General features: G+C 40.9%; 3 protein-coding genes across 5 annotated transcripts; 1 reads left to right on the top strand and 2 right to left on the bottom strand.

Moving 5' to 3' along the window:
• The first annotated feature begins 3,158 nt into the window (after nt 1-3,158).
• On the top strand, nt 3,159-34,062 carry LOC143282910 (malonyl-CoA decarboxylase, mitochondrial-like). 3 transcript variants are annotated; one of them, XM_076588791.1, is made up of 10 exons: nt 3,159-3,464; nt 17,028-17,144; nt 17,976-18,116; nt 19,558-19,698; nt 20,290-20,442; nt 21,611-21,775; nt 22,535-22,688; nt 24,248-24,406; nt 25,374-25,613; nt 27,288-34,062. In XM_076588791.1, exons 2-10 carry the CDS (start codon nt 17,049-17,051, stop codon nt 27,521-27,523), a joined length of 1,485 nt encoding a protein of 494 aa, XP_076444906.1. In that variant the 5' UTR covers nt 3,159-3,464; nt 17,028-17,048; the 3' UTR covers nt 27,524-34,062. The 3 variants fall into 3 exon arrangements, with proteins under 3 accessions (XP_076444906.1, XP_076444907.1, XP_076444905.1); XM_076588792.1 differs by having other exon boundaries at nt 3,159-3,468; XM_076588790.1 differs by lacking the exon at nt 3,159-3,464 and adding an exon at nt 16,141-16,197.
• Nucleotides 7,627-16,116, bottom strand: LOC143282912 (all trans-polyprenyl-diphosphate synthase PDSS2-like). Its single transcript, XM_076588794.1, has 7 exons — nt 16,073-16,116; nt 14,943-15,324; nt 13,767-13,902; nt 13,072-13,266; nt 12,176-12,424; nt 11,637-11,777; nt 7,627-8,239 (listed from the first exon to the last, which is right to left on the bottom strand). The coding sequence occupies exons 2-7, from the start codon at nt 15,269-15,271 to the stop codon at nt 8,084-8,086; spliced, it is 1,206 nt and encodes a 401-aa protein (XP_076444909.1). The 5' UTR covers nt 15,272-15,324; nt 16,073-16,116; the 3' UTR covers nt 7,627-8,083.
• Nucleotides 33,423-48,454, bottom strand: LOC143282911 (small ribosomal subunit protein uS9m-like). Its single transcript, XM_076588793.1, has 14 exons — nt 48,346-48,454; nt 47,288-47,495; nt 46,671-46,774; nt 45,421-45,483; nt 45,067-45,097; nt 44,339-44,418; nt 43,797-43,885; nt 43,074-43,149; nt 41,365-41,490; nt 39,294-39,336; nt 37,576-37,681; nt 36,558-36,727; nt 34,973-35,051; nt 33,423-34,363 (listed from the first exon to the last, which is right to left on the bottom strand). The coding sequence occupies exons 1-14, from the start codon at nt 48,424-48,426 to the stop codon at nt 34,351-34,353; spliced, it is 1,269 nt and encodes a 422-aa protein (XP_076444908.1). The 5' UTR covers nt 48,427-48,454; the 3' UTR covers nt 33,423-34,350.
• Nucleotides 48,455-57,500: the final 9,046 nt, after the last annotated feature.

Raw genomic sequence — 57,500 nt, 5'->3', positions numbered from 1 at the left:
AGGACGAGCCAGACACTTCAGTTATAGTCTACAGTCTGAAACAAAACACCCACCACTAATTGCAACATTCTGAGAACAAACTCAGTCTAGGCCGGAGAGCTGAACAGTACAAGGTCTTCGGAAAAGAAGACTCCCCTCAGTCAAGTGTTTCGGCGCTTAGCTCCTTACACTATTAAGGGGGCCAGGCAGCACCCAGGCCATGACTCCTGGATGCCCTTATTTACGTAAAATATAGAACATTGTTTCCTAAACAGTGCAGTGAGTTGTAAGTGGTATCCTCAAATAGATTTTTATAAAATTTATTTTCACGCGAACGGCCTTTTGCAGGCAAACATTCATTTTATTTGACCGCACACTGAAGATTATCATCATATGAAAGATAGATAGATAGATAGGTACTGAGATAGATAGGTAGATAGATAGGTAGGCAGACAGACAAACAGATAGACAGATAGATACATAGACACAGGTACTAGACAGACAGACAAACAGATAGATAGATAGATAGATACACAAATAAGCAAACAAACAAACAAATAAATAAATGAATTGCTAAATAAATAAATGAATAAATAGCTAAACAAATAAATGAACAAATAAATAGATAAATGACTAACTAACTAACTAACTAAAACGTACACAGGAAATTACACTGCCGGATCCCAAAACTGAACGCCGGCCTACTGTCCGGCCGCACGGTGATTCCACTACAATTCCTAGAATTCGGTTCAGTTCGAATTCACTGTACTGACACAGTTACTCACCCACTGCCGGACACTAATTACACAGCTACAAAAGCCGGGGCTCAACTGAGTCAGTAAAATGATAGGGAGGTGAGGAGACGGGTGGCAACTGGGGTGGGGAGAGGAGAAGGAGGGTGGGGTGGGGGGGGGGACCGTACAATGAATATTTGCACTCTGCGAACAGTATGTAAACATTCAAGAAGACTTCTTTGTTATCAGTATATGATATTGTATAATATGATATGATATGATATAATGATATCACTGTATCATTCTGTTCTATTCTATTTACATGATAACAATCACAATGATGACAACAATAATGTAAACCAAAAACAAACAAAACATTGCAGCACAAGTAAACGTAATTATATGGTATCTCAAAGAGAGAGAGAGACACACACACACACACACACACACACACACACACACACACACCATAACCTGTCCCTGTCTTCCTTCAACTATTCCTCCGTCCAACCACTGATGGCTTCGCGTCGGGGGAGCGGGGGGAGGGGGGAAGAAAAAGAAGAAGAAGAAGAAAGTGACCATGTCCCAGCTCCCCCCGCCCTTCCCACAACCCCACCCTTAAATAGAATTCAGTTTCGGTTTCAAAAAGGGGAGGTGTCAAAGTGCGTGGGAATTAAAAAAAAAAAAAAAAAAAAAAAAAAAAACAACAAAAAACAAAACAAAAAAAACAACAACAACAAACAAAAAAAAACCGGCCAAAACAGGGCCATGTCCCAGCTACCTTCCCCTCCCACATTCACTGACGCCCCACCCCACCCCACACCTATTTCAGTTTCTGATTAAAAAAAAACCAAACAAACAAAAATGAGAAGTGAAATGGGAGCAGAAGCCTGAATTTCGCGTAAACCCTAACCAGCAGGCGGCACTGGTCAGGCTAGCCTTCAGTTTCAGTTTCAGTTGCTCAAGGAGGCGTCACTGCGTTCGGACAAACCATATACGCTACACCACATCTGCCAAGCAGATGTCTGACCAGCAGCGTAACCCAACGCGCTTAGTCAGGCCTTGAGAAAAAAAACAAAAAAAAACAACAACAAAAAAACAACGGGGGAATAAATAATAGATAAGCTTACATAAATAAATAAATAAATGAATAATAATTATAATATAGAAAAAGGTAGTAGTAATAATAACAGTAATACTAATAAAATGAAAAAAAAAATAAAAAATAAAAAATAAAAAAATAAATAAGACAACAATGGTGATAAATAAGCGAATAAATGTAAAACATGAAGACACACATTCACACACACACCCACACATGCACAACAGAAATGCACCAAACATGCAGTTTCACAGATATGAAAGCACAGTCAAATACATATAAACGTACATGAGCTCCAACACACACACACACACACACACACATTACCTTGCACCTCCTCTACCCCCCTCCTCCACACACTCATTTCTAGTCTACGTATCGCAGCTTCCACGGCACACACACACACACACACACACAAACACACACTCACAGAGATGAACACTTACTTGTACAAGCACACACACATACGCCCATATCTCCCACCCCCAACCCCACACACATATATACAAAGATATATATATATATACGTTCCAATATCCTGTTGCTCCCACAGTGTAGGCATGCATATACTCACATACCTCATCCTCTACCAGGCTAGCCTTCCTTAAGTTTGTGTTATTACGTTAGACAGAATGAAACGAATTCATTAAATACACAAACATTTCTACTAAATTACAATAAAGTGAAGATATGTCGGAGGCAATTCAGTAAAAATGACTGATTCCAACACGACTAAGAGTGATGGCCTAGAGGTAACGTGTCCGCCAAGGAAGCGATCGAGAGAATCTGAGCGCGCTGGTTCGACTGCCGGAATCACGGCTCAGCCGCCGATATTTTCTCCCCCTTCACTGGACCTTGAGTGGTGGTCTGTCATTCGGATGAGACGATAAACCGAGGTCCCGTGTGTAGCATGCACTTAGCGCACGTAAAAGAACCCTCGGCAACAAAAGGGTTGTTCCTGGCAAACTTATGTTGAAAAATCCACTGGCACGGCTTTGATAGGAAAAACAAATAAAACTGCACGCAGAGAAAAAAAAAAGAAAAAAGAAAAGGTGGCGCTGTTGTGTAGCGACGCGCTCTCCCTGGGGAGAGCAGCCCGAATTTCACACAGAGAAATCTGTTGTGATAAAATGAAATACAAACACAAATACAAAACTGATGTGCAGCAGGTGCCTATTCTCAACTGACAAGCAGTGATTGCTCCGCCCACACCCAAACCTGGCTGCAGTCAATGAAGGCTTTCAACAGAATTGGACGCCTTTCCCAACAAGCTTCCCCGAAAGCGACAAGCGCGCGACACTCCGGTTTTTCCCAGGAACTGACTCGACGAGTTTTCAGTGCTGTGCTTTTCGTCAGTGCACATGTAAGTTTGCAGTTTCTCTTCGTTTTCATAAAATACTTACGTCTTCGAATACTTGGAACATGTGCGCTTGGTGAAAATGTTACCACATCATATGTGATTAATTTTGCTGTTGTTGTTATTTAATTAAGCAGTCAACCTCCCCCCTCCGCCCACACACACATACACAGAAGAAGAACTAAGGAGAAGAAATGGTTGGTTTCGCTGCATTGTGATTAAACATTTTCCACCGCAGTCATCTGTGAGCGGGAGGAAGAGAAAACTTCTGCTGTTGTGGAGTTGCAGTTTTGTAAGTATGTCTTTTTTACTTTTCTTCTTATAATTATTTTTTACTGACTGCAGTGAGTACGCGCGCGCGCGTGTGTGTGAGTGCGTGCTTGCGCGCACGCGTGTGTGTGGTTGTGGTTGTGTGTGTGTGAGTGCGTGCGCGCGCGCGCGGTTATGTGTGTGTGTCGTGTGTTATGGTGTGTGATGTGATGTGGTTTGTGTGTGTGTGTGTGTGTGTGTGTGTGTGTGTGTGTGAGAGAGAGAGAGAGAGAGAGAGAGAGAGAGAGAGGAAGTGACCATGAAAATCAAACCATGTGCCAATGCCCTGCTACCCACTGACTCTGTCACACATAAAAATAGACATTGTCTTTCATGTTCATATTATATATATATATATATATATATATGTGTGTGTGTGTGTGTGTGTGTGTGTGTGTGTGTGTGTGTGTGCATGCATCTTATACAGTAAATTCAAAAGTGTGATCAAAATTTGTGTTTAAAAAAAAAGGAAAAAAAAAAGGTTTTCTGTGAATGACAGAAACATAGGCATACAAATGTGCTGTCTCGGTTAGACTTCAGATCAGATGACAGGCAATGATAATGTGCATTCACACAGCATATATCATAATTATGTCCTCCCAGGCCTCTATTTTCTCCTTTTTGTTTTTAAATCATATAACATGTGTAGAGTCATTTTGTAAGTTTCATGGAAGTTGTTTATCTGCATTATCATGTTATATATATTAACAATAATTGATACATATTCATGGAAACATTTTCACACTGTTTATATATGATGACGTGCACACACACACACACACACACACACACACCAAGCACAAGTCTAGAAAAGTGTGTGCAAGTATGTTTGTCCTCCTTTTCAGTCAGTTCAAAATTGCTGAGGACAGAGGAACTATCAAAACACTGTGTGTGTGTGTGTGTGTGTGTGTGTTGCTTTTTTTTTGCACTAATGATTCTACCTATTTAACAACATTCTTTCTCTGAAAATCATATTTGAACACATATGAATAAAGACTCACTCCCCTCCTTTTTCACGCCTTCCTCTGCCTCATGCATTAATTTTGATATATATTTTTTTCCTTCGTAACTTTTCCAGTGTCATCTTTCTGTCTTGTCAAAGATAGTAATGAGATGTGGCAGCAGTGTGTATGTGTGTGTGTGTGTGTGTGTGTGTGACTGAGATGGAGACTGAATGCAGGTATGCCATGGTTGTAACCCAGTCATTATACAGACAAAATAGTCAATATTATGGCTGTTATCAGAAAGGGGCGTGGGGGTGAGAGGGGCACCTGTTCACTGGTACTTTCCCTAGTCTGAAGAAATTTGCAAGAGCTGGCTGTTTCAACTCTGACATAGTTGTTAGTCGTTTTTATTTAATTTATTTATTTATTTTTAATAGTGATCACATTCTACGCTTCAGAATGAAGGTGTGCCATGGTTGTTTCTTGTTGTTTATTTTAATGATATAATCTTTTTTTTTTAGTGTGTGAGACAATGCTGAGGATTCTGCTCTTTGTGTATCTGTCAGTTAACCAGATTTCTGTGAGACATCAATTCTTACTTACTTTTCTTTCCATTTTAACCACAAAGAATTCTTCAAAATGAGTCAGACATCTGTGTTTGTTCTTTTGTTTAACATCTATCCACAATCCATCCCGTTCCCCACATGGCTTTATGTCATCACTACTTTTTCTAATCCGATTCCTCTATTTGCAACACAAAAAAGTATTAATAAAATAAAACAGCAAACTAACCACTCAACCAGTAAAATCACAACAGCACACAGGTGCAATAGCCGAGTGGTTACGGCACTGGACTTTCAATCTGAGGGTCCTGGGTTTGAATCTCGGTAACGGTGCCTGGTGGGAAAAGAGTGGAGATTTTTCTGATCTCCCAGGTCAACATATGTGCAAACCTGCTTGTGCCTCAACCCCCTTCATGTGTATATGCACACAGAAGATCAAATACGCATGTTAAAGATCCTGTAATCCATGTCAGTGTTCCGTGGGTTATGGAAACAAGAACATACCCAGCAAGCACACCCCCAAAAATGGAGTATGGCTGCCAGCATGGCAGGGTGAAAACGGTCATATATGTAAAATCCCACTTGTGTACATACAAATGAACGTGGGAGTTGCAGCCCATGAACAAAGAGGAAGAAGAACAACAGCAAACTAACTACTCAACCAGTAAAATTACAACACAGAGCCAATGGGGCTCCTAATTAAACTCTGAACTATTTCAAACATAAGTTTATTGTCATATAAAACATTTCCAATGGAAGCAGATGAAACTGCAGAATTTGTAAATGGATGAGGTAAAAATGTTTTCAGCTGTTCACATTCGCAGATGATATTTATGGGGGTAATTGCACCACCCACAATTGTAAGTCAATTTGGAAGTAAATTTTATTTTTTTAGCATCCAGTCATAGTCTAGTTAACCATCTGCTACTGTAATGGCCTTTTGTTTTGGAAGAAATATGTGATCAGTTTTGCGTGAGCTGTTGTTAACATTTTCTTTAGCAGGGTCAGGCCCCAGTATTTAGTTTTAACCTGTAAACTAGTGAGATGATCTGTCTTGATTTTGATACACTGTAGTGAGGGTGTAACTTAAAAACATTATGAACTTCACATACACTTTTTGGGCACTTTCTTGAAATATAAACAATCTGCTTTTCTAAATCTCTGTTCTTATCCCATGGTTCCTTTATGATACAAAGCTGATTTAGATATCGGAGAATCCAAATGTATACTTCCTTTCTCCTAATTAGCACCTTTTTCGGCAGCTTTGTCAGCCCATTCATTTGTGGTAAAGATTTCTAGGTGTGAAGGTACCCAACAGAATGCTACATACGTACCTCCTAATATTAGGTGAAGTATGATCATACTACTTTCTGTTATAATGTTAGATTTTGGAGTGATGGCCTATAGGTAACGCGTCTGCCAAGGAAGCAAGAGAATCTGAGCGCGCTAGTGCCAATCATGGCTCAGCCGCCAATATTTTCTCCCCCTCCGCTAGACCTTGAGTGGTGGTCTGGACGGTAGTCATTCGGACGAGACGATAAACTGAGGTCCCATGTGCAGCATGCACTTAGCGCACGTAAAAGAACCCACAGCAACAAATGAGTTGTTCCTGGCAAAATTCTGTAGAAAAATCCACTTCGATAGGATAAACAAATAAAACTGCGCGCAGGAAAAAATACAAAAAAAAAAAGAAGAAAAAAAAGGGTGGTGCTGTAGTATAGCGACGCGCTCTCCCTGTGGAGAGCAACCCGAATTTCACACAGAGAAATCTGTTGTGATAAAAAGAAAAAAAAATTTTTTTTCTTCAGGTCAGTGGAGATCAATGCATACAGTACTGACTTTGAATCCACACACATCAGCACTTGGAGAATGAAAAAGGAAAGATCAAGTAGATAGTTTAAAGCCATGAGAATTGCACCAAGTTCAGCAGTAAAAATTGATTTTTACCAAAAAAAATGTATCACTTTTCCTTTTTAAGTGCTGGTATGACAAAACCAGCACCTGCTTGTCGATTACTGAGAAGTGATCCATCAGTATCTTCAGATAATTAGTGTAAGTAGTCTGTAAGTAGTGTGTGTGCATGTGCATATGTGTGTGTGTGTGCATGCCTGTGCATGCATATGTGTGCATATGTATGTATGTTTATGTGCATATAAATGTGTGTGGATGTGCTTGTGTGTCAATATATATGTGTGTGTGTGTGTGTGTGTGTGTGTGTGTGTGTGTGTGTGGTGTTGTGTTTGTGTGAAAGAACAGCAAAGAAACCAAAAAACCCAAAACAAAAAAAAAAAAAAAAATAAAATAATAAAATAAAAATAAAAAAATAAAAAAGAAGAAGAATTCTCCTAGTCTGGTTCTCTCACCAGCACTGTCTATACACAACAGTGGCACATGTTGCTGTGACTGTGACTGATATTATGACTTGGATGGATAAGCAAATAGGATTTCTGTACTGCTAAAAGGTTAATGTTTCTTTTTTTGTGTGTGCTTTGATAAAAATCTAGACAGCTCTTGTACTTCTGAAAGGCAATGCAGAATGATCCATTTTCATAGTAAGATCTCTCAACAATACTTTCAATCCCATGATGATGACTTATCTACTGTGTTAAAATTTCAGCCACAGCAAAAACAGAAACAATTTTTCATGATTTGAATAAATTTATTGATCTGAGAAACAGGCTTGTAACTCACATTCACACAATTGTACAATTCCAAACACATGCACTAACATATTTGTACACAAACGTCAGTGATGCATCCTAAATGTGTACATCACATACATATTATACATGGTCACTTTCACTTTATAATCTAAAACACCCACAAACATGTATATATAACACATACACACAGTGTTTGGTGTTAAAACTTGTATACTTATTCATACATGCATGCTCATGAACACACACACACAAACATGCGCGCTCGCGCACACACACACCCCTTGTTCAGAGACAAATGAAAGTGCTTACAGTTACCCACCAGTCATACAGATGCATGCATTGCACTGATTCATCACACACACACACACACACACACACACACACACACACACACACACACACTCATTCATCATCCAACACACGATTCCAACATCACATCCGTCGAATGGCGTGTACAATGTTGGTGAGAGCAGTCTTGGAGTCGGAAGGTGGTAGGGCGGTCAGAGCACTGACAGCCTTGGTGCTGTACTCGTCACACAGCTTGCGACACTCCTGTACCACTCCACTGCTGTGCAGCTCTCTCATCAGCTGTCAACATGCCAACCACAATGGGGTTTTTGTTCACTCACTTGTGTAAACAAAGTGAGTCTGTGTTATAACCCTGTGTTCAGTTGTCTGAATACAATAGAATAGAATACTTTTTATTGTCATAAAACCTTAAAGTTTATAAGACAAAATGAAACATAAACATGAGCATATTAAGAAGAAAAACATTCATGAACAAATTTCGCCAGCCTTGGCTGTATTTCTGTTAGAAGGATCAATTCACTAGGCTTTGCATTTAGATGACATATATCGATTAGGAATCTGTGTCTGTAAGTATTGTACTTTACACAATTGTCTAAAAGGTGAATCTCATCTTCTAAACTGTTACAAGTATCACACAGTCTTTGTTCTTTCGGTGTATTTTTATATCTTCCCTGTTCGATTTGTAAGTCATGGGCGCTGATTCGTAACATGGTCAGTGCTTTCCTGTGTTGTGTATTTGCTGTATTCTTTAAATACGGTTCAATTTTATAATTTGTCACAGCGTTCTTGTAAAATGCTAATTTAGATGAACTGTCATGTTTCTCTTTCTGTGTGTGCATGTGTCTGTATGTAATTCTGTGTGTCCATGGTAAACACTAACATTGCCATTTTCTCTGGAAATAATTTGTCTGCCAATACCAAAATTTGGATTAAACATAGTAGGATAAAAAATCTTCAGTCATGCTAATAACTGGATGTAAGTCTTCCAAACTGCGCCGTTTTTCCAAATCATTAATGGTTTATTTCATTGAGGCTCGATCCAAAAACACTATAAAACCATTTCACATTTTCCGGAACACAGGCTATGTTTGGTAACATGATGGCATGACATTGTTTTTCTTGTTCTCATTTAAAAGAAAAGAAATACAAATTCTGGACAGAACACAAACAGTGACACTAACTACACCATCGATGTGTTTACTGCATATGAATATGTGGACACTGAATTAACTAGAATGAACATAAAAAAAAAATTGAATCAACCGTTTCATGTTTCACCGAGTTTCGGTCAGCCTTGTTTCGACTGGTCTGTGCAAATATTCAGAAAACAGCCTACACATTGCGGTGTGCCTGAGGTGATGGCAATGTCTCCTTTACCATCAAATCAAAAGATTTTCATAAATAATCAGGACTTTAAACAAACACACACAAAAAACATGATTTAAACTGAATGGACCCTATTGTGGGCCAAGTTTCTGCTGGCTGAGCCTTCAAACACAATCTCGGCACATGTGGAGAAAGCGGATAAATTGCTGTGTGCTAGAGGTGATGGCAACCTCTCCTTTACCATGGATTTTAACCCTCAAAGTGCTGGATATAATAAAACATATATACAGAAATCATGCTTAAAACAAAAGGATTGTTTGCCTCCACTACCTGTGTTCTGATTTGGGGTATTTGTAAGCTTATCAGTAAGAATAGGTAAACCTATACATTTTTGGAAAGTAGAGTGAATGAAGAATCAGATAAAAGTAAGAAAAAGGCTGTACCTTGTATGTAGTTGGAGATATTCCACAGGATATAATCAACAAATTGTGCACACTTATTTTCCAAAACGTCAACCACAATATTTATAGGTATTTTCACATCTTTTACAGAGTCAAAATCTCAAAACTGGCATTAAACTGTACAAAAAAAAAAAAAAAAAAAAATGTTCTGGCTGCAAAATCATGATATGAATATAACTGAAATAATAAAATTATAAGCATTGTGTTCTTTGTTTAAGACACACCCACTGACGCCACGCGCACGCACACCTACAATACTTAATGCAATCACAGGCAAAAACAGAAATAAATGTTTTCTTTTAGCTCATGTTGCTTTCAAAAGTAGCAAGAATGCTTTAAATCAAAATAATTCCCAGTTTTCAAGCTTCATTTGATCAAGAGTTCGCAATAGATCCATGCCTAACCCACTTTACAACCCCCCCCCCCAGTTTTTGTAGCTGAAGACACAAAACTGAATGAACAACAAGCAAGCCAGCATGCCCAAGTGTCAAAATAACAAAGCTGTTTTTACCAGAATCCCTGTCAGTCAGCAAATGAATCATCACTAGTGACAAGGTTACTCATTTCCTGAGCTTTGCCAACTTCAGTGTCACTCATTGTTTAAAAAAAATATATGGAGATCTGAACTTGTAAACTTGGTCAAAGTTTGTGCAAACACAAGCAGGGAGGCAGTAACACCAGAACGAGGCAGTTTTACGAAGGCTGCCGAGTATAGCCGAACGATTTCGAACCTTATGTAAACAGAGCCACAACTGTGGCCCATCGCACTTCACAGGGACTCCTTTTTTCAAATAAAACCTAGAATGCAAGTTAACACAAGATACTGTAAAGTCTTCCAGCCAATGCTGATTTACTAGCAACAGAAGAGACATTTGTTTTTTCAACTCTTGCAGGCCTTGAATGCCTGTTTCCTACTGAAATCTACATGGATGCAGACCAAAGTTTATCATAAAAATTGTGGCACAGTGTTGGTGTGTGTCATTTGAAACTGAACCACCCAGGTCCTTCTCACAGTCAATCAACAATGCATGGGAAACAATAGGGTTTTGTTCTGTACTTTTCTTTGTCTTTGTGTGATGCTTCTGAATCACAAAGTGTGCACAATGAAAGCAGCCCAATTCTCCTCCGTCAAATTGAAAGAACCTTCTGAGTATGGTTTGCATATTATAGATCAATGTCTTTTGAACACACTGTAACTATTTAAAAAGTTGCTATTCTTTCAACACTTTATTGTGTTTTTTTTTTCTTAAAACAAAGCCATACAAACATCTAATCTCAAGGGAAAGGAGAGTATAACATTAGTATAACATTAAACAGTACATTAACATGTACTGGGTAATCAACAACTAGTTCAGCAGGCAAGCAGTCATTCATTCAGTCGGTCTGTAACCAAGGAAGGCACTGTGGCCAAATCAGTTAGTTTTTTGACCAGTGATTGGGGTTTGAGGCCCCATTTCGGCACAGTGTTGTATTCTTGGGAAAAGCACTTTACTACAATTTTCCTCACTCCATCGGGATGTAAATGGGTTACCTGACTTTGGTTGGGGAATGTTAGAGTGGTAAAGAAGAGGAATAAGCCCTGACTTCCCATGCCAAGCCCGAGACACAGTGCGCATAAATTCACCCCCCTGACGGTTGTAAAAGGCTTTGGGAGGACCTTTAATAACCAAGGGATCGATAAGTCAAGCAATCAAACGGGACCTTTAATAGCCAAGGAATCAATAAGTCAAACAAGGGATCAATTAGGAACCTTTGATTACCAAGAGATCAATTAGTCAACCAGTTACTGGATACAAACAAGGGAACAGTTAGTCATCAATCATTAAACTCAACTGATCTAACCAGCATTCAATCAACCCCACAAAGTGGAGGCCAGAGAGAGGTGTTACCTGTTTCCCATGCTTCTTGTCGGACTGAAGCAGCGCCTGAGCAGTGTCTGGCTGTCTGTCCTGCAGCAACACGACTGGTGCCGATGTGGCCCGCAGGTCAGACGTCTCCATCTTTGCCACCGCTCCCAGGTCGTTGCTCAGCTGCAAGAAATATGAAACAGTTTACAGAATTAATTGAATACACGATGAACAATGGCACAAAACTTTGCAGTCCACTGCAGGGAAAGGAATTCAACACACACACAAATTAACTAACAACATGACTTTCCAGTCTATAAGGTCATCTGAAGCATAAAATTCACTCTAATATACATGTGAGTGTGAGCGCATGACAGAAACCTGACTGACTGACACAGAAAATGAATGATAAGATCTAGTAAAGGCAATTCAGTTAGCCCCACCAAGGCAAGCAGCCTGTTTTGTGTGAATGACTCTGCGTTTGTAAAGCCCTTCGAGTTTGGTCTCTGACCAAAGATAGGCACTATATGAATATTGATAATAATAGAATTAACCCCACAAACATGATCAAACTGCATTACCTCCTGCACGTAAGCGGTGTTGAGTCCATACTGAAATGCATCCTCCTGCATGTTCTCACTGTGGCCAGCCAGCTTCATGGCCGCCTTACAGCTCCTGGCCAGCAGGCTTCCAGACTGCAGGTAGATCTGTCTCAGCCAGTCAGAAAAACTGGCGGCTGCAGGGAGGGTGGGGTTTCCTTGTTTGTCAGTGAAGCCTGTGAACTCTGCCTCCATCAGATCCCCAATGGAGCCTGCTAAGAGTTCCACCACCTGTGTGGAAGGGGAAATAAGTGGTTGTTTTGTTAACTCCTTGACAGCTGCTGACAGGTACACTGTCACCAGAGACAGGCTGAGCCAGATTTACAATGTCAAGAGTGTCAGTCACCATTCGTTTTTTAAGCTTCAACCTCTTGGGACTGCATTACTCTTGCCTTGCAAAATCAATAACACCACTTAAGAATGCATAAAAAGTAGTAGTTGAAGTTAAAGTTCATGCTTTGCTAATCTCTTTTAACCAAGGCTTAGCAGTCAAGGGATTAATGTAGGTGCCTGTGTCTGGTTTCTTGTTATATATTTATTCAAAGATGAAGGCTGACAGACCATGAACTCTGTCACCAACAAATCACCTGTGGAACCTGCAGAAAGTTCTATCAAGTGTGTAGAAAAACAAATAATCAAAAGTTGAAGAGCTTGTGTCTAAATTTTTCAGTGTTTTTGTAATACCTTTATTTAATGAGGAAGATCAACTGAGAAAGTCACTGAATGATTCATGAAAATTTATGCATGATGTCAGGTTCAACTCATTATCTGATTATTTACATATTATATCAAATTTAGGTCACTGTACTGAGTACAAATCTCATCTGGGAGATTTGTGAATCCTGTATGTAGCGATGTCCAGCAGACTGAAACCTCACCTCCGTGTTGCCCAGTTCTGCAAGTCCTGTACATGCACTGGCCAACAAGAAGTCACCACTGAGGACGGCCATTTTGTTTCCAAATTCCATGTCAGCAGGTGCGCCATCTGCTGGGGTGAGGTCAGCGATGTTGACGACTCCCTTGTGGATTAAGTTGGCTGTGTGGATTATCTCTGTGATCTCTGCCAGGGAGCGCTGACTGGATTAAAAAAAAAAAAATCTTTATTTGGGGTGGCACCAGTTCAAGATATAAATATTCAGTGAAACTACATCAGATATCCAAAACCTGCTGGCGTATTTCAAAGGTCATGGTCTCAGAAGTGATGTGATGAAGGACTGAAATTAATCACAACAGCTTTGAAAAAATATTGATAGACTTATATTAATCAAACATTTATTTAATTTGACCCTCTTCTGCCAAATGGACAAGAACGAGCTCAATCCTTTGATTGCTGCACTTAAAATTGATTGCATCAAGTGTTCACATTGTAAAATGATTGCTTTGGCAGATATTTATGTACAGAAAACACAACTGCCTCTATGCCCATGATTATATAAGATATAAAAACTGTTTTTATAATTTTGATAACACAATGAATTTCCCAAATATTTCTAATACTTTTTAGTGTTGAAAATATTAGCTTAAAATTAAGACTTTGAATAAAAAGAAAATTTTAAAAAGAAATCCTCAGCACTTGCCTGTGAATGATACCACTGACCATGTCATGTTCAGCTACGTCCATCCCTGGTGCAGGGCCAGCGGCTTTGGACATGAGCAACACAATCAGACCCCGCGTCTGCAGCCCATGTTTTCCGTCATGGATCATGTCTCTGAAAATGAAATGTATCTCAACAAACAGGACTTTCAGATACTTTAAAAGATATACTGTTTAGATCATTTGTTCACATCTAATCAAGATAAATAGTAAAATCCTTGTAACATGTCTGCTTTTGAGGCTTTCATCACTAAGAATAAGAATAGTCTTGCCCAACCAGTGCATTTTTGGGAAATCAATATCTGTCTCTCTATGTACAAGTATGTCATATACTTGGTTTACACTACAGTAACTTGGGTAAGTTGAAAAATTATAGTTGGATCAAAATTATGTCTTGTTAATTGAGCTATTCCAATAAAAGTTCTTCTGGAGTAATGGCCTAGAGGTAACGTGTCCGCCTAGGAAACAAGAGAATCTGAGTGCGCCGATATTTTCTCCCCCTCCACTAGACCTTGAGTGGTGGTCTGGATGCTAGTCATTCAGATGAGACGATAAACCGAGGTCCCATGTGCAGCATGCATTTAGCACACATAAAAGAACTCATGGCAACTAAAGGGTTGTTCCTAGCAAAATTCTGTAGGAAAATCCACTTCGATAGGAAAAACAAATAAAACTGCATGCAGGAAAAATACAAAAAAAATTAGTGGCGCTGTAGTGCAGCGACACACTCTCCCTGGGGAGAGCAGCCCAAATTTCACACAGAGAAATCTGTTGTGACATAGAGAGAAATACAAATACCAATATAATTCTTCTTGAAATAGTTGTTTTCTTAGACACTTTTTTTTTTTTTTTAATAGAAAATAAATGGTCAACAATTTGGATTAAGAATAACTGCTATCAACTTTGGATACATTGTACACATGCTATATAGGGTTCAGGTTGAATAGCACAAAGATAATGTCACAGAAATGATTCAGGAAAGAGTAATAAAAATAACCATTTCACATGATGAAATAAAATGAACTGAAAACAGACTGAAGATGTAGGTACATAAATTCTGAAGTTCAACATGTGCAAAAAACAAACAAACAAAGAGACTGTATAGTTGCAATGAGAGTATGCAGGTGCTACTGAAGGGATTAGACAGGCACTAACTTGGCAGTCTGCATCAGAGGATGTCGAGTGCCCACCAGCTTCCTCATCTGTAGCGCCACATTCGACAGTTCATCGCTCAGCAGACATCGCAGACTCAGAAATGATGTGGGGTAGCCCACAATTCGTTCAGCATCGGACACCACCTTGTTCCATTCACTGGGCTTGCTGAAGCTGAGTATCCCCATGCATCGTGTGGAATCAAGCCTGGCACTGTTGGTCGGATGAAGGCTTGTCAGTGTTTTCTGTCTACAATGTGATAGTGCTGTATGCCTTGAGTTCTTCACTGCTCCACCACACAGGGAAATCAGTAATTTTGTTGGGCAGCTCATGATGAGTTTTTGTGATATTTCTGTTTATGTAGTTGACCTCAACTCAGAGGATCCTGCAAGAACAACAGGAAAATCAACCCTGAATCTGTATAAATGACAGTCCATCAGATTTGATAGTCATACAGTGTAGCTGAATACAGCAATGATCTACTAAACGTGTGTATAAACAATACCAAAATAAACTGCTGACTGAAAACAGTTCCTTTTAAAAAAAGAAATTAGAAACACACACACACACACACATTTTGGAGTCATTTTACATATGTCACTAGTGTCTGAGATGACCATTATGGAGCATTCACATAGTAATGAGCACCTTCAACAAAACAGGAGATAAACACTGTGAAACAAGTCGCCGGATTACAAACGAACAGAAAGGATTCTGCATACGATTTTTTTTTTTTTTTTTTTTTAAGTTTCGGTTGACAACACAGCATAGCACAGCATAGTAAGGCATGTACAGAGATCCACTGTGATAAAATATGGAAGAGGTGAGTTTAATGGTCAACTGCCTGACACTTTTATGGTCAAGTTGTTCGAGGAGTGAGTCCCAAAATAAAATGTGCCATGATTTTGCACTTTTCAATCACCACCTCACGGATAGCAGACGACAATTCATGATGAAACTGAAAGCATTCGAACGTCAAGGTCATTTCCTGGATGATTCGAATCCAAACTCAGTCTTCTCTTTCAAGGCAGAGCAACATCTATAAAGCGGCATCTTAAAATAAACAATATACTCCGTAAATGAGACATGAAGTGGTTCAAGAGCAATGTTGCAATCAAAATACAACAAGCTACCTTTCTGGAGCAGACCCATGTGCCATGTTTAGCGATTATTTCCGGTTGTTTGCAAGGGAGGTCACTCGCTCGTCTTCAAGCAAATAAACAACATGGCCCTCAGACGTTTGTTCCAAGTGAAGAGGGTAACTTGTTTGATGTTGATTTGAGTCCATATGACAAATAACTATATGTCAGTTTACTTCTTACTAAAAAGGATATAGACGTGCGTCCTTATCTGGATGTACCGTAAACTATTGCCGAATCCATTCGATGATGACCAACTTCTGAAACTGGAGAAGGTTGAATCAAGCGCTGACCTCGACTCGTCGAGTCGTCAGGATAGTGGATGTTCTGACACTGGATCAAAGGTCGACAGGGAACTCTCGTGTCACCTGCCGAACACCTCCAGTGATATTGATCGTCCGCTCTATCTGTCTTTCTCAGTCTCTGTCTCAGTCTGTCTGTCTGTCTGTCTGTCTCTCTCTCTCTCCTCTCTCTCTCTCTCTCTCTCTCTCTCCTTCTGTCCCCACTGTCAGTCTGTCTGATTTCCTGTTACTTGCACTTGCTTTCATTTGCATCTCACTCACTGCCATTGGCTCAGCTTGTTGACATGCTTGCATGCACATACACATGCACACAAATGCAGGATTACATGCATATATCAATATCAACTCACAGCATATATGTTTATTCATTTCCCCTTGTCATCACTATATAGCAACCTCTTTGAATACACATAAGCTTGTGGTGTATGTCTATATATATTTAAATATATCTTGATGTAACACAGAGAGAGAGAGAGAGAGAGAGAGAGAGAGAGAGAATCTGGGTTTAAACTACAACAGGCAAGTTAACATGTCAGAATAGAAAAAGCATCAAAGGCATTATTGATGCAGTTTGAAAAATAACATTTAAGAGCTTATTGTATCCACTTGAGATCAATATGACTGGTGCTTATTCCTGTTTGTTTCAGATCTTTCTGATCCAGTGTAAAATGCAAATTCGTGCCATGACATCTGAAGCTCAGGACATTCCTCAGTTTCTTCACTCCATCTTTTCCTCACCTGATTTGGGATCAGGGGCTAAAGAGGTTGGTACTGCAATTAAAATGGCTGTAAGGTGATAATGATAATGATGATCATGATGATGATCAATATGGGTAATAGCGTCCATCCTTGGTCAGAGACTAAGCTCTACGCACTTTACAAATATGAAGAGGTGTGCTTACCAGGCTGCCTGCCTGGGTGGAGTAGGCTGAGAACTGTTTTTAGGCGCTCATCATTCGTTCCCGTGCCATCCAAAACAGATTTTAGTCATGCGCGCGCGCACACACACACACACACACACACACACACACACCCAACAAAAACAATAAAATGCACACACACACACACACACTTTCACAGACACATTAGGTGGCTGTAAGATCATAAAACAGGAGATTAGTGACATACAATATTACCCATGATGATAGCATAAACTTGTGGGGCAATTATGATTCTTGTGTTCATTTGCATATGGTGTTTGATATGTATAGTTAAACATATATACTGACATATATAGATATATAACTGATACTGATTTGAGTATGCTTCCAAAGATGAGTGTGAGCAAAATTGCATTCTTGTGTTTTGTATGTCTGTCTGTCTGTCTGTGTATGTATCTATGTATTGTCTGTCTATATGTATGTATCTGTGTATACATGTATGCACGGATGTATGTATGTATGTACAGTATATATAGATACACAGACAGATAGATGTGTAGCTAGCTAGATAGAAAGATATGTAACACTTGAACTTGGAGTCTGTTTTAGGGGGTTGGTCATTTCATTGTGAGCGAACATGCATTGACTTGAATATTGACTCAGACAGATGAGGAGCATTAACAGAATGTGTTCAAGCCTGTTGTCTCTTTGCAGAATAAGTGCAAACGATTCTGCTCTTATTACCGCACACTTGACACCAACAGCAGAGCAGCTTTCTTGAGCCACCTTGCCCAGCAATACAGCTATAACCTGGACACTGTAGTGCAAGGGGCCTCTCATTTGGTGTCTTCTCAGGTATGTTGTAATCATCATAACAATGATGATTATAATAGTAATGATAATAATGTTAATAGTAACAATAGCAGTAGTAATGATGATAGTAACAATAGTAATGATGATGATAATAATAACCTTTTTTTTTTCTTTTTTTTTTTGCTGCCCCATCATCTACACCGTTTCAGTGGCATTACTCCCACGCCGCTCATTTAGATTCCCCCATACACGGCCACACCCGGGTTCGTCCGTCGCAGTTCCAGTGTCGGCAGTCCACAGGGAACCATCGATGTTAGGTCGCCAGGAGGCCACACACCAGAGGAGACCCTGCACTGCTGCTGAGTCACTTCGGTGGTGTTCAGTGGTGCCTGTTCTGATTTTTACGTACTTAGGACACCACCTACTAAGCCCCCTACTAACGACAATAATGGCTTAGTCGCGGAGCCAGACTGAGTGAGCGTCCCTCCCAGAGTGGAGACCGCCACCACGTCCCTCAAACAACAGCCCCCGACGAATCCGCCGATACTGACGACATTGACAGGACTCACCCCAAGCACAGAAATGGAGGGGTATCGAAACTGAGGTCACCATGAGAGCAGGGCATGAAAGGCCACAGACTTTGAGACTATTTTGTTTATATTCATGACGATGAAGGAGGAGGAGGATGACAATGATGATGACGATGTTGCTATGGAGGTCCATTTTGGTTTGGGACTGCGTGACAAGGCTGTACTCTACGCTTCCTGTCATAATGATATCCCGGCATTAACCAGGCCCGAGAGATACAGAGACTTGCAGTGTTGGTCAGGTAATTAGAGCAACACACCCAAAGACGCATCCTTGAAGTGGATGACACTCGACTGTGTGGTCCCAGTCTCCCCATTTAAGCCCACAGCACACTCAACTCTGGGTAGCAGCCGGCCACGGGCCGAAAAACCCACCTCCGCTGGGATTCGAACCCGCATCCTCCTAGCCGCCAGTCCGCGACGCTAACCACTTCGCCACGGCGGCATAATAATAATACTTAATATCCATTGCAACTTTGATTAAACTAAGATAATGAGCAAAACACTTTATTTCTATTGTGCCTTTCATCAAAATGCAATAGTACTCAAGGCATATCACATGAGAAACATACAAGTTTCTCCTCTGCAATGGGAATTCATTTTCAGCTCAGTCTTTTGTGAAGGACAATGGCTGTCGAACTCGGAGACAAGATCACACAGGCTCTTTGTGCTGCAGCCTTAGGGGACCATCACAGTGCTGACTGTACTAAAGCCCCTTTGGCCGAGAGAGTGGGGACGTAACTTGGGCAAGACACACTCCACTTCAATCAAATTCTAGCCCAGATGGTCATGACAGCAGTTGCCTCCTCTGCTGTTCTGATTGTCATAGTCAGACATGACTGACCATCATACATTATTAATGATGATATTATTACTATGATACTTTTTATGTTCAGGAACGAGGAGAGGCCTTCATGGTGAAGTCACTGGAGCGGTTGAGGTCTGTGATGACGCCCCGATACCAAACCCTCTTCCAGCAGATTGGGCACTTCGACTGGGGCGTCAAGTTCCTGGTAGACATGCGTGCTGATGTTCTGGTGAGTAAAAGGTCTTGTGGTAACACATCCGTCTTGGAAGGGAGAGAATCTGAGCATATGGAGATGAGTCCGGCACTAGCCAGAATTTTCTCCCCCTGCACAAGACCTTGAGTGGTGGTCTGGATGCTAGTTATTCAGATTGGACGATGAACTGAGGTACTGTGTGTAGCAAGCTCTTAGCACATGTAAAAGAACCCATGGCAACAAGGGTGGCACTCTTACTGTGGCAACACCTTCCTTGAGGAGAGCAGCCCGAACTTCACACAGAAAAATCTGTTGTGACAATGCAATACCCCCCCGCTTCCCCCCCAGGCCCCCCCCAAAAAAAACAATACCGCTTGGAGACAAAATTGAAAACTTGATCTCACAAGTTCAATGGATTGGTGGTGTGTTTTTTGGTGCATTTGTTTGGCATGATCAATTTGTGGTTTTACATTGCATTGCAGCAGGAATGATGTATGCGTGATAAAGGAACTGCATGTATCGTGATAATGACTGAATGCATAGTTGTGTGTTGTATATATGCGAAGGATATATGTTGTCTGATATCTGTGATAATTGAGTGATTGTTGTTGGTGGGGGTTGGCACAGAATGCAATCACCAACAGCATGGGAGAGCTGGACACGGCCAACTTCCATGCCCTCAGTCGTCACCTGAAGGAGTTGTTCTCCTTGTGGTTCGCCGTGGGATTCTTTGACCTGGAGCGTGTCACATGGACTTCACCTTGTGACGTTGTGCAGAAGGTAAATGTGTGTGTGTGTGTGTGTGTGTGTGTGTGTGTGTGTGTGTGTTTTAATTGTTTGGGTTTTTTTGCCTAAGTATCTTATCACCATGTATACATGGAAGTTGTGTTGGTGAGTGGCTGTGTGTGTGTTTGTGTGTGGGTGTGGGTGTGTGTGTGCATGTGTGTGTGTGTGCTCACACATGCATGCATGTGCAAATGTATGTTGGTGTATGTGCATGTAAACTAATGTGTCTGTTCAACGATATCGGTTTTCTTGTTAACTCACTTTGGACGATGGAACGCTATAGCGTTCCTGACCTAAGGTAGCGTTCAGGACGACAGAACGCTATAGCGGTTTCGAAAATTAAAAATTTGTCCACGTTTTCCTCATGGGGTAGCATAAAAATCGCAGCTACACCGGGCATTGCGAACATGTCCAGGGTCGTATGAAAAGTTTCTTCATGAGGTTTCCATGACTATACACTTGCTGGCCAGCCATTGGTATTGGTACCCCACATGACAAGTTAACCTGCATACATATCGAAAATGGCGTTGCAGGCGATACAAGTGGAAATTTTTGGAGCAAACTAGATCATGACAGCAGCTTTTCACTGCTGCTGAAGTGATTGAAATGCTTCAAACTGAAGGTTTCGACATTGACGAGGATGATGAAGACTTGAATAAAGTATCTACAGTGAAGAAAGCTACCAACAAGAAGGTACTGACAGTGACTCAGCTTCTCAGGGCTGTGAAGAGAGGGAGGGGGGTGGGCATACACACGGCATTAGAAGAGGGGTCAGTGGGTCAAGTACATGGAGTTTTATTCAGTTACTTTGTGTTTGGTATTTTTTAATGATTTTTTTCCTAACCCTTACAAATGGGTCGTCTGCAAGGGAAAGCAAGGGAGAAAACTATTCGTCCGGAGTGAGTTAAGGGACTTTTGAATTAGTGTATTGGGAAGTGTTTTCTTTAAACTTGTGTGATTGTTATTTCTTCCAGTTTTTCTTACTTCACCCATTGTGAATGGGTACCTCACTTCATTTGGGGAAGGTTAAAACAGCGGAAGGAGAATTGGATCCCCCTACCTTCCCATGCTGACTTCCATACACAGTGGATATGAATTCACATCCCCCAATGGCCATGGAAAGCTATTGGGCCTTTAACGTTTACCAGTAATGTTCTTCAAGATTTCAGATTATGAGGCAGTGCATCCCATTCGGAGCTGGACAGATCTCAGACAACGAGTCGGGTCGTATCGTCGCTGTTACGTCTTCACACATCACTGCATGCCCAGGGAGCCCATTGTGGTACTGCACACAGCGCTTACCTCTGAAATATCCAACAATATACATGTAAGTGGATTTTTCCCCCATCCCTCAGGTCCCTTTTATTTTATTTTATTTTATTTTATTTTGTTTGTCTTTTATTTAAATAAGAGTTTATCATATTTTGAATGTGTTTGTGTTTCTCAATGGCTACAAACACAATTGACATTAAATGAAGCATCAGGTAGTTGTTTTTTTGACAACGGATTGCGCTTCCATATATATCCACTTATAAAAAATGAACAGGAAAACTCAGCTAAACAAAATAATAAACTTCTTCAACAAAATAATAAACTTCTTCAACAAAATAATAAACTTCTTCTTCTTCTTCGTTTTTTGGCAGCAACTCCCATGTTCACTCGTATGTACACAAGTGGGCTTTTGCATGTATGACCGTTCTTACCCTGCCATGTAGGCAGCCATACTCCATTTTCGGGGGTTAAATAATAAACAAACTGAGTATTATTTGAAAATACAGGCTGGTTGATTTGGCAAATAAGAGTTGTGTTTGTGTATGTGTGGGTGTGCATGGGTTTGTGCCATTTAAAACTCTGTGAAGTCAAGGGTTACAGTTTCAGTTTCAAGGAGGCATCAAAATGTGTGGACTGATCCATACATACTACACCACATCTACTGGGAAAAAAAAAGGGCAGATGCCTGAACTTCACACAAACCCAATGCGCTGATCAGGTCTGCAAATGATGATGCAGTGTGTCAACACAGCGAAGTACAAACACGAGGCAGCCTGGTTGATCCTATTTGCACAAGTGTGTTCTGTCTGTACAGAACATCATCCACAATCCCCGTTTCCGTGCCAACACAGCGGAGTCCCAGTTCCAGCAGCAGCAGCAGCAGCAGAACCTCAGCAGCCTGGAGGATGAAGAAGACCCTTCGCAGATCACCACTGCAGTCTTCTACTCTATCACCTCCACCCAGAAAGGTCAGTCCTTACATTACAGTAATACATCTACTCCATCACCCCCACTCAGAAAGGTCAGTCTTTACATTACAATAATACACATACTCCATCACCTCCACTCAGAAAGGTCAGTCCTTACATTACAATAATACACCTACTCCATCACGTCCACTCAGAAAGGTCAGTCCTTACATTACAATAATACATCTACTCCATCACCTCCACTCAGAAAGGTCAGTCCTTACATTACAATAATACATCTACTCCATCACGTCCACTCAGAAAGGTCAGTCCTTACATTACAATAATACATCTACTGTTCCATCACCTCCACTCAGAAAGGTCAGTCCTTACATTACAATAATACATCTACTCCATCACCTCCACTCAGAAAGGTCAGTCCTTACATTACAATAATACATCTACTGTTCCATCACCTCCACTCAGAAAGGTCAGTCCTTACATTACAATAATACACCTACTCTCATCACATACACTCAGAAAGGTCAGTCCATACATTACAGTAATACATCTACTCCATCACCTCCACTCAGAAAGGTCAGTCCTTACATTACAATAATACACCTACTGTTCCATCACCTCCACTCAGAAATGTCAGTCCATACATTACAATAATACACCTACTGTTCCATCACCCTCACTCAGAAAGGTCAGTCCTTACATTACAATAATACACCTACTGCTCCATCACCTCCACTCAGAAAGGTCAGTCCTTACATTACAATAATACACCTACTCCATCACGTCCACTCAGAAAGGTCAGTCCTTACATTACAATAATACATCTACTGTTCCATCACCTCCACTCAGAAAGGTCAGTCCTTACATTACAATAATACACCTACTGTTCCATCACCTCCACTCAGAAGGGTCAGTCCTTACATTACAGTAATACATCTACTGTTCCATCACGTCCACTCAGAAAGGTCAGTCTTTATTTTACAGTAATACAGCAAACTACACCTTTATTAACTCTTTCACCACCAAAGGTGACTTTAGGTGACTAGACAGGTCACTGACATCGGCAACTTAGACAATGAGTGGTCATGTTAAACAGTTTTTCAGATTGTGCGAAAGCTTGACGGCTGCATCCAACTTTCCAGAACAATAGGAAATTGACTGACCTTCCACCCTTGGCCGAGTCTGAAGTGAACATGTCCACCGTGCTGTTTTGACTCGAGCTGAGAGCGTCAATTCCAAAATATTCTGAAATTCTTCTTGTCATTCCCCTTCCTCCATCCTACCCTGCTTCCACCTGACATGTCACTTTTCTACCCTTTTGTGTGGTTGTGTCTGTGTCTGTGTCTGTGTGTATGAGAATGCTTACATGGTTGTGTATTTTTATGTGTTGAATGCAGTAAGCTGAATGCACAGTTTGCGTCCACACTGTTGGTCTGCTTGTGTCTGGTATTCAGTGCAGTGGATGTGAGTCCTGACCACATGAGTACATGGGCTGCATTGTAGCTGCATTTCTGTTTTGATCATAGTATTGCAGTCAAAGTTATTGTGATAAATGTGCGTGTGTGTATGTGTGTACATGCATATGTGTATGTGTGCAGGATTGCAAGGTGTGGAGCTAGGTAACTACCTGATCAAAAGTGTGGTGCGTCGCCTGCAGAGTGAGTTCCCTCACCTGGCCCAGTTCTCCTCCCTCTCCCCCATCCCTGGGTTCCGGGACTGGCTCATCGGGCACATCAACACTCAACTGAACTCCGCAGGTCTAAGAGATGAGCGTTTGATTTTGTGTGTGTGTGTGTGTGTGTTGTGTGTGTGTGTGTGGGTGTGATCAGTTGGTGGACTGGATTTGAAGTGAGGGTTGATGTGTGTGGGGTGCAGGGTTGTGTGTGTGTTTTTGTGTATGTGTGTGTGTGTGTGTGCGCGCAATTGTGTGTTAAGTGTATGGTGGGGGAGGGGGAGGTTATGTGTATGTGTGTGTGTGTGTGTGTTTGTGTGTGTGTGAATGCATTTTCATTGGTACTGGTTGTTTTGTTGCTAAACGTGAGTGTAAATGGGTTTGTGTGCATTCATACGTGTGTTTGGATCTTTCATGTATTTTTGCATGCATATCATTTGGGTTATATTCAGTTTACTGCATTGATTTGCTGTGATTAAAAAAAAAAGTTGATGTTTGCTTTTTTTTCCCAAACATAGGTTGTTGTATTTATATATATATATTATATATATATATATATATATATAGAGAGAGAGAGAGAGAGAGAGAGAGATAGAGAGAGATCATGCATGCTGATATCTGCTCCAAGAAAAAGACACTGTCGGTCAAAATTGAAGTTTCAAAGCAAGGATTTTCAAGAACCATATGAACCCAGCAGATGCAGTAGATATCCATGCCATGCATCATCCCATCACACCAATTAATTAATCTTCATAATCTGCATACAATATCCCCACTTAACAGTTTGTTGTACAGAATACTTTTGTTACTGAATGAAAAGAACATTCAGAACTGAATTTACTGCATCAATTTTACGTACAATGTCCCCCTATTAACAATTCATTGAACACAGTATTTTGTTACTGAATAAAAATTATTTAAAAGAAGCACTCAGAGAGTACATACAGTGTCCCTTTAAACAATTTATTGAATGCAATATTTTTTACTGGAGAGAAAAAAAAATCACTTATGAAGGAAGAATGACTCTTGGGGTTATTTTTTTTTCTGTTCAGGTTCCGATGGCAACAGCTCGAGCCAGCAGTTACTAACGGCGGCGGAAATGCAGTCTCTCAGAGCCCTGCAACAACAGTCAGACAGTTCAGTGCTTGAGACATTCAAACAGCTTGTGCAGCAATCCAACAGCTGGCTGCCTGATGCGGACAAAGTATTGACGATGAAGGGCATTCTGCTTCGTCTGTGTGCACGATACCTCTACCTTGAGAAGAGGCGAGGGCTCGCCCTCAATCCTGTTGGTAAGATGTGTGGTTTTATGCTAAGTTGTGGCCTGGTGGTAACAGGTCTTCCTAGGAAGTGAGAGTATCTGAGGGTGTGGGTTCGAATCCCACAGCTGCCAGAATTTCCCCCCCTTCACTAGAACTTGATTGGTAGTCTAGACAGAAGTGGTTTGGATGAGATGATAAACTGAGGTCCTGTGTGCAGCATGCACTTGGCATATGTGAAAGAACCCATGGCAGCAAAAGGGTTGTCCCTGGCAAAACTCAGAATAGAAATCCACTCTTATGAATCCATTTGTGTGTGTGTGTGTGTCTGAAACCTGACTGAATGACTCAGGAAATGAATAATGAGCACCTACAGGCAGTTCTCAGTTGGCTCTACCCCGGTTGGCTGCCTGTTGTCCAAATGACATTGTGATTGTAAAACGCTTACAGTTTGATCTGTAACTGAAGATAGGAGCTATATAACTATGCATAAATGATTACACTGCTATAGGAGAACCATTGGATAACATGAAAATAAACCTGTCTAAAATCACATTCATGAACAAATGTGACATTACACAGAAAGGACAGAGAAAATTGTAATCATGATACAGCCTTTGTACGTCATCTGCTGAAACAGTGAAACAGACAACCACAATGGTGCAATGCATGTTTCTTCAGCTTTGTTTGTGTGTTCAGGGCTCCAGAGACTGAAATTAAATGTTTTTCATTCTCCTGAAAATTTTTTGTCACACAATAATTATCCATCTTATCACCACCATTACCGCAAACTTGTTGGAAAGTTCAGTTAATAACAGTAACATCAATCACACAGCACTGTCCTTTTGCACACACCAAACATTCCACATTATTGACTTGCAACATTAGATTGAATTCTTAGTTATTATAGTTTAATGTGTTTGTACACATGAGCACACAAACACACGCACACTTATGTTTGCACGCACGCACGCACACACACACACACAAACACACACACACACACACATACACGCACGCATGCACACACACACACACACACACACACAGTGGGTGACACTGTTACCTTGTACTCAGCATGTGCAGTTAGTTCAACATAAATTAGAAAACTTCATCTGCTGACTTGCATGTTCTCTGTATGCCACACGGAGAAAAGAAATGACAAGGACAGCATGTCTTTTCATCCCTTGGTCCTGTTGACTGGAATAAACTTCCCTACCATACTCACCATGCTGAAACAAATCTCAGTTCAAACTTGGCCTCAGAACATGTCTGTACAAATCTGCTTTCGTGGATGTCTAGGTGGTAGCATTTGGTGTGTGTGTGTGTGTGTGTGTGTGTGTGTGTGTGTGCACTTTGTCATTGACACATTCCATTTGTCTAGCTTGTAAGTCTTGATTGTAGTGCCTGGTGGTGTTAATTTCTGAAACCATTTTTTCCCCATTTTGATGTTAACTTTCAGTGCTTAGGTCCCCTGTGCAAGGGAGGTAATGAGCATTGTAAATACACATTATGATTGTTATTAGTTGTAAAACTGGATTATAGTGCCTGATGTCGTCAATTTTTTAAACCATTTTTTTTCCCATCCTGTTGCTAATATTTTGTACTCAGGGCCCCTGTGCTAAGGAGACTGGGCACATTATAAATACACTTTTTTTCATTATTATCAATATGATTACTGATATTAATTAAACTTTTTGTTGGCAGCCAATTTCCACCTGACCAACGGAGCGGTGTTGTGGAGGATCAACTTTCTGGCTGATACTTCCATCCGGGGTTTGAACCAGTCCTGTGGCCTGATGGTCAACTACCGCTACTACCTGGATGACACGGAGAGCAACAGTCAGAACTATCTCCTTCACCATCGCATCTCTGCCTCTCCGGCAGTTTTGGAGCTTCTGCAGCATGACTTGCCCACAGGCAGTCAGAACGGAGAGTCCTGAGTGATTGGATTGGAGTAGGATGCTGTCAGTATCAGTAGCTCAAGGAGGCGTCACTGTTCGGTCAAATCCATATACGCTACACCACATCTGCCAAGCAGATGCCTGACCAGCAGCGTAACCCAACGCACTTAAGGATGCTGTCAATGCTATGGTTACTGCCAACTTGCTGTCATGTTATTGTATTGTATTGTATCATATTGTATTGCATTGCATTCTGTTCTATTCCATCTCATTCTGTTCTATCATTTCTTTGTTGATGAAGCTACAATCACTGCAATCGTGTTGTCATGTTTTTGTGGTATATTTTTTTGTCGCAGCTTATTTCATCGTTGACAGTACAACACTTAACTGCAAACTTGCTTTCATGTTATTATATACTTACAGTGCATTGCATTGCATTGCATTGTATTTGAATGATCTCCATGTTGAGAATGTTACACTCCCTATCAATCTGCTATCATTGTATTATTGTGCATTGTATTGTTTTGTAGTGTATTGTGTTGTGTTCTGTTGAATTATTTCCATGTTAATGATGCAACAATTACTGACAACTTATTTTCATATTACTGTGCATTGTATTGTATTGTATTGTATTGTACTGGATTATTTCCTTCTTGACAACACTACAGTTACTGTCTACTTGCTATCATATTATTGTGTTATGATGCATTGTTGTGTATTGTACTGAATTATTTCCTTGTTGGCTCTGCTACAATTACTGTCAACTTGCTTTAATGTTATTTTGTAATTGTGCATTGTTTTGTATTGTACTGAATTGATTTATTTCTACATTGACGATGCTATGATTACTGTCAACTTGCTGTCAAATTATTGTGTTATAGTGCATTGCGTTGTATTGAATTATTTCCTTATTAGACCAGGTTTATCAGTTACTTTGGTGAGTGGGTGGTTAAAGAAGTGCACAGCCCGAAAATTTGCCGTGATGGTGTTGGGTTGTTTGTTCCATGTATTCTTTATAACCAGATATATCATTAAAATTCAGGCTGTTTCATTGTCATCAAAGCATAACTTTGTGGGTGTTTTTAGTTTTGTTTTTCACCCGTTACAGTGGATTTTTACTCAGAATTCTGCCAGGGACAATACTTACGTTGCTGGGAGTTTTTTAGTTTTTGTTTTTGTACAGGCTAAGTTAATGCTGCACAAGTGCTCACATCAGCACTGAAGATATAACAAAAGAGAAGTGGGGAGGTGGGGGTGGGGGCAATCTCAAGTCAAACAGGATAAAAAAACCTGGAACTTTTCTGTGTTGATTTTTAGATTGCATTCTGTTCTCATGGCCGTGACTCTACATCAGACTTTCTTGACAGTTTATCATCAATGTTTTTATTTTTGGCCTACTTAGAACTTGCATGGACTAGGAATCTAGAGGTGGAGTGTTCGATTAAGGCTTTTGTGTTTCATGAATTTCATACTACTTTTTCTGTGTTGATTTTTAGATTGCATTCTGTTCTCATGGCTGTGACTCCACATCAGACTTTCTTGAAAGTTTATCATCAATGTTTTTATTTTTGGCCTACTTAGAACTTGCATGGATTCAGATAAAGGTTTACATACCAAATAAATATTTCACATTAGGAAGGCACAACAATATAGTGTTCCAAACATCAACTATTCCACATCATGCATTACATTGGCAGAACAGCAAATATCAATTCAGACACTGATCTGTGTGATATTATAACGCACGAATTACAATGAAATTGTAGTAATGACAGCATTTAAACTATCTGTTCACAGATTGATTCCACTGGTACTGCTGAGCACTGGTACTGCTGAGCCCAATTCATATCAAAGTAATGTAAAGTAATGTAGGTTTAATTATACATAATACAAATCTTAATCTTGTATGATATATAATACCCATTTCTGCACAAATTTGTTATATTCCATGGATATTCTAAAAACATACTTGTCAATTTTGGTATGCCTTTTTAAGATCTTTTATTAACATTTGTATTGTTGGATTTAGTTTATTGATTCTACATTTGTATATAAAGAATTTGGCTATCATTAAGATATGTGAGAAGCATCCATCAGTTTTTGTTTTATTGTCGCACCCAAAGAGCACCAACACATAGTTGAGATCAAGTCTGTCACAGTTTGGACACTTTTCTTTAAAGTATCAAACAAACTCTGTCCAAAACACCTGTACATGATTACATTCCCATAGATAGTGTAGGATCATGTCTTTTTCATCTTTACAAAAACTACATTTTTTGTCTGTTAACACTCCCATATTCCTCAACATAGAATTTGTCACAAGGACACGATGATTAATCTTAATCTGAAACCATTTTTATTTTATTTCTTGTATCTTTCGTGTATTAAAAAAAATATTCGAGTTGATTTTCAAAACAGTGATTCCAATTTTTACAAGCATTTGGTAGTACTGGCTTCCCAATAAATATATCATAAAAATTTCATACTACTTTGTTCATTTGCTGCAATCAGTTTTTGAGACCACATTTACTGTGGGAGACTTTGAACCACAAGATAGAAGAGCATACAGACTTTGTATCCACAGTGGCAGAGTAGGTCAGGCATGGGAGTACAAATTCTGTTTTCACCAGTGATCAGGGTTTGAGGTCTTGTTTCAGCATGGCATTGTGTCCTTTGGGAAGGTACTTCACTCCAGATTTCCTCACCATCCAGGTGTGAATGGGTACCTGTCTTCGATTGGGAAAGGTTGAGTCTTGGACACAATGGATATCAAAACCATTGCTCCAATGGGCTATAACCTTTAACAGATTATGGACCACAGTTAGAAATTGATCTGGAAGTGAACAGTGCATGGTAAGGTAAGAGGTGTGCTGAAAGCAAGGTTCAAGTCAAAAAATGGAATGCATCTCTTTGTGTAAACACATTTTATTATTAAAAACTTCAGAATGCCCAAATCGTATCAGCCTTTTTGGAGCTTTGATTTGTAATCATCATGGAAAATTTGAAGACAATACTATTCAAAATGAGGGGAAGTTGGACATTTTTTGTGACACATCCCAATTTTCACTGCAGCTGGTGTTTTTTGTGCTAGTCCAGTGACATTGTTATATACATGTATATAGTTATAGTCAGGGTTAATATTGGTGCTCACCTTTGCTAGTTTTCCCATTATCCTTATTATTTTTTCCAGTCATTGTCATAGTGATTGAAGAGTTGTTGGTCTGCACTTGTTTTCCTCCCTCAATTCACTTTCTTACTTACTGTCCATTATGCTGGGCTGCACCAAGAAACCATCACTCTTACCTGTTTTGTGCCACTCTCTGAATGGTTCCCTAGGTGTGCTTCAGGGTCTTGAGTTCTTCTCTGACTGTTATGCACCAGATGTTCTTTGGTCTTCATTTCTTGCATCTACCTTCTGGTGTCCAATGTGAAGGACCGCCCATGTGAAGTTACCTTGCTCACTTTGATTGATGGTGGTCTCCATGTTTTCTTGATCACACTGCCTGACTGGCGAGGAGTTGATAGGAGATGGTACAGGGCCAGAAGATTCGCAGGATTCTTCTGAGGTTTTCAGTTCAGTTCAGTTACTCAAGGAGGCATCACTGCATTCGGATGAATCCATATACACTACACCACATCTGGTAAGCGGAACTAAACGCGTTTGTGTTGAAGTTTGAGAACTTTGTCAGATCACACTTGGTCATCCTCCAGCATTCTGAGCTCCCCTCCACTCCCTTCCTGATTACTCTGTTGTTTTAACATATTGTGAATAGAGCAAGGTGTCATTCCTCTTAGAATCAGTTAGAGGTAATAAAGTTGTTTCTCATCTTTTATATTTTAGAGAGGCACTCAGCGACAGAGTGAGAGATTGTATGTGTTTGAGTTTGTGATTTTAAAAAAGTTCATTCCATTTCAAGGGAGGATGATACATGTACAGTGTTGTGCCTTCCAAGGCTTTTATATCCCGTTCTGTTTTCCGTGTGAAAGACTGGCAGAGTCTTGCCAGCTTCTAAGTGAATGTATACATGTGATTAATAAAAAAAAAAAAAAAGTTTCTTGTGTACACGGAGGTGTTGTGACAGTGTTGGACTTCTGATCCAGTGTTGACCAGTGATCAAGGTTAAAGGCTTTGTTTCAGCATGGTGTCGAGTCCCTGGGCAGGGTGTGAATACGAATTCTATGGGTTGTGTCAGTGTTCTACTCTGTCTACAGGATAGTCAAGATTCTCTTTGCCACAGGATTATTTGATCACGTTAAAGATCCTGTAGCACTGGTGTTGTTATCTTTGGTCAAATTTTGAGGAGAACCCCCCTCATACCACTCCCCCCCCACACACACACACACACCCTCCCCCCAAAAAAAGATAAGACATTGTTGTGCCATCATCACATTTCTTCAGTCTTTCTCATGTATAAAAAAAAATCTTGGTGGGTTGTGTGTGTACAGAGTTTGCTTCAGACATGTATCTGGGGTGTGTGCGTGCATGCAAGTGTCTTTAACTGCAAAGATTCGCAAGCATTAACACAGATGTCAAACTGATGCAAAGATCCCAAAGTAATACTAATCAAACAGTGATTATTCTATTGTGGTGATTTCAGTCATACTCTGATGATCCCAAAATAATGGTTCTAGTCACACAATGATGATCCCAAAGTAATATCAGTCATACAATGATGATCCCAAAGTAATGTTTTCAAACTATCATGATTCCATAGTAATGATTTCAGTCCATCATGATCCCTCAGTCAATCATGATCCCAAAGTTTGATTTCAGCCAAACAATAGATGATTCCTGAAGTAATGATTTCAGTCGAACAATGATGATTCCAAAGTAACGATTTCACTTTCAGTCATACACTGATGATCATAAAGTAATGATTTCACTTTCAGTCATACACAGACGATCCCAAAGTAATGATTTTAGTCATGATCCCAAAGTAATGATTTAACTCGTACAATAATGATTCCAAAGTAATGATTTCAGTCACACAATGATATTCCAAAGAAATAATTTCAGTCACATACTGATGATCCCAAAAGAAATTATTTCAAACAATGATCCCAAAGTACTGATTTCATTCAAGGAATGATGATCCCAAAGTCATAATTTTAGTTATACAATGACGATCCAAAAGTAATGATTTCAGTCAAATACAATGATAATCCTAAATGTTTTCAAAAACAATGATCCCAAAGTCATGATTTCTGTGAAGGAACAATAGCTCCAAAGTAACTATTTCAGTGATACATTGAATCAATCTGAATTACTCTCCAATCTTGAAATGGAGAAGAGGGATAGAAGGGAGGGGGGGAGTGAGGGCTGGGGGGGTTGGGGGGGGGGACTGCATATAAACGTGAAGATATTATTTTATTTGACCACTGATTTGTTCATGTACCGTACTTGATGGTGAATAGAACTGAGAATGTGATGCAAATCCCAGTGATTATCTTGTTTGTCAGAATGTTGCAGATTGATGATTGCATATTTTGTCTTTCCACAGTTCAATGTCTACTTGATTGGTCAAGAGTAGAATCTGTGAATATTATTATAGACCTTGCATGCTTATTCAGCTTTTTGCTTATTTAATTTTGTTGTTACGGTTGTTGCTGTGCAATCAGTTGCACAGAACATGACAGCTGTCCAGTTTGTGCATTCAAATTGGATTGTTATAAATGTTGCTGTTGCACCATAATTGTCACTGAACATGACAAATTTATGCAATATTCAGTCATATCCTTAGATCCGAAACATAGCATGTTTGTTGAAAAGAATACATCTGGGGTGTTTCATGGTATTCGTAAAAGTAGAAAAAACATTTGTTTTCAGTTATATTCTGCCTACCTGACAGAGAAAATAAATAAGATTTTCTAAAATGTTATATGTGTATTTTGTGGTGTTTTTTTTCTTATTGTCTGTGAACAGAGGAAAAAAATTGTTTTTCTTTTTTTTCCATTTCAGAGGAAAAAATTAATTGACATAATGAACCAGTATTACAAAGATTGACTGCTAATGTACACCAAAATGGAAATGAACCATCTTCATTCTCATTTACAGCAATCAACTATCATTATACTCATTTACAGACAGAAAAGCAAACTCTCATCATTCTTATTTGCAGACAGATGACTAAATCAGCAGATTCAGAGTGCATGATATAATGTCAATAAAAAATGTCAAATTCAAAATTCATAGCATCCTGAAGAGATGAACGTTCTGTCGAGCCCAGAGTAAAGACTGTGTGCAAATACAAATAGTTACTCTGAAAATACCTTTCTATGCAGATCTACAAATAAAACAGGAATTGATATTGTTTGTGCACTGTTTAAAAAAACAACAACAAAAAACTTGATCAACATCAACAAACTTTCATGGAGGGGGGTGCGGGGGGAGGGGGGTACTGTATGCAACTGTTATTGAGCCATGAAATTTCCTTTGCTGCTTTCCCCTCTATGCTTTCAAAATTAATATCAAACTGTCTGAATGTTGCTTGTCAAAATATACTGCCTGTTTCAGGGCAAAAAAATGAACCAGAAAGGTGATGCATTAAGAGAACTGTAAATACCCAAAGATATTTCAATCCTGGCCAAAAACTGATGCAGGGGGTGGGGCGAAAAAGACAGGAATGCAAGCAGTTCTTGATGCAACAAATTTAATAACGAAAATACATGCACAATGTAGCTTGGAGCTTGCTTGTACAAATCACAGTTCACACAATTACCACACACACACACACGCACACCTTTCCTTTCATGTGGACTACAGTTGTTGGATGCACTATGGTGAATGAGATTGTACAGTGGAGATGGGACACACTCAGCACATAAACAGCAACCACTGTGTCAGCCCCCCACGCACCGCATTTCTCTCATCTCTTCTTCCTGCAAGCAGATGGAACATGAACTGATTAGAATGGGACTCCTAAATGAAATGTTGATAAAGAAAAAAATCTTGAGGTTTTTTGTATTTTCATTCCTTAGTTCAGATAAAAATATTGAAGCTGCAGCAGTCTGATTTAGACTCCCCCCCCCACCTCCCCCCTTAACCCCTTGATTGCTAAATCTTGATGAAATCACTGATCAGTGTGGCGTGAACTTTAAATGCAATTACTACTTCCTGTGTACTTGTAAGCGGTGTAACTGATTTTGCTGGAAAAAAAAAGTGCAATCCAAAGGAAAAGATATCCAAGTGAAGACTGGTGACTTGATAACCTGACCTGTAAGCTCAATCTTATCTAACAGTCCTTCATTGACAAACATAATATTCACCAGAGGCCGGGAGATTAAAACTCATGTGACTGGAACAAAATAAAGTCAAGAGACAAATAAAAACCTAACACATACAATGAGCAGAAGAGGAACATACAGGTGCACAGTTTTCAATTTAAAATTGGCATCTTCGTCTCCTCACTGAGAATAAAACCAGGTGAATTAATCAAATACTAACTGTGGGAAGAAAAAAAAAATCAAGCATATCATGAGAGATCTCACCATGTGAACTTCTTCCTTGCTTTCTTTTGTCCTGGCTTCTTTCTCTCTCTCCTTCTGAAGTCCATGCTCAGCAAACCAGCTGGAACACACAAACACACACACACATTCATGTATATGGTTAGGAAAACAATTCCTTTATTCACTTTGCCATGTAATACAAGCCCATAATTTCATGCCAGGTTTAAAACATTTTCTGTACCAATTTTTGACTCACTTGTGAAAACACAGTGAGTCTATGTTATAACCCGGTGTTCAGTTGTCTATGTGTGTGTGTGTGTGTATGTGTGTGTGTCTGTGTGTTCATGGTAAACTTAAACATTGCCATTTTCTCTGGAAACCTAATTTGGCTTAAACATAGTAGGAAAAAAATTCTTCACAGTCATACCAATAATCAGTTGTACGTCTCCTGAATTTAACAGCATCAACGAAATAAACCGTAAATGATTCAGAAATACTGTTAAATTCAGGAGAATTTTGGTGTATCTCAGGCATTTATAAATGTCTTTCAAGTCCTAGGTAGAGGAGATGTTCCCATCGCCTGAAACACACTGCAGTATGTGTCCGACTTTAGAATATTCACATGCAGTAAACACATCAATAATGTAGTTAGTGTCAATGTATGTGTTCTGTCCAAAATTTGTATTTCTTTGCTTTTAATTGCGAACAAGAAAAACGATGTCATGGCATCTGCTTACAAGACGTTCGGACAGCTGCAGAGCGTTTTCGGAATCCAGAACCAGCATCAACGAAATAAACCATTAATGATTCAGAAATACTGTTAAATTCAAGAGAATTTTGGTGTATTTATATTCATAAATGCCTGAGATACACCAAAATAACATGATTTAAATGGCATTTTCACTTCAATTACTGTTCTCGATTTATTCCGCTAATCAAACATGCTCAAATTATAATTTTTGATCGTCATTGTTGAATGCAACATTAGCACAGTGCACAAAACCATTCGTTCATGATCCAAACATCGGTGGTTCGAATCTGCTTTGAAGCCTTTTTTTTTTTTTTTCAAATGCGACTTTAATAATTATAATAACGAATAGAGAACACATTTCAACAAACTAATTTTTATAAGTTTTTTTTTTCTTTTCAGTCTGTATCAGAAGTGAGTCTTGAGGGCCTTGCCTTTCTTGTTCTTATTTTATTTTTTTTTCTCAAATAACATAGGACCAAAATTCAACACTGCTTTTTAACAAAATGTTGGAGAGTTCAAGTCTTCCTATTTGTATGTTACAGCTGGGGGAGTGCAGTGATGGTGGTGATGGATCTTGACAAGCCACAAATGATCCCTGGGGGTCATGTTAAGAGATGACAGACTAGATTAACCCCCGGGTAAAATCCAGCAGGAAAGAAATTCTTAAACGCCCGAGATATACCAAAATAACATGATTTAAACAGCGTTTTCACTTCTGGACTGAGGCTTTTACACACACACACACACACACACACACACACAAAAAACCAAGAAAAAAACACCTCATAACAACAAAAACAAAACAAAGACCCCCTCCCCCCACCCAAAAAATAAAATAAAATAAAATTTAAAAAAAGAGAGAACAAAACCACCCACCAATGCGCATCTTCTCCCTGGTGTCATCATCCACGAAGGAGGTGAGAGCCTTGGCGAGGGCCAGGCGTATGGCCCCTGCCTGTCCCGTCTCCCCCCCTCCCGTCACCCTCGCCTCCACGTCCATCTCCCCAAGCTGACCCACAAACTGCAAGGGGGACATCACCACCTCTCTGCAAAGCAAACAACATGTCCTTGTTGGGAAAAGGGTGGGGGGTAGTGGGAACAGTCAGGTGGTATTCACAGGGTTCCAAAACATATGACCAAACACAATTCCATACATTTTCCAGACCAGACTGAATTTTTTCCATACCAAACATGAATGCCAAGCTGAATAAAAAAAAAAAGAATCTGTCTGCTCCACTGCTGATGAAAGAGATCTGTGGTCACCTCAATATCAATGTTCAATTTTCGTCACTTTGCTTGCTTGTTTCTTGATTTTCTTTTTTTTTTTTTTTTTAAAGCATGAAGCTTTTTGATGAATGGTACTATGGTCAATGGTTTACAAAAATAAATTAAAAAATCAACACTTTTCCAGCCCCTATAAATGGTTCTTTCATTTTTCCAGACTTTCATGACACAGTGCAAACCCCGTGTTCTCTTGTCAAATGAATGTAAAACAAGACCTTTCACTATTTCAGCCAATTGGTTGGTGACATCTTGCCCTTATATCCATGGACTGGACTGCGACATTGGCACAGTTTGTTCTGCCTGTAAGGGTAAATAACTTGCATAAGAGTTTAAACTAAAACACAATTACTTTCCCTGTATTCCACTTGAACCAAACAAGCTGGCTGGCAAAAACAGTGATTTGAAAGTTGTCCTTTGACAAAATTCTATCAAGGAAATCCAGTGTGATAATTGCACAAATACACATGCATGCACTCAATGCCTGACAAGTGTGTTCGATCATGCCGTTGTCAGGCACCTAGCAGATACGGTGGAGCGCATAAGGATTTGTCCAAAAGCAGTGACGCCACCTTGAGAAACCGAAACTGAAACTGTGCCTGCAGCCTGTTACCTGTGAGTCATGACAGGGAAGTACTCAAGGGACTGTCCGTTGATGCTGAACTTGCCGCTGCCTTTGCTCCACACCGTCACTTCCGCTCTGGAAGTCTTGCGAATACCTGTGGGCAGTGATGGGCATGACAGGAGAGAACATTATTATTGATACCTACACATACCACCTATCTCTAGCTCTAAGCGCTTTACAAACATGGAGTTACTTGCACAACAGAATGCCTACCTGGGTAGAACCAACTGACAACAACTGCCCTTAGGCGCTCATTATTTGTTTCCTGTGTCTTGCAATCAGGCTTCAGTCATGTGCACGCACACATGTATGTTAGCCAATACCTTTGATATTACCTTTGACTGTGGTCTTATAGCAATTTCTGAAAATATCAATGTCAGTATTCTCAGGGTAAACACAAAGCATCTGTTTGAATCATGATACCAAAAGACAGACCTACACTGAAATAAGCTAATCTATGTCAGTGGATTATGGTCTCAAAGATTAAGTCTAAATACGCGATTTTTCATGATTTTACTGTTTCCATGCAGGAAACTTCAATCCACCTGTTCCACATTAATCAGATGTATTTTATGTATTTTAGTCAATCACTGACCTATGAATCACCCACAATGGCAGGCACTGAGCAGATAAAGCTCGGAAACTTATATTTCCCAATCAAAAAAGTCTTTACACACAATTTTTTAATTTTTTTATTTTTTAAATATATATATCTGCAACAGTTTCCTCTCACAAACAAACAAATGAGCAAACATTTATTCCTCTGCCATTCAGTGGATGTACCTACCCTACTTCTTGTCCGAAGGATATTTTCTGCTGTTGATTTAAACTACTGGGTTCAAGAAAAGATAACAACCAGCTTTCAGAGTTTTCTTGTGAAATAATGCTGAATTTTCAGCAAACAGCAGTGTATGCAGCCAGTGTAATGAGCACCACTTGAAACAAGAGGTGCTTTCTTACACATGCATTTCCTTCTTTTTTTTTGTTCTTTTTTTTTTAATTTACAATGAAAAAACACAGCTTTGGTTTATAAACCACTAAATAACTGTCGATTCTGGCTGACACACTGATTTTTCGAATGTATTTTTCAAGCTGTTTGTGGGGTATATGTCCCTGGAACAGCTGTCAGTGTGTTCAATGAGAAACCAATGGTAGACCATGTGTACCTTGCTTAATCTAAATAACGAGTTCTATGAAAACATTCCTGCTTTTGTGAACTTGTCTTTGACTTTTTGCATATATGTCTGACTTTATTAGTAGGCAGTCCCTGTTCTCAATGATTCGATCTTAAAGAGTTTTCATAAAATCACTTCAATTCCAGCTCACTCTTTATTTCAAGTTGTGAAGTATGGCTTTTTCATTAATAATAAATGATAAACCCACCTGAAAACACTGGTTTCATAAAGACATATGAAAAGGTGATTTGATATTAATAATAAACTGCTTCATCAGCTTTCACATTGAAACTGAAGTGCAACGTATGAGCACACTATAAGCTTTAAGCCTGTTGATGCTCTTTTATCATTACTTATATTTGTAATTCATGTGAACTGTTAAATGATCAAAGATCATTTAAACCAGAATACTGAGACTTCAGTACCTGCATTTGTTTTCAAAAGAACAGAAATGAACATGGACACACACACACACACACACACACACATGCACACACACACACGCACACACACACAAATGACAAGTCTTACCTGATGCCTGCATGTAGGCCTTGCCCATATCGTCTATCAGTGGCTGCAACAACAAACATTCCACACTGTCAGTTGATACAGATTATCATCAACATTAGGTTTCAATCCTTCAACAGACCTCTCCACTTGAGGCGCTAAGCTCCACCCCTCTGCCTGCCATGCAAAGAGAAAGCGACATCTGGGTTCAGCTGATCCTGGGGTCAGCCACACAATTTTATCTTCCTTTTTCAGTCTCTTTGCCTTGTCTTGGGCTTTGGAAATGGGAATAAAAAAATTGCCTTCGTTTCTTTTGGGATAACGCTTGTCAGACTCTGACCATAACACTGTCTGTTGCATCATTTTTTTTTCCATTAAGTGGAAGCCATCACATGTACTGCTCTTCAGACAAGCCAGAAAACTAACCAGATCTCACAAAAAACCTAGCAAGCGCGGACCATGTGCTCAGCTATTTATATGGCGGCACGCGATTAGCTGGAGAGGTCTACTGACAAGTGCTTCATAAAGACAAATTTACAGCTGTGAATATCAGAAGATTAGTTTCATCACGTGTACAAGAGATTTTCAAGAAATGAAACTTATTCAGCCTCAAACCAAGTTCCAGTGATTTACACAAAACAGGCTGTGTGTGAAAGGGCTACAAGAAAGAGAAAAATAGTACCTCATACAACTATTGGTGAGACTGAAAGCATTTAGTGAAATGGCTGAAAGTTATCAAAACATGACAAAATCATATATTGTATTTGTATTTGAATTTCTTTTTATCACAACAGATTTCTCTGTGTGAAATTCGGGCTGCTCTCCTCAGGGAGAGCACGTCGCTACACTACAGCGCCATCCATTTTTTTGTATTTTTTCCTGCATGCAGTTTTATTTGTTTTTCTTATCGAAGTGGACTTTTCTATAGAATTTTGCCAGGAACAACCCTTTTGTTGCAATGGGTTCTTTTACGTGCGCTGAGTGCATGCTGCACATGGGACCTTGATTTATCGTCTTATCTGAATGACTAGCGTCCAGACCACCACTCGTCTAGTGGAGGGGGAGAAAATATCGGCGGCTGAGACGTGATTTGAACCGGCGTGCTCAGATTCTCTCGCTTCTTAGGTGGACGCATTACTCTAGACCATCACTCCACATACTATATAAACAGGTATACAAAACAAAACAAAAAAAAAACAAAATTTTTTTTTCAAAAACCAAAAAAAATCAGCAGGCACCTTGCAGGTCCAAGGTGCAAAAACATAACCAAATATCAATGACAGTGCACAGTTATCAAAGTCCAGAGAAAGACAAAATGTATTCAAGACTTTCCAAATAATTATAAAGGTGAATGGATTAGCAAGGCAGAAAATAAGAAAGGAAGAGATGGCAGAAATAAAGCCCAGAAACAAAAAGAGCAAAAGAGGAAATTTCTGGCACACAGAATCTCCACAAGGTGGGGATACTGTTCATACTGAAAGAACCCCCAGCATCCCCACAAGGAAAAGAATCGCATTATCATTATCACTGATTTTGATATTGGGCCTATATTTGGTCAGAGACCAAACTCTAAGCACTTTACAAACAACAGCGTCATTTGCAAAACAGGCTGCCTGCCTGGGTAGAGCCGACTGACAGCTGCCTTTAGATACTTATCAGTCATTTCCTGTGTCATTCAGTCAGGCTTCTGTCATGTCCACAAACACACATGTATATTAGTGGATTTTTTTTCATAATTTTGCCAAGGACAGCTCTTTTGTTGCCATGGGTTTTTTTTTAACGTGCACTAAGTCCATGCTGCACACTTGACTTGTGTCTCATCTGAATGACTAACATCCAAACCAACTATCAAGATGTAGTGGAGGGGGAAAATCTTAGAAAATGTGGGATTCAATCCTGTACCCTCAGTGTGTACATGTGCACGTGTGTGTGTGTGTGTGTGTGTGTGTGTGTGTGTTTGTGTGCGCATGCAGTGTTTATAAAGCGCTGTGAACCTGGTCTCTGACCAAGAATAGGTGCTATGTAAGTATCCATATCAATCACGAGGACAGGCATCACATCACTAGTACCCATGTCAATCAATCAGTCAATCCACCTTGGATACGCTGGAAGCGAAGGACTGCATCATCAGCTTGCGGCGGTGCTTCATAATGAATTCCTCTTCCCTGTGGGACAGCGGGTGCTCCAGCAGGCGTTCCATCAGCACCACAAAGTGCTTGTGCTGCACACAGCCAACATGTCTGCTTCAAACAAACAGCTCAACACTCAGCGTATGTCAGAGATTGACATATGTTTACAGTTGGGCCAACAGCAAATGAGAGATGTAAGATCAACGGCTTCTCAGCTGCCATGGGAATTCATTTACAGCTTAGTCTTTTGTGAAGGACTATGACTCTCAAACTAGGCGGCAAAACTGCACTGGCTCTTAATACTGCAACACTGGATGCAAGCTGGCCTTTGGAGATCATCCCAACACCAACTGTCCAAAAACCCTCTTGGCTGAGAGAATGGGGATGGAACTTGGGCAAGACACTCTCCACTAGGATCAAATTCTAGCCCACATAGACAGCAGATGCCTCCTCTGCTGTTCTGATGGTCACAGTTGACTGATACATTAACCCCTTGACACATTGACTCACTCAGTACGGCCAGCCCTCTCTTCTCCTCTACACAGACCCCTCGGATGTTCAGTGGGTGTCTCAATGACCCAACCTTTAGCTTCTGTCGTCAGAATTGTGGTATTCTTTGTCAACATTCACCTCTTCAGTATAAGAGCCTTCCGCTTGTAATATTTTGATGGTGGTAATTGGGGTGAAATGCTGTTAACGTCGTCTCTTTCGCCGTTCGTATGGAGAGAGTTAACTGCTGCTGACAAGTATGCTCGTCAGTCAAGGGCTGTCACCTCACAGAGATAAGACTTGAGATTTGAGGTCAGGGCATTAGTCACGATTTCCTATCTGGATTTCTTCTTCCTGGGATTGCTTTACTGTTGCTCAGCGGAATCAATGACACCATCAAAAAGTACACAAACAGAGAGGTAGGTGCCTTTCAAACTCATGCCACACTGATCTTATTTCACATTCATCAGTAAAAAGGTTTACTTGAACTCACAAAGCATAAAACACATATCATGTGTGAAACACAGAGCAGCAACAAGCTTAAAGCTTATGCTGTGCTCAGACATATAATATGGAATTCACTCAAGAGGCAGCTGGTAAACCATTAAAAAAAAAAAAAAAAAAAAAAAAAAAAAAAGCTAATATCCATCATTTGAAAACATACAAAAGTTTGTAGTTATATAAATTGACAACACAGAGTTTCCACTTAGTAGCTTCTTCCTCATCTTCCAATTCAAGGGCTGCAACCTCATATTCTGCGTCAATTTCTCCATTTTACCTCATATTCTCCACACAAGCGGGGAGTTTTATTCTGTATTTGAGCAGTTTGACATTCTTGTACATGGCCATTTAGGTAACCATAATCTGTTTTCAGGGCTTCTCACCTATATAAATAATATGAAAATAGTGATAATGATAATAATAATAATAATACTAAGAAGACGAAAAAGAAGAGAAGCACATCAATATAGCACTTTTTCAAACCTGAAACCTTTCAAAGCGCTCTACGCTAACATGTCAGTCAAACACCAAGTACACAGGAACACACACACACACACACACACACACACACACACACACACACAGAAGCATACGAGTACATACAAACTCTCAAAGACACACAAAAGAAATAGATTTGCACTTTATGAAAGTGAAGGGGTTCAGACAGACAGAATCTTGCTCTCACATCATGTTCCCCCAGTGGTTCCAGCGTCAAGTCTTTGAGAGTCTGTAAGGTGATCCAGTCACTGCCATACAGCAGTCTGCACACACACACACACACACACACGCACAGAATATCTGCCAGGTTGTCAACTACACCCTGAATGCAGAAACTGAATGAAGTCTTCCCTACACAAGAAATGTCAGCCTGACAGCATATTCCCATAATCATTTATAAAACATGCACAGCTATGAATTCTACATGGCTGAGAATCTGGCTCTCATACACCTTTAAACAAATTTGGATATCATTTCATTTTTATCATAATTATACTCATATAGCACCTATCTTCAGTCAGAGACCAAACTCTACGCACTTTATAAACAGTCATTTGGAAAGCAGGCTGCCTACCTGTGTAGATCAGATGGACAGCTGCCTTCAAGTGCTCATCATTACGTTTCCTGTGTCATTCAATCAGGCTTCAATCACTCAGGCTTCAATCAAGTGCACGCATACACAAGTATAGTAGAGTAGATCTGCTGTAGGTTCTTTAAGATTACTGGTGAGTGTGGGGTTCAATCCCGTGCAGTAAGGTTCTCTTGCTTCCTGGGAATTTCTAGCCCTGACAAAGATCCCTTTAAAAAAAAAAAAGTGAAAAAAGAAGCATGGTACTAATGGCCACTTTAACTGCAACAGGCACATGCTGCAAAGCACAAAAGAGAGAGAAACGGAATCTGTCAGACTCACAGCTTTTTATCAGCTTCATCTTCCATCCGTCCCTTCCGAATCAGTCGATCCTCCTCCATTTTCAGGTCGCCGATCTTCAAAGATACATTCTGTGTGAACAGAAAAATCATGGGTTGTATGCCGTTTTTTGTTTAAATCAAATCATGTAGCTTAAAGCCCAGCCAAGCACAAAGGGGGGCCATTTCAGGTCTGTTGTAATAAACAATACAAAGTACTATCATTCATTTATAAATGAAACACAAGTTCATACAAAATAACGTACAGAACACATACAGACACTGGCAAGAACACATGCACATACACATACATTCACAAAACAAGGCACACACGAACAAATGCACACTGTCTCTCTCTCTATCTCTCTCACTCGCTCTTTTCTCTTACATACATACACACATTAACTCAGCAAAAATAACAAAAATAAAAACATACGTTTACATCAATCAAGGAAATTCAATCACTCAACCCTTGTACTGTTGTAGCAAACACACGCACGCACACACACACACGCACGCATACAAACACACACAGCATTATCTCACCATCATCAGAGTGTAGAAGTTTGGTTTGCCAGTGTAGAACATGGAGTGAAAGGGACGGCCATCCAAACCAAACTGGGCAGCTTCACATCAAAATCCATTCCATTATTTGTGTGTGTGTATATATATATATATATAATCATTGATGAGAGATAGGAGGAGGGGTTAGAGACGAAGACAAGCACTTTTTAAGCACACAGAGAGAGAGAGAGAGAGAGAGAGAGAGAGAGAGAGAGAGAGTGTGTGTTTGAAAAACTGCTGGGGAGAGAAAAGAGTCACAGTTTGTGCATGTGTATAAATATGTGTCTGTTTGTGCCTGTGTCTGTGCGTGTTGGAAAGTGAATGCATAGTATGTGATTATGTGATGTGATGTGTGTGTGTGTGTGTGTGTGAGTGTGAGTGTGTGTGTGTGTGTGTGGGTGGGTGGGGGTCACTGTGTATGTGTGTCACTGTGTGTCAGTGTATGTGTGTCACTGTGTGTCAATCTGTGTGTGCGTGTGTTGTGAGAGCATTTTGTTTGCATGTCATCACACCATATATTCACATGTAAGTGCACACGAACAAATACATCTGTACACACAAAATCAATTAAAAAAATTACGATTTATGATAAACAAATTTGCCCAGTTACATAATTATGTTCAACAGTATCAGTATCGGTAGCTCAAGGAGGCATCACTGCGTTCAGACAAATCCATATATGCTACAAATAACTGCTTGTTACAACTTACCTTTACGTTTTGGAAAAATTTCGTAAGGATGCTGAAAAAGAAAGGTCACTGGCATTAGAAAAACACCCACTACATGCACACAATCAACACACACACACACACAAACACTACGAACATACACATAATACACATCCACACACATTACACACACATGTAATGTACTCACACACTCACATGTATGAACACACTCTGCACATGATTAAATCACGCATGCACACACACACACACGCGCATGCACACACACATCACATACTATGCATCCACATTCCTACACACACAAAACACACACACACACACACACACTAATGCACACAAACACATAAACAGATACATTCACAATTTTAATTACATTACCTTTAAAACTGGTCTAGCATTTTTCTCAAAAAGTCCTGAAGGCAGGAGGTATTCAATGGCCCTCTGAAAGCAACAGTAAGAGATATCATCAATGTAAAATAAATTTCTCAACTCAGTTTCAAAAGCTGAACTTACATATACATACATCTATATGTTCACAGCTGCATCAATGTTTCAGGCTACAGGCGCCTAACCAACCCAAGACACCCCTGCACCACTTGTACTGAGGAAGTTAGTGTGAAACCATGGAAATATACAAGTTCAACTGTTGATTCTGTGTTGGGAAATTTCTTCTATATATATATGTGTGTATCCTGAATCAAAGCACCCACAACAACAAATCTCATCATGGAGTCGACCATCCAACTAAGGGTGTACACTCCATCATTTCAACCTGTTATCAAGAAAGTGCCAGTTTATCCCCACACATATTATAGTACTCACATGAACAAAACATTTCTCCTCTTACCTATGCCCCTCTTAATGTCCAGCAGACACACACACACACACACACACACACACACAGTGACATACATTTGCATGCACACACACACACACACACCCACGCACACATAAACACACACACAAACTCACATAATGCACAAAGCAGACAAATCTACACTTTAAAAAAAAAAAAAGTTTATGATCAAGTTTCTTTTCACAAAACAGCATGCATCACTAACAAAGACAACAAAACAAACTGAAAAAAAGGCTAAAAATTGGCAGATTATTCTGCACAATACTTTATAATATATGCAAGTTTCTTCTAACAATATGTCATACAAAACATCATTAAACAAAGACAAAAAACAAAGACAACAAAAAAACAGTGGATTCAATATTCTGGAAAATAAAACATAACCATAAGCATTGGCCTATTATTCCACACATACAAAACCCACATTCATTAAATTTTGTGTTGTCAATATTCTGACAAAAAAGAAAAAAGACAACAATAGCTAAAAACAGGCCATTTGTTTAAACACACACACACACACACACACAAAGAGAAAACCCCATCTATATTGTCCTGCACGAAGAGGTCTTGGTTGTTAATTCCACACACACATACACACACACACACACAAACTCACAGTCACATCTATATCCTCCTGTTCAAAGAGGACTAGGTCATCAATACCACACACACACACACACACACAGAAAACCCCATTGATATCATCCTGCTCAAAGAGGTCTTGATGTTAATTCCACACACACGTACACACAAACACACACACAAAACTCACATCTACATCCTCCTGTTCAAAGAGATCTGGGTCCTGTCCCATGATGTTGGCCAGGTGCCTCTTGCCAATGTTGTATTCATCTATTTCCGCTTTCATCATCTGGTCTGCAACCCATACAACACAGCAGCTTAGCAGATCATGTTCAAATTCAACAAAACATATAATTATACTCATGTGGTGTGGTGGCTTAGTGGTAACAAATCCGCCTAGAAAGCAAGAGAATCTGAATGCTCGGGATCAAATCCCACACTCAGCAGCATTTTCTCCCCTTCCATTAGACATTGAGTGATGATCTGAACTCTAGTCATTCGGATGAAACGATAGACTGAGTACACTTAGTGTATATATAGCTAAAAGAACTCATTGGCAACCAAGTAAGGGAAGGCACTCCTGCAAAGGGTAAAAGTACCCAGTAAACCTCCATCCCTAACTTCAGGGTGAAAATTTGTGCAAAGTGGGGACTGATGCTTGCAAGGTAGTTCAGAGTATAATAATAATATAATTTATACATATATATATATATATATATATATATATATATACATGATTATATAAATATAATCATACAGATAGATCTATAGAAGTGTGTGTGTGTGTATGTGTGAAGATGAACTGACCATATGACTGGGCTCTCTCCATATAGGCCTGCATGGCGCGACTGATTTTCTGGGCCTTTGTGGGCACTTTGGGCTGCAGGCTGTCCTTGATCAGAGTGGCTGACACCGCTTTGTCTGTCTCCCTGTAGATGGGAATGGGTTGGGAGGGACTGGAACTGGTACCCTCCTCACCAAACCGCTTACAGCTGCTGTGGAGTTCGCACTGCTTCTGAAACAGATACCAGTGGACATAAGTCTGAGTTGAGTGGTGGTAATGTGTCTGCCTTGGAAGTGAGAGAAGCAAGATAATTCGTGCGCACAGGCTCGATTCCCAAACTCGCCAGCATTTTCTCACCCTCATCTAGACCTGGAGTAGTGGTCTGGACACAAGTCATTCATATAAGATGATAAACCAAGGTCCTACTTGCAACATGCACTTAGCACACATAAAAAACAACAACAAAAACATGGCAACAAAATGGGGGTCCTTGGCAAAGTTCTGTAGATAAACCCATTTTGATAGGAAAACTAATATACTTGCAGTAGGAAAGAGGTGGTGGCGTTCTCACTGTTGTGACACGCTCTGCCTGGGCAGCACTGCCTGAATTTCACAAAGTTGGTTATGAAAACATGAACATACCAAGCAGGCAAACAGTGGTAAAAGTAAACTCCCGTCTTCTGTACGAGTAGTGGATGTGGGATTTGCACACCACAAACGCATTTGATGTGGTACCGTCTGTGGACGGGTGGGAGTAGTGGGCTTCTATGACCACTCCATCATCGATGTTTGTAATATACTGATATGACATATCATACAACACAAAATGAAACAAAACAACAACAACAATACAATGAAGTATGACATCTTATTGATTAAAAAAAAAAAAGAAAAGAAAGAAAAAAGAATACTGAGTGACTGACGGCAATCGTCTGCTTCAGTTGATGGACTGCTGCCGGGACATTCAATGGCATACCAACTTTTCCTTTCTTTAAAATCTTAACTAGAGAAGAACACAAATGGGATGTCATCACACTCTTCCTCCTGACAAGACCGCAGTACGCTACACATATTAGCCTACCTGAACCGCTGCATATCGATGCCCATGTCTAAACAGTGAAACTCGAAACACGCACAACCTCTGCACCGCAGAGGTCGCCATGTTGTTAGTGCGAGTCGTTTCCCTTTGACGGAAACCTGCTGCGTTTTGTGTGAGCCATCGCAGAACCTAAGTCCGTAAGCAATCAAACTGAGAGTTGTTTCCCGTAGACCTGGATATGAAACGACAAATGCATTATCGTGGATCCTTTTCCAAAAGTTCAGTCACAGAAGAGACTTTTGTTGCTATTTTCAAATCATGGCAGGAGCAGCAATAGTAGTGACAGTGAGGGTGATACTGAATTACATTTAAGCAGTCAAATGCAGACTGCAGAACAAAATAGGTCCTATTTTAGTATCCTAAATTCATGAGCCTGTTTTAACAGCTTTTGTGTGTGTGCTGTGCTCTGTGTGTGTGTGTGTGTGGGGACAGTTGAATCATTACTTATATAGTTATATATATGGTGACCCATCAATGGTCGTGGGTGCAGCACTCTATGTTATAGATGCATTCACAAAACTGCCCCTTCCTATCTCTGCGGCTGCCTTCACCGGGCACGGGTACCCCCCCGCCCCCCCATCCCACCCCTTCCTTCACCTCTACACTCCATCTCGCTCACTACGATCGGCCTCGGATCCACTCTGTTTACGCATACCCAGATTCAAACACTCGACTGTTGGCCGCCGTTCTTTCTCTGTGGGTCTGTGCTTTTGAGTGCGTTTGTGAATGCGCGAGAGTGTAAGTGTACACAAGTGTCAGGAGAGATCTGTGTACGGGTGTGTATATATATATATATATATATATATATATATATATATATATGTGTGTGTGTGTATATATATATATCTATCTATCTTTGTATATATGTGTGGGGGTTGGGGGTGGGAGATATGGGCGTATATGTGTGTGCTTGTACAAGTAAGTGTTCATCTCTGTGAGTGTGTGTTTGCGTGCGTGTGTGTGTGGGTGTGTGTGCCGTGGAAGCTGCGATACGTAGGCTAGAAATGAGTGTGTGGAGGAGGGGGTTGGAGGAGGTGCAAGGTAATGTGTGTGTGTGTGTGTGTGTGTTGGAGCTCATGTACGTTTATATGTATTTGACTGTACTTTCATATCTGTGAAACTGCATGTTTGGTGCATTTCTGTTATGCATGTGTGGGTGTATGTGTGAATGTGTGTCGTCATATTTTACATTCATTCGCTTAATTATCACCATTGTTGTCTTATTTATTTATTTATTTATTTTTTATTATTATCATTTTATTAGTATTACTATTATTATTACTACTACCTTTTTCTATATTATAATTATTATTTATTTATTTATTTATTTATTTATGTAAGCTTATCTATTATTTATTCTCCCCCCCCCCCTTTTTTTTTTTTTTTTCAAGGCCTGACTAAGCGCGTTGGGTTACGCTGCTGGTCAGGCATCTGCTTGGCAGATGTGGTGTAGCGTATATGGTTTGTCCGAGCGCAGTGACGCCTCCTTGAGCAACTGAAACTGAAACTCTTTCTCTGTTTCTGGACCTTGCGATTGGAATGAACTTCCTTTTTCGCTTCGTCAAGTCTAAACACTCAGCTCTTTCAAGTCTGGCCTTAAAACCCACCTCTTCCCAAAATAGCCTCCCTTGCCTGCCCTTCCTTGTCTTTAGTTTCTACAGTATTAGAGTTATGCATGCGTGTGAATGACTGGTGCGAAAGCGCTTTGATTTGTCTCTGCACAAGATCCAGCGCTATATAAATACCATTATTATTATTATTAAAGGGCGCCAGCTCTGGAGAGCTACCTGCGGCCACCTAGCTAAGGGAGTAAACCCTGACAGAAAATCCGGTGTGGGGGGCCCCTCAGGCGGTTGGACGGCAAACTTTGTCACTTTCCGATAGCTCCTGCGGCCGCGTTGGCACCAAAACGTAACGGCAGCCTTGTTCCTTTGGATCTGCCAGCGAGGTGGAGAGGGGAGACAATCAATCAATCAATCAATCAATCAATCAATCAAAAACACTTTATTAATCCACATGGAAATTAAGCCGCTGCATGGGCAACAGCCTGTCTTCCATATTACATTGCCCAGGCTTATATCCATCAATCCATCCACAAACACCTTGCACCTAAAACCTGGAGAGGACACTCCAGCTTCGCTACTCAGTAGCACTAGCGTCGGAACAACACGTGAAGCAACAGTTACCGGTTATAAGTTAGCGCTCATTTGGCGTAGAGCCGCCGGACACCAAGGGTTGCTTCTGACTGCAGTTGGAGGGACCCTCGCGTCCCATTGGACAGCTACCGCCCGCCCAAGCTGGGCAGTCCCCAACCAGTTAGGTGCTGTCCCGCCACGACCTGCCTTCTTCTATGGGTGTATGAAGATTAGGAGAATATCCGACAAGAAGGTCGTTAATTTCCGCACCAGGCAAAAAGAAAACTTCAAGAAACGGATCAACAATGAAACTGGCCTGTTGGAATGTCCAGACAATGATGCTTGGGCTCTCCCAAGATCTGTAAGACATCGGCAACGCCAGAAAGACGGCCGTCATAAACAGCGAGCTGAAGAGACTAAATGTGGACATTGCCACTCTGCAGGAAACACGGCTGGCTGACTCAGGAACACTAAAGGAGAGGGACTACACCTTCTTCTGGCAAGGAAAGAGCTCTGATGCCCCAAGAGAGTACGGAGTAGGCTTTGCAGTCAGGAACAGCCTGCTGAACATGATCGAACCAGGCAGCGGCGGTTCAGAACGACCATTGACTCTCCGCCTCAACACCTCCGAAGGCTATGTCACTCTCGTCAGCGCATATGCTCCAACACTGTCCGCCTCTCCAGACACCAAGGATGAGTTCTACGAAAATTTCGCATCAACCATAAGGAACATCTCCAGGACAGAAGAACTTGTTCTCCTGGGCGACTTCAATGCCAGAGTGGGTGCAGACAACGATTCGTGGCCCTCCTGTCACGGCTCCTTTGGAGTGGTGAAAATGAATGAGAATGGACAGCGACTACTTGAGTTTTGTACCTGCCATGAACTGTACATCGCCAACTCCTTCAAGACGAAGCCCCAACACAAAGTCTTCTGGAGGCACCCATGCTCAAAACATTGGCACCAACTGGATCCGTGATCCTGGTAAGACGAGCTGCCATCAAAAACCTTCCCCACACTCGCTCTTACAACAGCACAGACTGTGACACGGACCACTCTCTGGTATGCTGCAAGATCAGACTGCAACCAAAGAAGTTCCACTGCTCAAAGAAACAAGGGAACTCTCGCATTGACGTCAGCAAGATATCTCAGCCAGGCCTTGTACAACAGTTCGCAGAGGCCTTTGAGAGAGAATTCGATGCATTGCAGCCCAGAGACTCTGCCACATAAAGATGGGAAACGCTACGAGACACCATGCACCGCATTGCTATGGCCACCTTTGGAAAGAAAACCGCGAAGTCCCACGACTGGTTTGAGGCCAGATCATCAGAGATGTCTCCCAGTATTGAGGCCAAGCGCGCTGCACTCACTGAGTACAAACGGTCACCCAGTGAGAAGAACCTGCAAATCCTCAGGGCCGCCAGGAGTAAGGTTCAGTTTAACGCCAGGCGATGTGCAAATGAGTACTGAACAGAGCTCAGCGAAGAGATACAGAATGCTGCTGAAAGAGGCAACATCCGAGGGATGTATGATGGTATCAAGAAGGCACTGGGACCAACACAGAGCAAGACTGCCCCCTCAAATCCTCCACTGGGGAAGTAATCAACGATCCTAGCCAGCAGATGGAGAGATGGGCAGAACACTACTCCGACCTCTACTCCACAGAAAACATGGTGTCCAACTCAGCCCTCGATGCCATCAAGTGCATGCCGGTCATGGAAGAACTTGACGCAGAGCCAACTGAGGACGAACTCAGCATGGCCATTAACAGCCTGACATCAGGCAAGGCACCTGGCAGTGACGGAATTCCCCCAGACCTCATTAAACACTGCAAGACTACTCTTCTGCATCCTCTGCACACAGTGCTCTGTCAGTGCTGGAATGAGGGAGCTGTACCGCAGGACATGAGGGACACCAAGATTATCACCCTCTACAAAAACAAGGATGAAAGGAGCGACTGCAACAACTACAGAGGCATCTCACTTCTCAGCATTGTAGGCAAAGTCTATGCTTGGGTCCTCCTAATTCGCCTGCAGAAACTGGCCGAACGCGTTTACCCGGAATCACAGTGCGGTTTCCGAGCAGAGAGATCCACAGTAGACATGATCTTCTCCCTTCGCCAAATCCAGGAGAAGTGCAGAGAGCAGAGGATGCCCCTGTATGTCGTATTCATTGACCTCACCAAGGCCTTTGACCTAGTCAGCAGAGACGGCCTTTTCAGGGCTCTTCAAAAGATCGGCTGCCCCCCCAAACTGCACAGCTTAATTGAGTCCTTCCACTCCAACATGAAAGGGATGGTGCAGTTTAATGGTAACCTCTCCAAGCCCTTCGATGTATGCATCAGTGTCAAACAAGGCTGTGTCCTCGCCCCCACCCTATTTGGAATCTTCTTTGTCCTTCTCCTGAGACATGCGTTCAGCACAGCGCAAGAAGGGATCTACCTGCGGACCAGATCAGATGGCAGGCTCTTCAATCTCGCCCGCCTCAGAGCAAGGACAAAAGTCCGCGAAGCCCTCATCAGAGACATGCTCTTTGCTGATGATGCCACAGTTGTGACCCACACCCAGCAGGACTTGTAGTCACTAATGGACCGCTTCTCCCAGGCCTGCAAAGATTTCGGTCTGACCATCAGTCTCAAGAAGACAAATGTCCTAGGCCAAGACACGCCATCTCCACCAGCCATCACCATTGATGACTACGAGCTTGAAGCCATCCATCAATTCACTGACCTTGGGTCCACCATCACCGACAACCTCTCCCTTAACACCGAGATCGACAAGAGGATCGGGAAGGCAGCCACAACGCTAGCCCGCCTCTGACAAAGAGTGTGGACAAATCCCAAGCTGACCACGAAGACAAGGATGGCTGTATACAACGCCTGCGTCCTCAGCACCTTACTGTATGGCAGTGAGGCGTGGGCCACACATGCTCGTCAGGAGAAAAGGCTCAATACCTTCTACCTGAGAAGCCTACGGCGCATACTCGGCATCTGCTAGCAAGACAAGGTGACAAACACCGAAGTCCTAACTCGCGCTGGCCTCCCGACCATGTATACCATGCTGAGACAGTGTCGGCTGTGCTGGCTGGGCCACGTTCGCCGCATGGAAGATGGTCGCATCCCAAAAGACATCCTTTATGGAGAGCTCGCCACGGGGCAGAGAAGCATCGGCCGCCCACAGCTGAGATACAAAGACGTTTGCAAACGTGACATGAAGGCACTTGAGATCAACACTGAGTCCTGGGAGGACCTTGCAGATGATCGCAACAGATGGAGAAGCACTTTCAAGAATCAGCTATGGATTGGTGAGGACAAACTGTCAGCTGCTGCAGCAGAAAAGCGAGCTCGCAGAAAAGGGACGGCAGCCGACAGACCAGCATCAGCTTACACATGTGACCGCTGTGACAGAGACTGTCTCTCTCGCATCGGTCTCTACAGTCACAGACGACGCTGCTTGGTCTATGCAGACAGCCCAATTAGACATTAGGTCAGATATATTCTATCCATGGTCAGCCATGACCGAAGGAGGCCTACTACTCTATATACGTTACACATCTGCTAGGCAGATGACTGAAAACATACATACATAATTATATATATATATATATATATATATATAGATACATACACACACACACACACACACACACACACACACACATATATATATATATATATATATATATATATATATATAGAGAGAGAGAGAGAGAGAGAGAGAGAGAGATTAAATCGCAGCACAGTACAAATGTCCATGACCTTACCTGTACACCTGCTAGGACGTGATCAATCCGTGCTGTCACAGAGACCAGCTCTTTCAGTTTATAGACTCCAAATCATGAAAAGCCAAACAAAAAACATGGCGGCTTGAAGTATTCGTATTGTTGATATGCGGGGTCATTTTGCGTCGTTTTTAACTGAGTCCAACTTTTGATTAGAAGGGATCATTGATTACACGCTGCAAGTCCGCATTTCCCACACTGATGTCTGCATCGGAAAACGCGAGAAGACGTTCAGTTGTTCAAACAGTCCCACAATTTAGGACTCATGAAATTAAAAGAAATATCAAGTGATTCGTTTGTATCAAATGATAGTGTTCACGATTCAAGTTTACCAGCAGGTGAGACAGGCGTGATCGTTGTTGCCAGAAAGTAAGCTTACAATGCCCTCAATACAGTGTCCGGGGGGATCTAAGTTTGATTGTCGTTCTGTTACCCTTCATTCTCCAAAGTTTGACTGGAAAATAAAAACTAAGCGTCTAGTCATTCGGATGAGACGATAAGCCGAGGTCCCTTGTGCAGCACGCACTTGGCGCACTGAAAAAGATTCCATGGCATCAAAAGTGTTGTCCTCTGGCAATTCTGGAGAGGAAGACTACTTTGATGGGTACACAAATAGATGCATGCACTCAAGGCCTGACTAGTGTGTTGGGTTTTCAGTGCTGCTCAGTTTCAGTCATCTGCCTAGCAGATGTGGTTTAGCATATGTGGATTTGTCTGGTGAAAGCAGTGACGCCTCCTTGAGAAAAAACAACAACAAAACAACACAACTTGAATTGAACAGCCCTCAACTCCAATGCAAACACACTTCGCGCCCCTTCAGTTTTATTCAGGTATATCTCCTCTGCCCTGTATCAGCAATCATTGCCTCCTGTGGACAGATGCTGTTGATGGTAATAGGCCCTAGCCTAATCTAACACTTATAACGCCCTTCCATGTAAAACGTGACATGCTCACAATGTAAAAACCGACTGACGTGAACAGCATGCATTTTAAACATTTGAAACGCCGGAAAGCTCACATGTATAACCCTGCAGTCAGTGACAGATCAGTTTCCAACCAAACACTCAAACACAAATTTACATTCATTGGCATTCACCCACCCACATAAAACATTACACACAACATTCGTATCATACTTATTATATAGTCACACCAACAACAGCATCAAACAGCTGATCGTATCTATTTAATGAGGGAAGCATATAAACAAAGACATCTTTTGCATCCTGCCTTCGCCGGACAAAGGAAAAAACAATAAAGAAAGAAAAAAAAGAAAAGAAACAAGATGAAGGTGATTACTGAAACAGACATGACGCACACACAAACGTATGTGTATGCATGAATGATGGCAGGTTCCTGGGATCGAGGATCATTGAGAAAGTCCTTGGTGACAAACTCTTCAGTGGCTATGCAGGCCTATTCTTGAGCGACACACAGAGGCCAGGGAAATTTGTGGAATGGACGGCTCTTAGTCTATCGGGTGGCAAGCGGTAATACGTACCTTAGCGGGGTGGGGATGTTTCATTGTGATTTTCTTGTGTTTTCATGAAAGAAATTATAGTTTACCTGTTTGCCAACTTTTAGTTACAGTATCAATATAGAAGGACGGTAAATATGGTCCATTTTTCCTTCTTTGGGCCCTATAAATGACTTTCGGATGTATAGGTGCTTGAAACTGTATTATACCCACATATTTTTACATAAAGTCAATTTCTTTTTGTTAATGGAAAGCAGTTGGAGTGGGCTATTCCATGAATGGGTTTAAGATTGGATCTGTTTCATGCTAGCCTGTTACGTGATCAAATATTTCTGGTGTACTGAAAATGCAAAAACGCCAGCAACCTGATTACTCTATGAAGGATTTCTTATGTGAGTGTGATAACTGCTGACATATTTGCGCAATTTATTACAGTACATTAGTATCATATACTTAGTAGTGCATTTGATAAGTCTAACTGACAAGGTGAATGGCAAGGGCCATATTATCGTGAATTAAATAGGGTGGTTTTTCCTCTTTTTTTGCCAATGCATTTTTAATGAGAGAAATCACACTCTGTCTGCCTCATGGGGGGTTATACGCAGTTTGAATGCAAGGAAAGCAAACAAATAAGTCACTCTTCTTTCCTTTTTGCTACATAAATGGAGTTCAGGTGAGCGTGTGTGTGCGTACTCACAAGCTTGTGTGTGGTTTGAACAACGAACAAACAAACCTCTCAGTGCCTCGCTACCTCCCTGGCTCTCCGTTCCCCGCCGCAACCCTCACAGACCGGACAAAGACTGTCAGTTTTATTTTCTGAGGCCCTCAATGAAACACCCTGGTGATAAGACCGGAGAACAGACGTGCAAAGCAGACCGTGTTCAGAGCTTTGTCAACAACAGGCCTGTGGGTCGGCGTGTCTCGCGCATCGTGAAAAGGCGCTAATGAGTTCCTCATGGTACGAGTACCAACTGGTCCTGCTGCGTTGGGTCCCATGTGGATCACACAGACACACACACACACACACAAAGACGATATCTATCTATTTCACCAAAACCATCTGGCTTATCTCTCTTTCTGTCTCTCTGTCTCTGTCTGTCTGTCTCTCTCTCTCATGAACACCCGTTCAGTGTGACACCAGTTAGGTGACTCGGACTATGACGGATAACTTCCAGCCGACAGAGGAAATGAACACAAAAACAGCTTCAGTGACTGCACTGACAAGGGGGTGGGGGAAGGAGAAAGCACTCTCATCAATGCATTACTATACAAGCCGATGCAATTTTATAAAAAATGATGGGGGTCTCCTGTCGTTTCGAAATACAGCATCTATGGGCACGGCGACGTGCTGTTCACCCACCACATGTGAGGCTAAAAACTGATCTGATACAAAGAATCGACTACAGTGAGTGTCCTAACAAAACAGTACAATATAATACTAATAACATACACAATATAAAATAACAAAATGCATTATTCACACAATATATCAATGTAGCTGTGGTTGTTGGTTGTCTGGTTCGTTCGAATTCTGGTGGCGAAGGTACCTATTGATAAGTCACATACGGGCGCAATGGTTAAAGCGTTGGACTTTCAATTTGAGGGACCCGGGTTCGAATCTCGGTAACGGCACCTGGTGGGTAAAGGGTGGAGATTTTTCCGATCTCCCAGGTCAACATATGTGCAGACCTGCTTGTGCCTGATTTCTTGTGTGTGTATACGCAAACAGAAGATCAAATACACACTT

This window comes from Babylonia areolata, chromosome 6, assembly GCF_041734735.1.
Source record: "Babylonia areolata isolate BAREFJ2019XMU chromosome 6, ASM4173473v1, whole genome shotgun sequence".
Taxonomy (NCBI): domain Eukaryota; kingdom Metazoa; phylum Mollusca; class Gastropoda; order Neogastropoda; family Buccinidae; genus Babylonia; species Babylonia areolata.
The sequence above is the reverse complement of the archived record's forward strand: the minus strand, read 5'-3'. Positions and strand labels throughout refer to the sequence as shown.

Coding starts and splice junctions, on each gene's coding strand:
- LOC143282912 (XM_076588794.1), bottom strand. CDS start 15,271: ATGAGCTGCCCAACAAAATTACTGATTTCCCTGTGTGGTGGAGCAGTG. Junction 12,425..13,071: donor CAGAACTGGGCAACACGGAG/GTGAGGTTTCAG, acceptor CCTTCCACACAG/GTGGTGGAACTCTTAGCAGG. Junction 8,240..11,636: donor ACAAGAAGCATGGGAAACAG/GTAACACCTCTC, acceptor GCATGTTGACAG/CTGATGAGAGAGCTGCACAG.
- LOC143282911 (XM_076588793.1), bottom strand. CDS start 48,426: ATGGCGACCTCTGCGGTGCAGAGGTTGTGCGTGTTTCGAGTTTCACTG. Junction 43,886..44,338: donor ACTTCTACACTCTGATGATG/GTGAGATAATGC, acceptor CTGTTCACACAG/AATGTATCTTTGAAGATCGG. Junction 39,337..41,364: donor TCGCTTCCAGCGTATCCAAG/GTGGATTGACTG, acceptor TTGTTGTTGCAG/CCACTGATAGACGATATGGG.
- LOC143282910 (XM_076588790.1), top strand. CDS start 16,165: ATGGCCCTCAGACGTTTGTTCCAAGTGAAGAGG. Junction 18,117..19,557: donor CTCATTTGGTGTCTTCTCAG/GTATGTTGTAAT, acceptor TTTTATGTTCAG/GAACGAGGAGAGGCCTTCAT. Junction 19,699..20,289: donor ACATGCGTGCTGATGTTCTG/GTGAGTAAAAGG, acceptor GGGTTGGCACAG/AATGCAATCACCAACAGCAT.